Here is a 72,089-nt window from a genome sequence, read left to right on the forward strand (position 1 = left end):
ATTCGACTGTTAGATTGGTAGTCGAATCATGCTCCTCGAATCAAAGCATCGATTCGTCAACTATTCAGGGTCACCCCTACATTACACTGAGCAAAGTATTGAAACCAACTAAACTAAGTTTGATTAACAAACAAATCTATGAACAAAATGTGAGCAGTGCTTCAGGTGCAAAAAGTGCTACTACAGTGTTATAATTTTCCATTGTACGGTGCTGTAAAGAAATCACATCTGACATTCTGGAGACAAGAGCTGGCTCAGTTTGTTATGAGTTTTTTTTTTTTTTTTAGGTGGTTGCTAAGGTGTTGACTAAATCACTTTTGTAACTCTAATAAGAATAAAATTGTATTCACAAAATGAAGAATATGCAGTATTTTTAGGCATTTGATTTCTTTATACAATGGAGCCTATGTAGCATTTCTTTTCTTTTTTTTGTTCTACTGTAGTTTTTTGTCTTTTTTATTAGTTTCTTATTCTTCTTTAATTGCTGATTCTTTACTTGTCTTCAGTGAGCCTGAGTTTTAATTTTATTTAGATATATTGACACTGGTGACAAGAATAATGAAATTGCTAAGGTATCAAAATTGTCATCTTTTATTAAAAGCCAAAATTACTATATTGTGATATATATCATTACCGTGTAATAAAATGTATCATTTCGTGTATATAAGATTTTGTTCTTATCGCCCACCCCTAGTTAGGGCTTTGATAGTGTGTTCAAGTTGTCAGTCTGCCATCAACAAGCAGTTGCTGTGATCTGGGTGGTTGCCAAGCTATAGTTAGGTGTTTGTTAGGACATTGCATGAGTTTTGGTAATGTGTTTTGGCTGGTTGCTAGGGTTTTGATGGTCATTAGGATATCACAAGGGGTTTGCTAATATATCTTGGGTTGTACTCTACCTGGTCTGAGCGGAATTCAAATCTGCATTTTGGGCATAGGATGCATGCATGCTAACAAGGACACTAAAGGCCACAGAAACTGGTGTTTCCAGTGTGGAGAGTAGGCCATGCAAACAAGAAAGCCAAAGACTGCTGCTTTCAGCGTCAGGCACCAGTGTACCTTTTGGGATCTGGGGCTGAGGTTTAACTGCAAAGCACTTACTAGCTGGCCTCCATTACACTAGTGTCAATGTTGTTAGGCAGCGTCGCTAAATGTCCCTAGATATTTGTAGGGAGCATTTTCAATGGAAGTGGAAACAATGTTATTAGTAATGCACCACTAATAAGTCCTTATATATTCTTTTCCTCAGCAGTATTAACAGTGGCATTCCCTGTGGTGCTATGCTCCCTGCAGGGCTCTCGGAACTGATGAAGGGGTATTAGCATAATTAGTTAAATGTTAGCTGCTGAATGATTGTCCTCCAGTTTGGCTGACCAACAGCACCAGTCTCATACAGGCAAAAAGAATGATGATACAATCTAGAGGGGAGTGAAAGAAGGAGAAAGGAGGAAATGAGGGTTGCATATGGAAGAGCTATGAAGGAAATACTGGAAAGACACTAAAAAGTTAGAAAGCTAGTATGCAAGGAGGACAGTGGTAAGGAATGAGTGATCAGAGCGATCGGATAAAGTCAGAGATATAAAGAGAGATTAAGACAGTCAACAGGGGAGAGGCCATCTGTATTCCAAATATCTGGAATTGGTTTTGGGTCTGGAATGTCAGAATAAAGTGTGGATATGGAATACTTCTGTTTGTACAGAGCTTGAGGGTTTGTGTGTGTGTGTGTGTGTGTGTGTGTGTGTGTGTGTGTGTGTGTGTGTGTGTGTGTGTGTCAGCTTGGGTTTTCGTTCAAAATCCCACAGGGATGCAGTAATCCGCGCATGGCTCCGAGATTTGAGTCTCTAAGCAAAGCCTTTTTCTCTCTATTTATAAATCTCTTAATCTGCACAAAGGGCCCTGTGAGACACACACAAACCGGAGCACACATGTGTGTGATTCTGTGTATGTCGTGAATAGAGCAGTGTGTTAGCTCTACTTACACACATTGGACATTTGTGGTACACGCCACCTGGATTCAGTAAGAAATGAGGGTCATTTGAGTCACAGGTACTTCTCAAAAGTGGGATCAATAATTTTGTGTGTGTGCTTCTGCTTGATGTTCAGAGACCATCTGAAACCATACTTTATCAAATATACTTTTTGAGATGCAGGTGAAAAATGCAATTATCTACAATTTTGTTGAAATTAATAAAGTAATGTTTTGTATTTTACATTTAAAATTTCTATTGAAAATGATGTTTCCTCAAGATTAAACAATCAAAAAGGCAAGTGTTAGATCATTTAAAATAAGAAATGTAATAAAGAGCCCCAATTATGAGAAATTAAATCATAATTGCAAAAGTCGCAAATTATGAGAAATATTATCACAATTATGAGAAATAAAGACACAGCTGTGAAATATATAGATGCTAATTAATTAACCTCCAATTCCCAGAAATAGAGATACAATTTCAAAAAATAGTTATATGCAGTACCAATTAAAATTATGATAAATAAATAATGTCTTAATTACAAGAAATATATCAATGAATATGAGAAATACATTTTCAGTTGTAAAATATAAAGTTGCCATTATGAAAATGCAATTATGAGATGTAATCATATTGTGCAGTATCAAGTCAAATTGTGTGATATAAACAACGCAATTATGGTATTTTCACAATTATGTGAAAGTCGCAATTGCAAAATATATAGACATAATTATGATAAATACACCACAATCCCAAGAAATAAAAACAAATTATGAAAAATAAAGTTATATACATATATAAATTTATATACAAGATATACAGTCACTTTATCAAGATATAAAGGTGGAAAGATGAGAAATATATATAAACTATATATAAAAGATATATAAACTCACACTATGAAATTTAAAGTGTCCCTATTATGGATTTTTGAAAATGATCTTTCATGCAGTGTGTAACGCAGCTCTAAGTAAATGAAAACATCCTGCAAAGTGCAACGTGTATAAAATTATTCTCTTTCAAAAGAAAGAGTTGACTCTGAATCATTGAAAGGAATAATTTTTAAAACGAATCCCAATCCATTTCATGTTGACGTCAACATGAACTTGTTGGTCTTTTCGCGTTGGTCTGAAGGAAAATGGAAATTCATTCTTTGCCACTAGGTGCCGCTTTTGGAGCAGTAGAATAGTGGTTTCCCCGGTAACGCTGTACACACAAACGCTGCTTTATTAGGCATTACAGGCATGATGAAATGAAAATAAACCCATTCTGACCAATCACTGCAGATTAGCATCACGCAAAGGAGAGGTTTGGAAAAATGAATCATTTTGCAAATCGTTTGGGAGTCATTGAGGGTAAGAGTAAAATTATTATGTATGCTGATGATACGGTGCTATATGCACATGGTAAAACTGCAGAAGAAGTCGCTAACAAACTGACCAAAGAGATGAAGAAAGTTTCTTTGTGGCTGAAAAACTCATGCCTCACTCTTAATTTAGATAAGACTGTTTCTATGTTTTTCACAAATCGTATTAAAATACAAATTTACCCTAATATTTTAATTGATGGACAAATCATTTCAAATCAAGAACAGGTAAAATATTTAGGTGTCATATTGGAACCAAATTTAGGCTTTAAAAAGCATATAAATAGTTAACAAATACAATAAAATTTAATGTGGCACAGTTCAGATACATTCGAAATTCCTTTACAATCGAGGCCTCAGGGGCCTACCTAAATGCAATGATTGTTCCTCATTTTCAATATTGTATGACAAGTTGGTCACAGGCTACTAAAACTGCCCTCAAGCCACTTGAGTCATTATATAAAAGCTCTCTAAAGATCCACGATAAGAAAAGCAGACGATTCCATCACTGTCATATTCTGTTTCAGTTCTGTATTCAGTTTCTCAGCTTTGAAAATCTGATAACTCACACCAATCTGTGTTTGATGTATAAGATCCTTTATGACAACGCTGCTCCTCCACTAAAATAATTCATATCTTTGGGCTCTGAAACAACAGCTCGAGCCACAAGATCTACAGTGCGAGGTGAATGCAGGATCCCTAAACGCGAGACAGTATTTGGAAACTCTGCTTTTTCTTGTGTGGCCGCTCGTCAGTGGAATATGTTTCCTACAGAGCAAAAAAAAAAGCAAACATTTTTACACCTTCACACGCCAAGCAAAGAAATGGCTATAATCAAATCAAATTTGTCCCCACACGTGACCAGATATGTGTATGTGTGTGTGTAAGTGTGTGTTCTAAGGTCTAAGTATATGGAAGGTGTGATAATGAACTTTTGTACAATATATATATATTTTTTTTTTTGGCAAGTGTAAATCTTATTACTCATGTATGTTTTATACTTAACATGAGCCTGCCCAGGGACTACGGGTGAAAATTTGCTCTTGAGCTAAAACCCTGTAATATGCATCTCTCCCTTTGAGGTTAATGTTTATTGTATGTATGTTTATCTTTAAATAAAGAAGTAAGTAAACATTGGCTGCATCCAGAAACTCTAAAACACTGCCTTCTGAGGACGCATTCCAAGGCAGGAAGGCATCAAGGCACGTTCGAATCCAAATTCTGTTTTACTTACTGTCTCCGGAGGTACCCTCTTCTGATCAAATTTTGAAGGCAGCATAGATGTATTCTTGACTGCATTTGATATCCCACAATCCTGTGCGTTCCATTCCGTGATGGTTAAAAAAAAAAAGATGGCATCTGAAAGTTTTGTTTGGTGGTCAGTTTGTGTGTAAATGTATATTTCTGACTAACTTTTTGCACATTTGTACATATATTGTAGTAATTAAACATTTGTTTAGTTATCACAAAAACTCGTTCTATTTTGTTGTAGATCATTAAACTGTTACTCTGGCATGGAAGTCTGTCCAAAATCAGTTTCATCAGGTGCCTTCATGGTCATTGCCTCGTACGGCAGCGAAGTAGCAAGTCAGCTGCCTACGTTTTCGGATGCAGCCATTGAGCAAGTAAGGTTAAAAAAAATAAATGCATATTATAAGAAAAATAAGGTGTTTTTTTTTTTTACCTTGCATGCATGTCAACCTGTTGTTGGGGACTCCAAAAACCAAAATATGAATCTTTCATAACCCATAATAGGTTACTTTAAAGTCACACATAGTATATAAAGATATAAAGGTGCAATAACGATAAACAAATTCATGATTATGAGAAATAAATTTAAGTTTAAAGTTGCAGTTGTAAGGTATAAAGCATTTACAAGGCATACCAATTTGCAGTAATGTGGCATTGCCGTTATTGCAGTCTTAGCTATGTGACAATTTTCTTGCAAATCAGTTCTGTAAAGAACATAAATGTAAATTTAAATGTAATACAGGGTGACGCTCAGTCCATGGCTCATTGGAAGTGTTGCCAGTGGGCTGGGTTTCTCTGTCAGTTTGCAAAAGCCTGAACGAGCTGTTGCATTTTTTTCTCCCCCAGACTAAGATCAGGACACATTTTGATCATTCTAGGCTAAAAATATCCATTTTTTCCCCCAACCCATATTAGCTTATGCTATCAGCTCAATATGCGATTTGACTGTCTGACTGAACAGATTACTCATTTTATATAACCATGTCAGAAGTAGTGAGATCAGTCTCTTTGTCTAAGAAGTGAACAAGAGGAGGTAATATGCAGGCTTTTATTTACATGCACATATACACATGCTATGATCATAAATGGTGCTAAATCAGTCATGTCCTACTATGTTGCAACTAACTTGTCAGTCCTAAAATGGAACAAATGCTCAATTGTCCAGTTTTCACAAATATCATCCCCTCCAGTCACTGTGACCCCTCATGTCGACAATGTTTTATATCAGTCCCACTCTCTCTCCCACTCACCCCCTGCCCTTTCCCTCCTGAGCCGTGAGAGAATTTCGCATGCTCTCTTCATGTCTTCAACCATAACCTCACTTCTCTCTTGTGTAGGATTATGGTTTATACAAGAACTATAGATTGTTACTGCTTTAGTTCTTCCAAAGACTGATTCCTCATTCAAATGTAAATATTCTGTCTCTGTTGTAAGAAAAAAGTGATAATGAGAGACTCTTTGTTTGAATGCAGGAGCTAACTCCCCAAAACACATCACAGGATGAACCTAAAAGGAACAAACAATAAAGTGCAGAGAGCTTCTTATAACCTGTACTGTAGAAACCTATTTAGAAAAATAGGTTATATACTTCCATTTCAAGTAATACTATAAATATATTAAAATTATATATTATTTAATTTACATGCTTTTTCCCCAAACCAAACACACACACAAAATAAATAAATTAATAATAATAAAAAATAAATCTGTGATAAAATGTAGTATCACTTGGTTTCTATATCAGCTGTGGACCAATCCCATTCACACTGAATTCTCATTAGATTGAATTAGTGCTCCTCTTGTGTATTAAATATACAAGTAGAGACTGACCCTGGAGCACAGAACCAGTCTTAAGTCACTAGGGTATATTTGTAGCAATAGCCAAAAATACATTGTAAAACAAAAAATAAAAATCATTAAGATATTAAGTAAAGATCATGTTCCATAAAAATATTTTGTAAATTTCCTACTGTAAATATCTTGAAACATAATTTTCATAAGTAATGTACATTGCTAAGAACTTCTTTTGGACAACTTTCTAAGTCCAATTTTCTCAATATTTAGATTTTTTGCACCCCCAGATTCCAGATTTTCAAATAGTTGTATGTCAGCCAAATATTGTCCCATCCTAACAAAATCCTAACAAAATATTATTTATTCAGCTTTCACATGATGTATAAATCTCAATCTCGAAAAATTTATCCTTATGACTAGTTTTGTGGGGCCACAAATGATCTGATTTATGACAAATACAACAAAGCATACAATCTGCTAAAGATGTACAGAATTTTTGAAAACACAAGGTATATGCTCTTATCTTTACTTTCTTTAGGGGGTTTGAGAGAGTGTGCAAAGAGAGAGAGATTCTCAGATTGGCTTTTTGTGATAGATTGTCAGGTCAACCTCTAGTTTCACTTTCAGTGTGAATAGACAAATTTTTGGTCACGTCGTGTCTGATTAGGTTTGTATTTCTCCCATTAATAGTCCTAAATATATCTTCGTCCTACTTTCTCTGGTATGACCAGAAAAGGACTTAATATCAGGGCGGTTCTTGGGGAAGGGGGCAGTGTCAACAAGCTTTCCCTCCCCCCTCCCTAAATTTGGAATCATATCACACCAAATTATTTTGGGTGAAATGTGCCGTTTGTCCTGTAAACTATACATATAAAAAAATAAAAACATCACCAGCTGCCAAATTCAAATCTGCATTCGCTGGCTGGCACAAAGCCAGAGACACACACGTTTTTAAAGCACTGCACATTATAACCAATCCCATATGATTATGTTGAGTTCATGAATGGAAGGACCAATCAGAGGTGTTCAAATGAGTCATCACTGAAACACACTGTTTCATCACAGCACCCACTGGCTGGCTAATTCTCTCATCAGAAACAACAAAGTGAAAAAGTATGAATGTACTGTAAGTAAAATATTCATTTCACAGTCTAAACAGCTTTAGAGATTATTATGGGAGTTTCCGAGAGTGCTTGAACTCGCTGGACTGAAGTGAAAATGTTATTTGATAATATAAATGCTCTTTGCTCTCTTTTTGTACAATGAAAGTGTTATAAGCTAATTCGTAACATAATGTTTTTATTAAATTCACATTAAATACAAAGTCAGTCGTATTAAAACTATTTTCTGGTATGACACCCAAATCTGGTACTTAAGTAAAAATATGGATTTTTATGCAAAGTTAATAGATTACACCATTAGGCTACTTTAATAGAGAACTAACATAAGCTATAAAGGTGCAAAATGCATTTACTTGCACATATTTGAGAATCAAGATATTTCATGATATATTTGGGAATATTTAAAATAAAATTGTGTAATGGTTTTACTGGTTATAATGAGACTTGTATTGGTTTTACTGGAAACTGTAATGGACCCTGTTCTTCTCTACTGGTAATTGGTTGCTTTCCATTGGTGGCTTGTTAAAAACCAATACATTCTAAAGGAAAATGTCCCAAAACACACCACAGAATACCATTTTTAATGGTTTTAATGGTTAAAAGTTGATGGTTTGTAATGTTTGTAATGTTACTTGTTGTAATGTTCTTTTCCACTAGGGACTATATCAGTTTGTGGCTGCTGTGCATCACATGACAAGCATGAGATCCTTCTAAAAAATGATGCCCTTGACACTACAATACAAAATCATTTGTCAAATAAATGAAACATTCATTTTAGTTAAAACTGTTATAGATTATTTCTAGAGATTGCAGTGATAAATGACATGGTGAAAAATGACTGAATGAATAATAGGCTACTTAAAGTAGTTTAAAATTGTGCCCCTTAAAGCACAAGTGGCCGCTGTCCACCAAAAAGGGGTAACTAAGAGATTTGTTCAATTTCCAGGCTTTCAAATCACTGCATGTTTCACCAACTCCAAGCTGAGAATCACAGTAAAGTGTTGAGACTCCCTCCTGCTATAATACTGAATCCACATGCACCAGAACGCCATTGGTGAAAGCCAAAAAAAAAAAAAAAAAAAAAAACCATTCAATTTTAGCGCAGTGCTCAGAATTCCAAATATTTCAAATCAATTCCCTTTACTTCCTACACAGCACACTTTCTCAAAGAATAAGTTGTTTTTTTCTCAAAAGTACATCAGTACATTACTTTTCCATTAAATAAACACATTGGCCAACTGACATCTCTGCTTGGAAATTTGAGGATATATTAATAAATTGTATCCAGGTTTGAACAACACTGCATTCTGTCAGGCTGAAATGAGGGCAAGATTTTATACTTTATACTAAAAATGGTCTATTTTATATTTAGTCATGTTCAGGCATGGTGAGAGCAGTAGGTGGTTCCCCCCCAGAAGATTGATGGAGTTGACACACTCCCACTCCCTCAGAGGACAACTTAAAGCATGCAACACTGCAGATGCCAATGATTGCAATGGTGAGGACTAGAAGCTTCAATAATTACAATTTCTGCACCCTTGGTTGCACTACTCATCATAAGTGTGCCCTTGATGTGTATTGGGTTAGATCCAGGTAGGTCTGCAATGAAAGTATACCTGGGTTTATGAATATACTGCGGTTCTCCTTGATTATGCCATCCTCAATCCAGAACTAATTCCTCTCCGGAAGCAACTTCTAAAAATATTGCAAAGGACCAGAGCCTGAAGGGGATGCTGTCAAAGGTGATGGCATTCATAAGTGGAATCTCATGATCCTGTATGTCCTACTTGGCATGAAAATGATATGACCCAGATGGCCAGCTTCTCTTTTGGTGCAACTATTACGAAATCCCCCTGTAGGATTATCAGCAACTTTTGCATATAACTTGGTGATATAAGAAATAAAAACAAAAAAGGGTTCCAACTGTTACCCAAATTCCCTGAAAAAAAATAAATAAAATAAAGACTCACATTTCTTTGAAAATATTGGCATATCAATGTCAGTGTCAACAGGCGGATCATGCTTTACCTCTAAGTGCCAAGAAGACACCAGTTTTCTGGATGTGTGAAAACTGTATTTGCTGTATTTGCCCCTATCACATTCAGTCAGATCAGGGTACACACTTTACTGCCAATGGAAGTAGGCATCTTAAGCAAATTTTTTGGAAGGCATCTTAAGCTATTGGAGACTGACTGGCCATTCCTTTCAGGTCAAGTAAAATGAATGGAGTCATTAAATAGAAACAGAAAAAAAAGAGTCAGGGTCTCTTCAATCAAGGAACCACCAGTTTAAGTTTGTGGACACCACAAAAAGAACCTCCTGGAGGCAGGGGAAGGAGGCAGTATTTGGCTGGTACGCTTCGGTCTTATGCAGGGTTCACACTGCACGATTTTAGCCCCAATGTTCTCTCGCCAACAGTTTTGTGGAAATCAATGACTAATACCCAAAACTGATTGCAAATTGGTGCTTGTTCACGCAAGTGTCAATCACACAGTGTATTATCAAAGACACAATCTGAGAAAAACACCTACACCTATGAGATATTTGGCATGATAAAGCCTGGGACACACTAGATTTTCAAATCTTAACCGATTTTAAAACCATGGGAGACCACAGACATGAAGAGTTTTAACCATGAGATCAAATGTGACTTTGGGTGTGTAAATCGGGCTTAAAATCGGCCTTAAAATCTTCAAGTATGCGGCTACCCTAAATATCTGGACCTGTCAAGCCCCTTTCACACTGCCATTCCGGCAAATACACGGGTAAAGTTTTCCTGCAGTTGTTCCCGGGTCGCTAGATTTTGCACTTTCACAATGCCAGTGATTACCCGGGATATGTGTGTGCTTTCACACACAACCGTAAAGATTCCGTAACGACACGTGACATCAGGGCGTGACGTGTAATGTACGAGTCGAAAACGTTAGGCACGTTATACTTTCACTGAAGCAAGCGAACGATCTCAGCGTCAGCGCGGAAGGTGAGGGACTAACTGATCTCTGCTTCATTACAGTTTGCACATATTTTTTCCTTCAAAACAGCCGGTAAAAGAGTCACGCGATAACGCGCGTCATCACTTCGACATGGCATTAGATCTGGCTTTTGTTCACACAGCGATCGTCCCGGGTTGAACCCGGCAATGTTACTAGGTCCCCGACCCGGGTTCAATGCCGGAATCAATCCCGGGACGTGTTTGCTTTCACACAGAAGGTGACCCGGCAATGTTCCCGCAATGCCGGGTCCGACGTGCAGTGTGAAAGGGGCTTCATAGTTCTCATGACTCATAGTTCTGTAGTGTGAAATATATTTTTGACTGGAAATAACATTAGTGATGAGCTACAGCCAATAAGATAGCAAGATGCAGGGCAAGGGAAGGTTTAGAGGGAGGAGTCAGATCTACAACAAAACATCACATGCGTGACTTCTGCAAGCATTCATTCACTCCTTCATATTCTTCTTCGTTTAAGTTTTAATTGCAAATCATTTTAGAGACAACTTGGATTGCAAGGTTTTTGCAGGCTGCCATTTCTTACAGAAACATTTATGTCTCTCACGTGATCTTACATTACATATTAAATCAAGCATGTGTTTGACTGTGAAACGTAGTATGTAGACAATGCAGAGATGTTGGCGATTCTTTCTATTGAGAAACTGTAATGTTTGTCCCCTGTCCCCGATCCATTGTGTAGTGTGCACACAACAGCAAATAGATGGAACCCCACACTGTCATGCTGTGTGAGAAAAGCAAAGATCTGATGACTGAAAATTGTGCAGTGTGAACCCAGCGTTACCCTGCTTGCAACAGAAGTAGGTCAATAAACCCTGGAGAAAGTTTCCTTTGCATTTTCAACAACAATCCCAATCCTCCCCAACTTTAGTTTTACTCACGGACACTAAGTTCTTGATATTTTTTTAATCACCCTCTTGAGCCAAGAATGGCATGACTAATCATCTGATTGTCTAAAGGAATTGTTTCTGGAACTGAGATGATTGCAAACGGATAGCTCCCTCCGGGTTTATTAGACCTCCTTTAGTTAAGGTTAACTTCAAGAGCATCAGTCCTGATGCCAGAGGGGACAGTTGTCCAAGACAGATGTTAAAGATACCCATGAGAACATTGGTCATTTTGGCCTCACATTTCTTTAACTAAACCTGGAAGCTATGCTACAACTGTTTAGGAACCTCTGCAATTAATCAAAGCCTCTGGATTGGTGAAACACTGTGAGATTGTGAGAGGGTTAAGGCTCAGGCCTGGTAACCGGAAGGTTACAGACTTGAGCCCTATTAGAAGTGCGTCATGAGTCATCACAGTTGTGCCCTTGAACAAGACACTTAACCCCAAGTTGTTCCAGAAGGACTGTCCCTGTAATATGTTGTGCTGTTTTATGGCCACAGAATGTGACAGTAATGGAAATAAATTCCACTGCTTCTGGTTGTGCTGTGACAAAAAAAGATTGTATTTGATTCATTCTTGCTAAATGATGCCCTTGTGGCTGGATAAGCACAATGCATGTGACACACAGCCTCATAAGAGGCATTTAATTTAAATAAAAGGAACATAAAACATTAAATAGAAAAAAAAAGTGTCCAGAGAGAATCCCTTAACGCTCCCTTTTTGAATCTGCAAGAACACACAACCTAGACTTTAGGAACATGTGTTGATCTCAACTACACACTTCTGTGCACTTTCCAACATACTATATACTCCCCATGGATACTTTATTTTATAATTTTATGGTTTATTTGAGAAGCCTCTCTTAGGCCTGACACTGCATCTGTATTTTTTTCCCTCAGCCAGCAACAGCTCTCTAAAAATCATTCAATTTCACAGCACTTCAGACCTAGATTCAGAGTTCCCACACCATATTAACAATGAATTTTCATGACTGTGTCATGATTTTTTAGCAGCTTGTGATGACTTGGCAAAGATTTTTTGAAGCTGGCATGCAACCCAACTGCACATCCATATTGTGACTTATGTTTGAGTGAAACAGATTATCAGAAAATATATATATTTTTTTAAAGTAGGATGGAACTTTATTTTAACCATCAGCTATTGACTAGAGTGTTAAAAGTGAGTACTGCATATCGTAATGGAGGCAGATATGAATGCAACTGGCTTAACTAGCACAGCCTTGCATACATCAGCAGAGAAGTTGGTCATATCACAAAAATAGTAAGTCATGACATTTATATAAATACAGTATCATACAGATATGCAAAGGTATATAAATATAAATGCATGGATGGATCTCAACCAGATCGTTTACATATATTAAGAAAATAACCAGGGTTACTTTCAATTTCATGCCAACTTTAAAATCATGTTACAGAGACTGCACTCACACAACTATTTCTAGTCGATTAAATATTTTAGAGCCGACAACAGTAATACAATTATTATAAAAATTCAAGTAGAAATTCAGTGGTCTTTTATTAATTAAAATGAGTTTTAAATAATTACGTTACAGGCCTAAAAATGACCATTTTCAAATTTTCTGATATTTCGAGGTTTCCAGTTGCTGCAACTGTGTATATTTTCTAAGAACTTATCCAGGAATTAATACAAACAAAATCTACTTAAATAAAAAAAAAACTTGCTCTCTTATTACAGCTATCAACAAATTGTCAAAGTAAGGAACAAAAAAGTAATCAAGTAGAAACACAACAAGATCCGTATCACACCAAACGTCTCTCCCACTAGTGTCCTCCTCCTCTCCATCACTCCATTCCTATCCTCCTGCTCCCTCCCCTGCATCTCTATGTCCCTGTCCTCTGACAAGCCCAGACTGGGGAGACGCTCAGATTGGTGTGAAATCGATATTTAATGGGACCATGCGTGTATGTGTGTGTAGGATTGATGTTGTGTGTCTCAGAGGATTTTAGAGGCTAAGCGTATGTCAGGGGAGATATTTATTGTGCATGTGCGCGCGTACGTCGTTAAGCTCAGATTGGTGTGAAATTGTGGTTTAATGGACAGGAAATGGTGTGTGTTATTTTTGGAGCAGACCTCTCTCATCGCCTCAGAAACTAATGAGCCACAGTCTCTCCAGGAGACCGAATGCACACACACCAACAGTGATCATTTACACACACACCTCAAAACTACACACTCATTTATCATTTACAAACACAGACGTACAGCCACCCCACCCCCACCCATCTCACACATATAAACACCAAAACAGCATTTTAGTAACAGTGTCAGTCTGTGAAGACACATTCAATTTCTTAGAATCAAATTTGCATTCTGTTGCACATTTGTAATTCAGATAAGTCAAGCGATTCATGCAGCATCATCCCACAATCTCATGTTAACATGCAAGGATGAATCTGTATACATATGAAGGTAAGCAGGACACCCGAGTTAGACCAGGAGGTGTCAAACAAAATGTAGCTTTTCTGCTGCTTGGTTGTATATTTCATGACAGTGAAAGAGAGAGAGAGAGAGAGATTTCCAGCTGGACCATGGAATCTGGCATAGGACTAGACAGAATCAAGGTGACCCGATGCCACAGGGTGCATGCATACAAACACACACAGAGTCACTCAAACTCATCTATTGACTTTGACAAAAAAAACAACAACACTCATACATATGCCAACCACCGGCTAAAAGTGGCACAATTTAAACAGTGATCTCTGACGAATTTTGCAGTCAACCTTAAACACAAACTAGGGCGGTGCGAAAAAATAAATAAAATCGCAATATGGCTTACTGTAGCATAAATATCAAATTGCTAAATCTGCACTGTGTTCATTTACACACAAGCAGCTCATGATTCAGTGTGTTCAGTGTCTCAGAGCAAACTTATCTCGGCATGATTTTGGGCTCTGTGTTTGGGTCATTTGTATTGTGCATTTGGGAACACAACATGTGACAACCATCTTTCCACACTTGTAATGAGAAGCACTTATCAACAAATGGGACATTTTTAGGGCTCCCAGTCTCTGCATTCTTCCGCTATAATAGAATATTGTATTATTGTTAGTATTGTAATTTTACTGCTGTACTTTAAAATAAAGGCAAAAAAAAAACAAGTTTCAAAAGTAAAATAAAAATGATTACAAGTGAAATATTAAAAAAGAATATATATATATATATATATATATATATATATATATATATATATATATATATATATATATATATATATATATACAGTACAGACCAAAAGTTTGGAAACATTACTATTTTTTATGTTTTTGAAAGAAGTTTCTTCTGCTCATCAAGCCTGCATTTATTTGATCAAAAATACAGAAAACACAGTAATATTGTGATATATTATTACTACTTAAAATAATAGTTTTCTATTTGAATATACTTTAAAAGCATTATTACTCCAGCCTTCAGTGTCACATGTAACATCCAGTCTATCACATGATCATTTAGAAATCATTCTAATATTCTGATTTATTATGAGTGTTGGAAACAGTTCTGCTGTCTAATATATTTGATGAATAAAAGGTTAAAAAGAACTGCATTTATTCAAAATAAAAAAGAATTCTAATAATATATATTCTAATAATATATTTTCTTTACTATCACTTTTTATCAATTTAACACTGTGACGAGTGGGGCGGGGCCGAGGGACGTGGGAGCGAGGCCGGTGGAGTGATTGGAGATGAGCTACACCTGTTCGACCCGCCGGTCTCGAGGCCCACGGAGGAGATGGAAGGATATAAAACTGGAGCGACGACAGTGAAGGACGAGAGAGGACCAGGCCTGGGCTTTTAGTTGTGTTTTGGTTTTTATTTGCGCGCACCAGTCGTCCGTGAGGGGCTGGTGCGCTGTTTTGTGTTTATTTTGCTTTATTAAAATGTTGTTTGATTGTCCGCCGGTTCCCGCCTCCTTCTTCCCGATGATTAGCAAGGTTTAATTCATTACAAACACATCCTTGCTGAATAAAAGTATTGATTTTCTTTAAAAAAAAAAAAAGAAAGAAAAAAAATTACTGACCCCAAATTACTGACCAGTAGTGTATATTGTTATTACAAAATATTTATATTTTAAAAACATAGCTTCTTCTTCTTCTTTTTTTTATTCATCAAAGTATCCTAAAAAAGTATCACATGTTCTGAAAAAATATTAAGCAGCAGAACTGTTTCCAACTTTGATAATGAATCATTATATTAGAATACTTTCTAAAGGATCATGTGATAATGATCCTAAAAATTCAGCTTTGCATCACAGAAATAAATGATAATTTAAAGTATAATAAATGTAAAAACAATTATTTTAAATTGTAATAATATATCACTATATTACTGTTTTTTCTGTATTTTTGATCAAATAAATGCAGGCTTGATGAGCAGAAGAAACTTCTTTCAAAAAAATTAAAAATAGTAATGTTTCCAAACTTTTGGTCTGTACTATATATATATATATATATATATATATATATATATATATATATATATATATATATATATATATTACAATCATAATAAAACTATAATTATTAATGTGTAATTATGATTAAATGTCATATTGACATATATATTTAAAAAAAAATTATTATTGTTGGCCAAATTGTGCAGCCATACAAAGAAGTAAAGCAAACCTGGTGCTTTTTTCCTCCACAATTAATCTTTCTGACCCTCCACATACAGCAACAGAACTACCAAGTTTAAGGCCCAGAAACATAGTAAGGACATCTTTAAAACAGTCCAATGGTTCAGCCGTAATTTTATGAATCTAGAAGAATTTTTTTTGTGTGTGCAAAGAAAACAAATAATGACTTCATGCAACAATTTCTTCTCTTCCGTTTCAGCCTACAACGTGCATTCATAAGAGTATCACGACACTTGTGTAGTTGTGTTGTTGTCTGTGGAGGGTCAGAAAGCTCTCGGATTTAATCAAAAATATCTTAATTTGTGTTCTGAAGATGTACAAAGGTCTTACAGGGTTGGAAAGAGATGAAGGGTGATTGATTAATGATTTCCTTTTTGGGTGAACTATCCCTTTAATAACCTAAGACTAACAATAGAATTTAAAGACCAGTCATAAATCTTGTTCATGTACTCATGTGTTTTTAAGTATTGCCCTTGGACACTTTATTTTATGGTTATTTTATTTCAAGTAAAACTCCTGATTCCACATCCATTGTGTCTGTCTGTGCTCATCCTGACACAGCTCATTCAAAATCATTATATTGCATTAGTGTCTAGTCCTACATGTACATTCAGGGTACCCACAACATTTGACCAATCAATTTTCATGATTTTTCCAGCCAGTTTTTATATATATATATATATATATATATTTCAGAACTGATCATATTGAAAACTTACTCATGATTGAAATTTCCATAACTCTTTAAAACTATTGTCTTAGTATCATAGGAAAACCAATCACATGAAGGCATGAACCAATCCAATGTGCTCTGTTAAAGTGCTCTATGCAGTAGGCATGAACAAATGGGTCATGCCTTCTCTCTCCTTAAATAACCTCGCTCTCGTGGCGTTCCAGGGCAGGAGGCAGTGTGACACCACAAGGACCCTCAAAGTGATATCTGTTGGTGAGAAACACATCTCAAATAAACCACACGCAGGTGTTCAATTTGTTTTGTGAAGTGTACCGTTCAGTGTTTGCTCAAATGCGACAGCGAGAGACGTCACTTAGAGTCTGTGCGTATGTGGAGGTTTGTGCACAATAGAGCAGCTATGCGTTATCCTGTTGAATGGGCTGACTGAGAGGCATCACTGTGACTCATGTAAAGTGATAGTTTGTGTATTTGTATGTCTTACTTAAAGCGCATAGTAGCAGGTGTGCACTCCATGTTGAATTCAGCTACAGGCACTCCTCTACCTGCCACCTGAGGAGCAAACATAGCTGCTGGGTAAACTATGGAGGAGGTTCCCACCTAGAGACAAGAAAACAATGTGACAAACACAGAATACAGTTGGAGGTGAAACGCATCTGTATGAGGGATTGACAATATTGTGTTGGTAGAGATTTATGCAGCAACCTTTTTAGTCAAAGACCTTGCAAACCTACATTTAAAACAGTATAAATATGTTAGCCAGTATAAGTTTTTTATAGTTATTGTAAGAGTTTTTGTTTATGTTGCTGTTATGCCAGGATTTCCTGCAATGCTCGATCTCTAGAGCCACTGTGTAAAAAACATAAATCCCATTTACTCTAACTGTAAATGTAATTTTGCAGGCCGAATTGAATGTGATGTGATAAAAAGACTGGGCACCTTGTGAGCTGCACGAAAAAACGTACATCTCCAGTGAAGTTCGATTCATGAACGAATTTGAGCAGCTTCTTGAAGTGATTAATTTGAACTCATATTACTGGTTTGAAGAGTCTTTTACTAAATTAATTCACTAAATTCTTCACGGCGGTCAATAAATCAACATCTGACTCACTTAATAAACTGCAAGATAGCTTTCCTTTCTTTTTTGCATGCTGAAGGCTCATGAAAATTACTAACTGATCTCTGGTAATTGATTCTAATGGATATGGTTTAAGCCTGAATGTTGCTAAGCTAACAACTCAATACTTTAGTAAGCTGAAAATAAAAACATGGTATCATGTGAATTTTGGATTTCATCAAAATAAGGTATTATAAACAGTTCTAAAATAGGCCTATTCTTAAAATCCTTTCTAGTTAGTCAGCTCCGTGGTTCTATTAAGTGTTTTATGCATTCATTTGCTATCACTCACCACTAAGCAGAGATCACATTTTTCCAGCTCCTGCTCCACAGCAGTGAGAATATCTGAATCCAGAGTCTCTCCGAACCAAACCACATGAGGCCTCAGCAATCCATTACAGTCACTTTTGTCACACCTATAATCATAAAGTACAAAACTAACATCTCGAACATGAAATATTAAACACGTGGATATATGCTGCCCACTGCTGGAGAAAAGTGTTGCTATTCTCAAGTTATTTCTGTATTGACCTTTACATATTTTTTTTTAAATTTCCCCATGAAGTCCAGTTATAAAGGTTGTTGAAGGGTTTTTTTTTTTTTTGCACCAAAGCACCCCCAATTTCGTATTACATGACTACCCTCCTACCTCTCTAAATTACACAGCCTTACAGTATGTTTACAGTAAAGCAAACCAGAGGTATGCACAGGCAGCATCTGATTATTTTTGTTGCAACGCAGGACATAATTTTTTTTATGCAACATAATTTTTAAAAAAAAGTTTATTTAATCTAAAATGCAGTTAAACTGTAATATTGTCAAAATATTTTTCCAATTTAAAATCACTGTTTTATTTTAATATATTTAACATGTCATTTACTCCTGTGGTGCAATGCTGAATTTTCAGCTGTCACTACTCCAGTCTTCAGTGTCACATGATCCTTTAAGAAATCATCCTGATATTCGTACAGCATAAAACTGGTGCTCAATAAACATTTCTTATTATTAACAAAGTCGAAAACAGTTGTGCTGATTAACATTTTTGTGGAAACTGATACATTTTCCAGGGTTCTCTGATGATTTTTTTTTTCAAAGAACAGCATTTATTAACTTTTTTCATAACAATGTAAACATCTTCACTGTCACTTCTGATCACTTTAATGTGTCCTCGCTGAAAAGAAGCATTCATTTCTTTTAAAACCCAAACAGTGTAGTGTAGTTCTCAGTTCCTTGCAATTTGTATAAACAGCTTAAAAATCTGATTCTGCACAAAAATCTGCACAGAAGTACAGCATGCAGAACGTTTTGCAGATTTGCACATATTAAATATGTTGGCAAATTTGGTAACGGAACAGCCCCCCGGTAAAATGGCTGCATTTAACAATGTACTGCATTTTATGACTAATCAGTCTACTGATCTGCAACAAAACCCAAACTCACAAACCTGGGCAGGTGCTCCACTGGTATCCTTGCATCCTTGGCACTGGGGTCAGGCTCTCTGAGAATTGAAAAAAGAAAGAGAAAATCAGATACAGAGAGTTCATTCTCTTGTGGTTTAAATATTTGATGAAATAATAGTGATGTGTTTGCATGAGCTTGTACCCTTTCCCCTCCAGAGCAGGACAGATTGGACTCTTGTGGTTGGCTTTGACTTCACCACAGCTCATGCAGCGGGTTTTAAATAGACTACCTAGAGAGAAAGAGAGAAGAGAGAGAACTCGGAAATCGGATCGGGAATAACCTCAATTTGAAGGTATGATTGTATGGAAAGATGGGACAAAAACTCCACTATACCAAATAGATGCCCTATCAATTTCATTTCTGTTAATCAGATGTCAACCAATAATTGATGTATTATAATGGTGTCCTGGTTTGAGTAGCTGTTGTCTCACCGTGGATTTCATAGAGATGTTTGGAGCCAGCACGTCTGTGCAGTTCATCGATGTTCTGAGTGATGATCACAACAGAGCGCCCCTGTTTGCTGAGACGGGACTCACACTCTGCTATAGCCAGGTGGGCTGGGTTTGGCATCTTACTGCACATAACCTACAAAATTAAATACAATATGAAAAATGAAATAAATTAAGATTAGTAGTGGTGGAAATATTTTGCATTTTTCAAATATCAGCATCGGCCAATACGTTTTTCTGTTTGCCCGATGTGTTCGAGGCGGATATAAGTCTGTCTAATAATCAGATAGAACGGTTAAAGGAATTAATGTATACAAAAAGTATTATACCAATTGCTTTTTATTAGGCCTATCAGTAATAGAAAGGCACACATTATAATACTTTCTCGTTTGCTATCAGCATTAAGCAAATACGCATTTATATAATTTAAACAAACCTTTGAATGACTAATGAACATGCAAACTTAGTCGAATCCAGGTGTGAGATCTTGTGAAGTGTGCATATGACCAGCACGATTGTGTGATCTCTGTGTGACGGCTGGTCCATGTAAACTCAATGCTTTTAACTTTGAACTCGTGATTTTAAATTCTGCTGCACTTTATGCATTTGCCCACTGTCATGTAAAGAATAAGTATGTTTATTTTACACATTTCGTTTTTAATCCATTGTCAAAATATTTCTTAAATATTAATAAAAAATTAATATATAATTTCATCGGCTTCATATCGGTTGTCCCCCACCACCCCCAAGATATCGGTATTGGCATCGGCTGTATTAATAAAAAATGTTTTTCTGTTGTTAATAAATGTTAATGTTAAATGTTAATAAAAAATGCTGTTGCCTACTTTGTCATGTAAAGAATAAGTATGTTTATTTTACACATTTCGTTTTTAATCCATTGTCAAAATATTTCTTAAATATTAATAAAAAATAAATATATAATTTCATCGGCTTCATATCGGTTGTCCCCCACCACCCCCAAGATATCGGTATTGGCATCGGCTGTATTAATAAAAAATGTTTTTCAAAAATGCAAACACGCATCTCACAACCGATCTACTATTGTTAAGTAATCGTGGGGATGCAATGTGAATTTCAGACGTTCTTTCAGATTTCTTACTGCAATTCTAAGGATGCCAAACATGCATATAGAAAGGGAAGTCGTGGCCTAATGGTTAGAGAGTCGGACTCCCAATCGAAAGGTTGTGAGTTCGAGTCCCGGGCCAGCAGGAATTGTGGGTGGGGGGAGTGCATGTACAGTTCTCTCTCCACCTTCAATACCACGACTTAGGTACCCTTGAGCAAGGCATCGAACCCCCAACTGCTCCCTGGGCGCCGCAGCATAAATGGCTGCCCACTGCTCTGGGTGTGTGCTCACAGTGTGTGTGTGTGTTCACTGCTCTGTGTGTGTGCACTTCGGATGGGTTAAATGCAGAGCACAAATTCTGAGTATGGGTCACCATACTTGGCTGAATGTCACGTCACTTTCACTTTTTGTCATATTCATGACATTTTCTCTGTGTGCTGTATGTAAAATAAGGGTTACCCTAGCTTTATTTGAAAAATATGATTCCCAATGCACACAAACATCCCAGAATACTCAGTGCCCTGTTGGTTACAGTGTTTACTTCTTTTTAATTATATTTCTATTAAATATCTATGTATTTGTGATAAATACTTTGTCATGTAAAGAATAAGTATGTTTATTTTACACATTTCGTTTTTAATCCATTGTCAAAATATTTCTTAAATATTAATAAAAAATAAATATATAATTTCATCGGCTTCATATCGGTTGTCCCCCACCACCCCCAAGATATCGGTATTGGCATCGGCTGTATTAATAAAAAATGTTTTTCAAAAATGCAAACACGCATCTCATAATCGATCTACTATTGTTAAGTAATCGTGGGGATGCAATGTGAATTTCAGACGTTCTTTCAGATTTCTTACTGCAATTCTAAGGATGCCAAACATGCATATAGAAAAAAAAGTAGTAGTAGAAGAAAAGTAGTAGTAGTCTCATTAAAGTATTAACATACCATTGCAGGCATTTATAATATACTTTTACAGTGAATTGATCACTGAAAGAAACAAATGGCATTATGACATTGGTAACCATTCAGTCAGTAATGTGTGACCCACCTCACGCCTGTAATGGTAAAACTCCCAAACTAAAGAAGGATCTCGAGAGAAAGCTTCAGGGGTTGCCAAATCCTGAAAGACAAAGAGAAGAAAAGAGAGCCTCCTGTTAATGTTCCCTTATGTACATGTGATGTGAAACTAAGAGCTTGAAGAAGTATGACAAAAAAGTATTAGCGTACTATTTAGAATAAAATTATCTCTATATGTTCTGTTGTGCAGCACTTAAAAAATATATATTATATAAAAAAATATATATAATATTATTATTTCATATTAATAAATTAAAATGATTATTATTATTAATGTTTGCTTGCTTACACACGTGGTGTGACTACAGCATTCATATCCACTGTTACAGGTAGCCTGACAAATTTGGTCAGAGCTGTCAAATACAATAGATGTTGAACGTTTACAGTCATTATTTACAATGCAAAATGTAAACTATGTTTTACAGGCCCATTTGTATATATTTCTGAATCATAAATTAAAGAAAAGTCATGCAGTATAATATACAACTGGTACCCTGCTGTAACTTTTCCACTACTTTTCAAAGTCTCACACAGAATCAGTGAGGTGTTTTTCATAGCAAAGAAAGACTAAGACTCGCCTCTTCATTTAGAAGTGTATTTAGACTTTTTATGTTGTTATGTTGTCAATTAGAGCAGTATATCGCCTTGTAGTCACTGTGCTTATACGCTGTTATGCTCTGCAAAGTACTACTTAAGTCAAGGGTTTCCAAAGAGGTCTGTGAAAAATTTGTCAAAATTAACATTAAGGAATTAATGTAATGCACATTCACATTCTGCCTTTATTTATCAACAGAAAGGATCATCACAAAGGGATTTGAGTCCTAGAATTACAAAGTTTTAAAAACCTTGGTATAAATCCTATATTGAAACTAAGATCAGATAGTAAAAATTGTGTGATGTGTATACAATATGTGTAGGTTACCTGTGCCTGCCATTTCCTCCAGTAGCCCCCCTGTCCTCTAAAGGTTGGGACTCCACTCTCTGCACTCACTCCAGCCCCCGTAATGATAGCAATGTGCTTGGCTTTAGCAAAATCCTCACGAAACTCTGTTAAATCTGCAAAATGAAACAAATTGCAATGCAAACCATTTAATTCACAGGCCATCCACTGCCATACATACACAGTGAAGAGGGTCTTACCTGAGCTTGGTCTAGCCATCTTTGGAGCGCCTCAGTTCAGTCTGACTGCCGCACAGAGGTGAGAGGTCAGCCCCCTACAAGTCAAATGCCACACAACCATTCAGTTAAATGTCACTCTGCACAGCAAGAAAATCAGAAAAATACATATAAACAACCCGAAATGAAACGCACTCACAAGCGGACACACACAGAATCAGAGAATGAGATTAAAGCACTTCCTCTTTCTGTTCGGAGATGTTCCTTTGCTAGAAAAGGAGGCGTGTCCAGGAAGTAGTCTGACAGGTTGGGAATTCTGGAATGATATCCTTCTTCTATTCATAATCACACAAAGCATTACAAACTGTATTAGCTTAATATAAAACTCCTTTGTGCAGCTTTTTTTTTAAAAAGAAAGAAGAAAAGAAAAATACTATTTATATATATAAAGTATATGTATATATTTATTTAAATACATTTTAAAAGATGTACTACATTGTTAAATGTAACATTTTAAATTAAAAGTTTAATTAACTCATTTAAATGCAATCCACAAATATGAAAAAAATAAAACACAACATAAGGGAATTTTTTTTTTACGACTTTTACATATACACTTAAGGAAATGACTGAACATAAAATCTGACTCATGGGTCATTGATGCCGTGCATTAAGTTTCCATGTCCTCAATACATTTTCTAAGTTTTGTTTACATTTGTTTTATAACAATGAACTTACAGTATGAGTGAATTTTAAATCTTGAAGCTACAAAGCTGTTTCAAACCAGAAATATTTTTTATAATGTTTGGTTAATTATGGTTGAACTTGTAATAATGTCACAGGCTTTTGCCATGTCCTCAATTTGACTTATTTTTGGTGTGAAACAACAACAAACATCTGTAAGTATCGATATGCCTTGGTCATGTGAGGTATGACTTATTATCTCATTTGTCACTTTAAAATGCTAGACAGTGTTAGATAAAAACGAAATAAACTTATTTACATAACTTAACTTAGACACCCCAATGTAAGCTTTTATATCCATTCTGTTAGGAACCATGTTTATTTCTTTATTAACAGTCTCATTTATTTTCTTGCCAATGTGTAAATAATCAATTTAATTAATAAAATCAAGTTAAAAATACTAATAAAGTGCCTGCTTGACCAGCACATGTTTCTGAATATCTGGTATGGTGGTGCACCCCTTTATTTGAAAGTGAAAGTGAAGTGACATTCAGCCAAGTATGGTGACCCATACTCAGAATTTGTGCTCTGCATTTAACCCATCCGAAATGCACACACACAGAGCAGTGAACACACACACACACACTGTGAGCACACACCCAGAGCAGTGGGCAGCCATTTATGCTGCGGCGCCCGGGGAGCAGTTGGGGGTTCGATGCCTTGCTCAAGGGCACCTAAGTCGTGGTATTGAGGGTGGAGAGAGCACTGTACATGCACTCCCCCCACCCACAATTCCTGCCGGCCCGGGACTCGAACTCACAACCTTTCGATTGGGAGTCCGACTCTCTAACCATTAGGCCACGACTTCCCACATTTGATGTAGTTACTAATAAAACTACACAACCATATTCAATTTTTTATTAATATTCTTTTTTTATTTACAGTAGCCACATAAGAGGAATGAGTCTGACCCTCATGCAAGAGACTCATGGCACTATTGCAGGAACATGAAAAGAGGACAGTACTGAGGTGCAATAAAGTCAAACTTTAATAAACATATGTGGGCCTTGAAGGACCTTGTAAAATGACCACAGCTCACATGCACTAGTTCCCTGCTCTCAGAAAAACACTTGATAGGTTAAAAATGGAAAACAAAGCAGCAGTAATGTTACATGTGCAATACATGCTAATGCTTTGCAACATATGACTATGAACACACAGCTGTCTAACAGAATGAAAGGAACGTAACAGCTACCTGCGTGTGTTGTGTTGACTTCTATCACACAGATTGTGTAGATTTAGTCCAGCAGAGCTGAAGATGAAATATTTATTACATCTACTCAGTTGCTGTCATGAACCAGTGGAAGACGGTGCACTACCCTCGGCTTCGAGACAAAATTGCACGCACAACACAAACCGTAAAACGACAAAAGTTCCTGTTAACTTTCGTATTAGAAACCTCTGAGGGGCGTTTGGTGGCTCAGAAAACACAAGCGTCCATTGACTCACATCCAAATCTTTGAACGCATTTTGAGTTATGATGATATTTGTACACCATAAAGTATAAAAGATTAAATAAATTTAATTTCAAGGATTGTTATCTGAGAAACGATCAGACTAAATCACCACAATAATTTCTATAAAATCACACTCAGAAAAATCGTATCCAGTAATCCCATTCGACTGTGAATGGTGCATCCTAAACATTGATGAGAAAAGTAACACGCATCACGAGTCTTTGCACTTCCTCAGCGTCGGCATGGACAATACTTCGCAGCTGAATAATGGCACTATAATAAACTTTAATAGCCAATTAATTGATATTAAGAGGGTAAAGTTTTAAATATGACAATTATTATTTAGACGCATAGTACTTGACCAATAAGAGAAAACGTCTGAGCCACTAAACCCGCCCATTTTTGTAATATTTTATTCTGTTTTTCAGAAGAACACGCTGCTGTTGAAGACTGGTCTGGTTATGGAAAGAGAGACCTCTATCGTGGAGAACATAATACTGTCAGTGGCTGTATCACAATTACAAATACAACAGAACATCTCGGTTACGTATGTAACCACGGTTCCCTGAATAGGGAACGAGATGCTGCGGTGACGTCACCGTATGGGAACACCTCTCGGTGTGACGAATGTCTGAAGCCCTATACCATCCCGCCAATCCTATTGGCCAAATAGCGGTTGGCACCGCCCTACGCATGCGTACGCATCATATACATGAGTGCCGCGCGCTATTTCGCTCAGATTTCATGAACTGAAGAAATGCTATCAAGGTACGGAATGGGCGGGACCGCAGCATCTCGTTCCCTATTCAGGGAACCGTAGTTACATACGTAACCGAGATGTTCCCTTTCATAGGTCACTTCGATGCTGCGGTGACGTCACCGTATGGGAACCCTATACCATAACGCCTGATGTACCTGATAGTTGGAATCCAAGGAAAGCATCTGCTCAAGCGGACAGAACCCGGGAGCCAGGAGCCATCCTCACATCCAGACTGTAAAACTTGAAAAAAGTGCTCGGTGAGGAACATCCTGCCGCAGCACAGACATCATATATACAACCCGAATTCCGGAAAAGTTGGGACATTTTTTAAATTTTAATAAAATGAAAACTAAAAGACTTTCAAATCACATGAGCCAATATTTTATTCACAATAGAACATAGATAACATAGCAAATGTTTAAACTGAGAAAGTTTACAATTTTATGCACAAAATGAGCTCATTTCAATTTTGATTTCTGCTACAGGTCTCAAAATAGTTGGGACGGGGCATGTTTACCATGGTGTAGCATCTCCTTTTCTTTTCAAAACAGTTTGAAGACATCTGGGCATTGAGGCTATGAGTTGCTGGAGTTTTGCTGTTGCAATTTGGTCCCATTCTTGCCTTATATAGATTTCCAGCTGCTGAAGAGTTCGTGGTCATCTTTGACGTATTTTTCGTTTAATGATGCGCCAAATGTTCTCTATAGGTGAAAGATCTGGACTGCTGGCAGGCCAGGTTAGCACCCGGACTCTTCTACGACGAAGCCATGCTGTTGTTATAGCTGCAGTATGTGGTTTTGCATTGTCCTGCTGAAATAAACAAGGCCTTCCCTGAAATAGACGTTGTTTGGAGGGAAGCATATGTTGCTCTAAAACCTTTATATACCTTTCAGCATTCACAGAGCCTTCCAAAACATGCAAGCTGCCCATATCGTATGCACTTATGCACCCCCATACCATCAGAGATGCTGGCTTTTGAACTGAACGCTGATAACATGCTGGAAGGTCTCCCTCCTCTTTAGCCCGGAGGACACGGCGTTCGTGATTTCCAACAAGAATGTCAAATTTGGACTCGTCTGACCATAAAACACTATTCCACTTTGAAATAGTCCATTTTAAATGAGCCTTGGCCCACAGGACACGACGGCGCTTCTGGACCATGTTCACATATGGCTTCCTTTTTGCATGATAGAGCTTTAGTTGGCATCTGCTGATGGCACGGCGGATTGTGTTTACCGACAGTGGTTTCTGAAAGTATTCCTGGGCCCATTTAGTAATGTCATTGACACAATCATGCCGATGAGTGATGCAGTGTCGTCTGAGAGCCCGAAGACCACGGGCATCCAATAAAGGTCTCCGGGCCTTGTCCCTTACGCACAGAGATTTCTCCAGTTTCTCTGAATCTTTTGATGATGTTATGCACTGTAGATGATGAGATTTGCAAAGCCTTTGCAATTTGACGTTGAGGAACATTGTTTTTAAAGTTTTCCACAATTTTTACGCAGTCTTTCACAGATTGGAGAGCCTCTGCCCATCTTTACTTCTGAGAGACTCTGCTTCTCTAAGACAAAGCTTTTATAGCTAATCATGTTACAGACCTGATATCAATTAACTTAATTAATCACTAGATGTTCTCCCAGCTGAATCTTTTCAAAACTGCTTGCTTTTTTAGCCATTTGTTGCCCCCGTGCCAACTTTTTTGAGACCTGTAGCAGGCATTAAATTTTAAATGAGCTAATTAAGTGGATAAAAGTGTAAAATTTCTCAGTTTAAACATTTGCTACGTTATCTATGTTCTATTGTGAATAAAATATTGGCTCATGTGATTTGAAATTCCTTTAGTTTTCATTTTATTAAAATGTAAAAAACGTCCCAACTTTTCCGGAATTCGGGTTGTAGAAGAACCACTGAGAAAGCTTGTGATGAAGCCACTGCTCTCGTGGAATGAGCTCTAACTCCTGAGGGCGAAGCGAGTCCGCGCGCCTCATAGGCTAAAGATATAGTTTCCACCAGCCAAAGGGACATGCGCTGCTTTGTGACAGCATGGCCTCTATTTTGTGTCCTAAGAGACAGAGCTGGTCGGACTCACGCCATGGAGCTGTTCGATCAACATAAGTCTTCAGCGCTCTGACAGGGCAAAGACTCAGATCTCCTGACCCTGCCTCTGCAGGGGGTAAAGCCTCCAAGACCACTTGTTGAAAGTGAAAAGGAATCGAAGCGACATTAGGGACATAATAGGCCTCGGTCGCAGCAATGCTTTCACAGAGCCTGGTGCAAAATCCATGCACGAGGGCGAAACAGAAGAGCCTGTAAATCCCCAACTCTCTTGAGGGAGGATAAAGCCACAAGAAGAACTGCCTTTAAAGTCAGGATTTTATCCGGTATAGTTTCAAAGGGCTCAAACGGATGCCCTGATAAACCTTGCAACACAATGGATAAATCCCATTAAGGAACTCGCACAGGGCGGAAAGGCCTCAGCCGTTGCGCACCCTGTATAAAACGAGAGACCAGCGGATGACGGCCCACTGAAGCACCATCTATATATCCGTGGTTAGCTGAAATGGCTGCCACGTAAACTTTCAGAGTGGCTGGCGTTACTCCATTCAGAGAAACGCTCTTGAAGGAACTCCAGTACTGAAGCCACTGGGCAGTAAACCGGATCCATATTACGAATTCCACACCAGGTCGTAAACAGTTTCCATTTGAAAGCATATAAGCGTCTTGTAGAAGCTGCCCTAGAATTCATTATAGTCTCGGTGGTTTCAACAGAAAGAACGGGACATATTAACTCACTCCGCTCAGAGGCCACGCCCACAGCTTCCATAGATCTGGCCTTGGGTGCCAAATCATTCCCTGTGCTTGCGATAGTAAATCCTGTCTGAGGGGACTCTCCCATGGAGAGCCCGCCAACAGACTGACCAGGTCCGCAAACCACGGCTGTGTGGGCCACCACGGATCAACCAGCAGCAGCTGTTCCACTCTGTCCAGCCGTATCTTGGATAACACCACTGGAATTAGATGAATCGGGGGGAAAACATACAAGCTGGTTCTGGGCCAATCCAAGCCTAGGGGTGATGGAGGGCATAGGGAGAACCACAGCGGGCAATGCGTAGTCATGCTCAACGCGAATAAGTCCACTCTTGCTTTTCCAAATATTTGCCATAAAAGGCTCACTGTTTGGGGGTGCAACCTCCATTCCCCCTGCTCCAGAGTCTGTCTGGATAGCAAATCCGCTCCGAAGTTTAAACGTCCGGGGACATGAACCGCTTGGATCGACAGAAATCTGTTCTGAGCCCAAAGAATAATATTTCTCGCCAACCGGCACAGGGGGCGAGAGCGTAATCCTCCTTGATGATTCAGATACGACACAACCGCTATGTTGTCTGACCTGAGTAGTACATGACGGCCGATCAGCAGATTCGAGAAATACTGGAGAGCTAGAAAAACCGCCAGTAATTCCAACCTGTTTATATGCCAACTGCGTTGTGTCGCCGTCCATACTCCGTGAGCTGGGCGCCCTTCACAAACAGCTCCCCAACCGGTCAAAGACGCGTCCGTCATGACAGACTCTCGGGAAGCTCAAATCCCCAGCCGAACTCCAGCTAGAAGGAATTCGGTTGACATCCATTGTCTTATTGACATAACACACCTCCGTGTCACTGAAATCGTCCGATGCGGAAGACAACGGGGTGAAATGTTTCGGCTTGTCGTCCACCACTGAAGAGGGCGCATATGAAGTAAGCCCAGACGGATTACAGGGGATGCCGCTGCCATTAGACCTAAAAGTCTGAGGCACAAACTCACCGTCACTGTGCGACCCACTTTGAAGTGACGCACGCATGACGCGAGAGACTGAGCACGCGGGAGAGATAGTCTTGCTGTCATCGCGCGAGAGTCCAAGTCTATTCCCAAAAGGTTATCCGCTGAGAGGGAATAAAAACACTCTTCTAGAAATTCATGCAAAAGCCCAGGCTGTTAAGATGATTAGCACAAGATCACGATGGGAGTGTGCTTGAGTCTGCGATTGTGCTAACACCAGCCAATCGTCCAGGCAATTCAATACACGAACGCCCTGGAGCCGCAACGGGGCCAGAACTGCGTCCATGCGTTTCGAAAATACTCGATGAGCTAAGGCTAAGCCGAAAGAAGAACACAGTATTGATATGCTTTGCCCTCTAAAGCGAATGTGAGGAACTTCCTGTGTCTCTTGATGATCTGAATATGAAAATATGCATCCTTCAGATCGATCGTGACAAACCAACTGTTTGGTTGAATCTGAGACAGAATAGACTTTACCGTTAACATCTAGATTTTGCTCATCTTGAGTGCAAGATTCAAACGGCGTAAATCGTCACTTTTATTTATTTATTTCTTTACAGATTTTGCCGTCCAACTCAGGTTTTTGTAATGTTGGCGAGATTAGCTAAGGTGGCGCTCGACCGTTAACATCCCGTCATAGAACGGTTCACTGCTCGGGCAGTATGTTTGGTAGCACTTAGCGCCAAATCTGTTGCCCCCTGCAGCTTTTTCACAGCCTCCGGTTGTAATATCTTTCTCGTTAAGAACCGCCATAAAGTGAAGTAAATTTGCAGAGATTAGACGCGACTCGACACGCCTTCAACGAGACTTTAGGCCGCGGCCGAGTTCAGCGCGATCCGTTCGGCTAGAGAGTTTGTCCACCAGCAGCATCGCTGTATAACAGCAGTCTGCCATGTCAGCAATGGTGGCGAAACCTGCGGCGTTCTTGACGTGCGCTGATTAAGGCTGCTTCCAGGACCTCGAAACCTCTTGGTGGAGGTCCGTGAAGAAGGGTAGCGGCTCACGGGGGGGGGGTAGTTTATCCACCACGCGGGTAACCACATTCAACAGCTCACTGAGGAAGGGGAGGCGCGTTTCTCCTGTCCGCTCGGAGGGAGAGAACCGCATATGCCGTCCAGAGCCTACTCTGAGTCCAAAGCCACGGTGGACAAACATAGTTTGTAAAAGCAAATCTGCTGATTAACACACTTGAGTGGGGGAGAGCGAGCAAATTGGAAAAAACTCCAGCGCATCACTGTATTCATAGTCCAAGCCGCACACATCGCCCCAAACCACCACCTCTTGCGGCGCCTTGGTGACCACAGAAGCGTAACAGTGGGGGTTAGACGCGAGGCGACCTATAGAAAATACACTCCAGAGCGCAGAACTGTAGCCGCAGGCTATTATGGAGAGAACTTGTAGAGAGGCTGCTAAATGAACCTCTCATGAGTGCCTCCCCGTGATAAACCCATTATACGGCTCTTACCTTTCGTTGACTCATCGCGTCCGCGAAGAGGAGTTGAACACTGCTCGGAGAAAAAAACACTGAGAACGCGAGATGGTTTCCTTAGGGCACAGATGATTCACTTTCCTGAAGGAAATGAAATCTGAGCAAAATAGCGTGCGGCACTCAGGTTTACGATGCGTACGCATGCGTAGGGCGGTGCCAAGCGCTATTTGGTCAATAGGATTGGCAGGATGGTATAGGGCTTCAGACATTCGTCACACGAGAGGTGTTCCCATACGGTGACGTCACCACAGCATCGAAGTGACCTATGAAAGGGACCTATGTAAAAAAAGACTGTTTTTATTGATAGCCTGGAAATTCATTTAAAATTAATTTGAAATGCAGTGAATACAATTTTGGATGTACTGTCTCCATTGTTCCCATCCGTTATCCATTTCCAATATTTATTATAATTAGCTATTTATAATCATAACAATTAGTGCTGTCAAATGATTAATCGTGATTTATTGTGATGGTGATATTTGCTATTTTATTTTATTGTTGCATAATTTATTTACACACACCCTTTATGTTTGTGCACATATTACATTACAAATATCCACTCCCTCTTTGTCTCCCAAAGTGCTAAAAAATTACCCGGAAACATCTTATGAAACATGTAATTATGCATGCATTCATCCATTTGGCATGAACAGACATGCACTGGAACAACCAACATCATCATCATGCCTGGGGTTGATCTTTCCAGAAGCTTAGCTTACCTACTCGAAGCTATGATGAATCACTTTTCTGAGGTAAACATGAAAATATTCATTATAAAACAACAACAGCAAAGATTTAGTGACTTAATGAAACATGTGACTCCTCTGAAACATGACCAGAGTGACACAAACTGTACACGACAACGGACTCCTCCCTTTACAACTTTAAATACAGACAATAGTGGGAGGCACAAGCAAACGCCATACTCTCTCTCTCCACAAAGCAGCTTTACAGTCTGTCTTTTACCTTCACTGTAAACGATGGCAGAGGAAGAAGCTGGTGTTTTCGTCAACCAGGAGCAGTTCAGCTGTCCCATCTGTATGGACCTTCTGCGGGACCCCGTGACCATTCCTTGTGGACACAACTACTGTATGGAGTGCATCAAGAGCTACTGGGAGCAGAAGAAACAGAAGAAGTTGTGCAGCTGTCCAGAGTGCAGACAGACCTTCTCCCCGAGACCGGCGCTCAACAAAAACACCCTGTTTGCTGAAGTTGTTGAGAAGCTGAGACAGACTGGAACGCGTTCATCCACCATCCCTGGAGCTGAGACTGATGAGGTCATTGGAAAAGAAAAGCAGGACCTCGTCATGTTCTGTCAGGTGTGTCTGACTTCTCTTCTGATGATAAACGTCATAATAACCAAGCACAGCAAGAGCTTTAATAAACAAGTCATTGAAAGGTCAGTTAATTTAAGTATGTTGAGGCTCAAGTGTATGAATAAAATTGCGTTATATAACAAAATATCAAACTAAGCAGGATTTGTCTTTGCACAAATAATGTCACACGTACATTATACATTTCATAAATTAAGTTTTAAATCATTAAACAATTATTAAATTGACCAAATAGATATAATGTGTGTGCGTTATTATATTACAGTAAAAATCCTTGAATATATAGGTAAATGTATTGTTTAGTTTATATATATATATATATATATATATATATATATATATATATAAGTATCAAAATTAAATTTAATCAAACATGAAAAACATGCTCACCACAGAAGAAATGCAGAAAAAAATAAAATAGTAATAGTAAAACTGGTACTTTATGGCTCACAAGGGCTGTGGGATAAATCAACTTGGGGGAGGGGGGGTCTAGTAGTACTTTTAATGGAAAAAAAAACCCGGGTTGATCCTGATAAAGGTTTGAAACCCAAAACATGTTGGTATGTTTATATAATTCAATTCCCATCACATGTGCTGCTGGATTTCTTTTGGTTGTTTAAAAAAAAAAAAATTCTTCATGTATTTATCCTCTGGTCTGCAGCAAGAGCTTACGCAGTCACAGATGAGATGCCAGCAGGTCATAAAGGAGCGCGAGACAGAGCTACAGGATCTGAGTCACGCCGTCCTCTCTCTCAGGGTGAGTCTGTTACTGCCAGGAGCTGGGAGATCTTAATGGACAAGTGGAATAGTGTGGGTCAACTTATGATCCTTATTAGACCCGTTATACACAGAGAGGTTCTTGGACTCATCACTTCTCTGGTTCTGCTTGTTGTATAACAGAGCTCTGCCCAGGCAGCAGTGGAGGATACGGAGAAGATCTTCAGTGAGCTGATTCTGTCCATTGAGGCACTGTGTTTCAAGGTGACAGAGATGATAAAAACAAAGGAGCAGATGGAATTAGACGAGGCACATGGATTTATGGAGAAACTAGAGCAGGAGATCTCAGAGCTCAGGAGGAGAGATGCTGAATACGACACGCTTGCACGCCTTGACGATAAAACTCAGTTCCTGAAGGTAGCGTCAGTGCTTCTAGACTCCAAAGTACAGGTCACTTTGTGATATGGGTTAAGAGAGTTTATTACTATTATATATTCCTCAGAGTTATGAAGCACTGTGTAGTCAGCTGGAGTTGGTGACCTCTCCTGCAGTTCTAGTCAATCCGGACTTCACTTTTGAGAGGGTGTCAAGAAAACTCACATATCTCTGTGAGGACATTAAAGATCTGTGCCAGAAGAAATCTGAGAAATTGTCAACAAAAGGTAAGTCATTATCTGAATATGTTTGGAATAGCATGCAAACTAAACTTTTAAATCATGTAAAAATGCAGTATATTCCAGGTTAATAATTGCATTACTTTAATAGTGAGTAGTTTCACAGTAGGACTTCTCTTGTGTATAACTGGTTAATGACAGCTTTATAAGAAACAAGACCAGTAAATTACATGTTGTTAGCAGCATTCTGCTGTTTCACAGTAATTTGGCAGTAAAATAACCCAATATGCATTTATTTCACAGCAAATTTTTGACCTAATTTATGTAGTACTGTACATTCATGGCAAATTTTTACAGTGCATTTCAATGTGATTAATGAATCACACATTCTGATTCATTATTATTGGATAATATTATATGTTATAATATACTGGATAATAGTTATATAGTATATATATATATATATAAACCACTGAATTAATAACTAGTGATGGACAATGATTAACCACGATTAATCACATCCAAAAAAAAATAAAAATTGTTTACATAATATATGTGTGTGTGCTGTGTATATTTATTATGTATATATAAATACACTCTTACATGTACATATTTAAGAACAAATTTATATGTTTAAATATTAAATCTAATATATTTAGATATAATATAAATTATATTATATTAATATAAGTAAATGCATGTGAATATTTTCCAAATGTATACTGTATGTGTGTCTTTATATATGCATAATAAATATCCACATCACGCACACATACTGTATATAAAAAAAACTTTTATTTTAGATGCTATTAATCACAATTAATCATTGCCCAGCACTGTTAAAAACTCAACAATCAATACTAAAACATCAATAATAAAAAAATACAAATAATAATCCTTATTTTTTCGAGATGGCAAATGCAAACCTCTAACAAGTGATGAGGTCATGTGACAATGTTTAATATATCTATTTATTTTATCCACATACTATTGTTTGAAATGTTTACCAAGTGTTTCACCTACTATTTTCAACTGTCAAAATTCATACAGTATTCAAGTATTCCAAACACTATTAGACATTAAATAAAAAAAAAAAATAAATAAAGTATAAATATTTTAAATGCCTGCACTGTTTCTATTTTGTCTTATTAGTGACAAACCTGAAGTTTATTCCTACTCCTGAACCTAAAATCAGAGAGCAGTTTTTGGAATGTGAGTAACACACACATGCACACACAATTAAATGTGCACCAGAAATCAATACAACAAACTACAGAATTACTGTCTTTGCTAATCCACGTCTTGTGTCTCTGGATTTCAGATTCGGGTCCCCTGACTCTCGACCCGAATACGGCTCACAGAAACCTCAGCGTTTCCTCAGAGACCGGCGAGGTGATGTGCAGTAAAACCTCTCTATCCGTTCCTGACCACCCAGAGAGGTTTGACAGCTATTACCAGGTCTTGTGCAGGGAGAGCGTGTCCGGTCGATGTTACTTTGAGGCAGAGTGGAGCGGGAAGGGTCCTGTGCACATCTCAATGTCCTATGAGGACATCAGCAGGAAAGGAAAGAGCACCCTGTGTGCTTTTGGACACAACGCCCAGTCCTGGAGTCTGGTGTGCTCTGAGGATACATATGCATTCTGGCACAATGGACGGGAAACTAAGATTCCCAAAATGCAGTGGGCTCGTAGGACTGGTGTTTATGTTGACTTCTCTGCAGGAATTTTGGCGTTTTACAGCATCACAGACTCATTGAATCTTATCTACAGAATTCGTAATGCATTCGCTCAACCGCTCTATCCTGGATTCAGAATTAATACCGGGTCCAGTTTGAGGCTTTGTTATCCACTTTAATGGCATGAAATGGAGATTACTCAGTTCTTGAGCAGTTCTTTGAAACTTAACAAATGAAGCATGAGAGGTCAGCCTCTACTGGTTGTTAACATTAGTTAACTACATTAGTTGACATCAGCTAACAATGTAAAGTGCTTCTAAAGCTTATATCAATCTTTGATAATTTCATCATTTACTAATATAATATTAAAATAAAAAATTATATCTGTTAAGATTATTTAATTGTCCTGAGCTAACATGGACTAGCAGTGAAAATCTGTATTTTAATGTAATAAACACTGTAACAAATGCTCATTGGAAAAGTGAAATGACATACAGCCAAGTAGCCAGCCAGGCTCAAGGGCACCTCAGTCGTGGTATTGCCGGCCCAAGACTCTAACCCACAACCCTAGGGTTAGGAGTCAAACTCTCTAACCACTAGGCCACAACTACCCCACTTTGTTATTTAATGTTAATTAACATAAACTAATGTTAACTAATGTAACTAATTGTAAAGTTTTACATAAATGACCAACACACTCTCATGGCAATTCATAACTATTTAATATTTTGGCTAATTCATATCCTCTCATTTGAATGTTTTCATCCAATCTGCTTGTGTCCCACTGATAGAATGGCTTGGGGGTAAACCTTCATGGTTATTTTTTTTATTTTATTTTTATCACAAGTTTCTGTACAAATCACATCATACAAATTCATACTAAATTGCCACCACATAAAATAGTTACGTTTTCTCTGTGAATGTTAATTTGGCAGGTTGTGCTGCTAACTGTATTTTTTACAGTTAGCACCTGCCAAATTTAACATACTGAAGTGTCACCAAAAATGTTTTTTGGAACCTGGTATTCATAAAATATGGAACCTGGTATTCGTATTTGTCTTTTTTTTTTTTTTTATAAAGGTTCCAAAGGGGGGTTTTCGCAGCAGTGCCATTAAAAAAAAAGTAATATTTAGGCTATGTTAAATGTATGTCAAGCTAATGTGTCAGGAAGAGGAACTGAATTTGTAGGCTTACATTACTTAGACTGAATTTATTAATAACGTTAACATTACTTGTATATAAAAAAGGTGTAAACGTATTATTTAAAATGTATGTATTTATACACAAACGTACAGCATATATAAAAACGTCTGAGGGAATTAAAAGAGATGTGAAGGGAACGTGGTCTTTCTTCTCGTTTAATCCATAAAACAAGTCATGTCAAAAGCTGTGTTACTATAATGAATTTTAGGTTTCATTTTGGCGTGTTGTGTGATATTTTTGTGTTTCCGTGATGTTAAAAGATATGAATAAATTGTGCCCTCTCTCTTTTATTAGCCAATGCTTAATTATTACAATGAAACATGTAACGTTAATGTAAACCACAGAAATACACTTATTTGAAGTTAACATGGGTGTGTTGAATGGGTTTTAGCGTGGGCAAACTTTTGCAATTTGCTGGTATTTATCAACAACAGATAGGCATATTTTGATATTATTTTAATGCTGTTTAAGGTAGACTTTTACTATGAAATGTGCATGTTCTGTTACAAATCCTTGCAACTAATGAACAGTCAGCATCAATGCTCCCTGTGTTGTGTGATGGATTGACATCCCAGATGTCAGTGACTTGTCTTCTTCAGTAGAACAGGAAAGAAAAGTTTTATCTGAATTGGTGATACACTGCACATCTGTGGCTGCCGGTTTCTGATTGTTTATATTCAGAAGGTCTCTATGTGTCCTCAGGAGCCTTTGGTAATTTGGTCTTGTCTATATGTGATTATTTGACTCTCAAAAGCCAGCAACCAGAGACGTGCAGTTTATGAATTGCAATGTTTTTAAAGACAATGTTTTCACCTAAAAATTTCCTTTACTGTTCAATTGAAAACAAAAAGTTAACTACATCTTGAATATGGCTTGAGGGGGAGTCAATTAACAGCAAATTTTCATTTTTGGGTGAACTATCCCTTTAAGGCTGCATGATTAGTCTGTATGACAAATGTTATGAAAGTAGATTGTTATTAAATAAAGTCCATTATGTGTTGTAATGTGTTTTAGTGATTGATAGACACCAGGTAGTATTTTTTTTTCAACTCAATATAAAATATTATAACTAGTTCAACAGCAATTTCTTATGATGCCCAAATAATAAATGTTAACATATGAAACACGTGGAGTGAATGGTTAAATTTTAATTGACATAACTTGCTGTAGTTTTCTAAATGTTTGACCAATTAAATAATTTTAGTTTAATGGACTATAAAACTATTTCAGCAAAGGTTGAACCAACTAAAAAAAATAACAATTCAGGCAATACTTTGAAGAAGGAAACTGACTGAATGTAAAATTTCTGTTGAACTTGTTACTAAAATAATAGTTGAAACGGCTTGACATTTTTTACAGTGATATATTACAGACACACACACACACACACACACACACACACATATATATATATATATATATATATATATATATATATATATATGGGCACTTTTAGACACCAGTAAAATATAGAATTTCACATCCACATACATTTAACCTTTACAGTTGTGGCATGTTATGAGCAAAAAACCTAAAAATCCAAACACACTTTTATAAATTTATTTAAATAATAATAATAATAATAATAATAATAAACCCATTTCCATACATTACACAACAGAACGGCAAAAGCTTTACATTCATCACAGATTCAGACATTATTCTTCATTCTTTAAGTTGATGTGTAACTTCAAATGGAATTGCAAAAATAACAGATTTCCCAAACAGCCATAATGTATAACTGGTCAAACAGACAGTGTGAACAGATGGTCATTCACACAATAGTTCAACCAGTGTTGCCGTGTCAGGCTAGTGGTTTTTCACATTTACTTTCAATGTGCTGTTTAATATCAAATAAAGAGAAGCAATATAAATTGCAATTACCTTTTATTCAGGCAGAAAACCTGGTAATGCAACATTTTCTTTATCTACTACTTCATTTACATACAGTGCCATGAAAAGGTTTTTGCCCCCTTCCTGTTAAAATTATTATTTTTTGTATATTTTTCACACAGATTCAGATCATCAAACTAATTTTAATATTACACAAAGATAATGCAAGTAAAATGCAGTTTTAAATGATGATTTCATTTATTAAGGGAGAAAAATACCCAAACCCACCTGGCCCTACGTGAAAAAATTAATTGTCCCCTCTTGTTAAATCATGAATAACTGTGATTAACCACATTATTTTAGAAAGCGGAGTTAAATTTCACACCCACACATGATAACTGCCAGAGCTGTTGAATCAAGGAATCACTTAATTAGAACCTGTCTGACAAAGTGAAGCAAGCTTAAAGAGCAACACATCATACATCATCTAAAGAAATTCAAGAACAGATGAGAAACAAAATAGTTGACATGTATCAGTCTGGAAAGGGTTATAAAGTCATTTCTAAGGCTTTGGGACTCAAACCACGGTCAGAGCCATTATACACAAATGGAGAAAACTAGGAACAGTGGTGAACCTTCCCAGGAGTGACCGGCCTACCGAAATTACTCCAAGAGCACAACGACGAATCATCCAGGAGGTCATAAAAGAACCCAGAACAACATCTAGAGAACTACAACCCTCACTTTCCTCAACTAAGGTCAGTGTTCATGATTCAACAATAAGAAAGAGACTGGGCAAAAACAGCATCCATGGAAGAGATCCAAGACAAAAGCCACTGCTGACCAAAAAGATCACAAAGGCTCATCTCACCTTTTCCCCCTTCCCAAAAAAAACAATATCTTGATTATCCCCAAGAATTTTGGGCAAATATTCTGTGGACTGATGAGATAAAACTTTTTGGAAGGTGTGTGTCCCGTTACATATGGCGTAAAACCAACACAGCATTTCATAAAAAGAAGATCATAGCAACAGTCAAACGTGGTGGTGGTAGTGTGACGGTGTGGTGCTGCTTTACAGCTTCAGGACCTGGACGTCTTGCCATAATCGATGGAAGCATGAATTCTGCAGTCTATCAGAAAATCCTGGAGGAGAATGTCCAGACGTCAGTTTGTGACCTCAAGCTCAAGCGCACTTGGGTTACGCAGCAGGACAATGATCCCAAACACACCAGCAAGTCCAGCTCTGAATGGCTCAAGAAAAACTAAATGAAGGTTTTGGAGTGGCCAAGTCAAAGTCCAGAATTAAATCTGATTGAGATGCTGCGGCATGACCTTAAACAGTCCTTTCATGCTCGAAAACCCTCCAATGTGGCTGAATTAAACCAATTCTAAAACCAATTTTTCACGTAGTTCCAGGCAGGTTTGGACAGTTTTTTTTCCCTTAATAAATGTAATCATTATTTAAAAAGTGCATTTTGTATTTACTTGGGTTATCTTTGTGTAATATTAAAATTTGTTTGTTGATCTTAATTATCCTAGAGTGACACATGCAAAAAAAAAAAAAAAAAAAAAAAAAGTTTAAAAAAAGAACAGGATGGGGCTAACACTTTCACAGCACCGTAAGCAGGCAGGAATGAAACTTTGGCTAAGACTTGATGGAACTTCAATAACACAGTATTAAGCTAAAATATATGCATTTAATTTTTTTGACCATATCCTTTACTAGATATTTTAAGTTAAATACAGTAAATATAACCAATAACAGTCCCTGGCTGCCGGTTCATTTGCATTGATAAAATATAGTCAATACCTTATTACAGGGACAAACCCAAAGCCTCACCAGCATCTTACTGGACACAGTCATACAGTATTAAAACTGAAAGATATCTCCATTCAAGGCACTGTACTGTAACTGATATGAATATACACAAGTATGATGGACAGAAAGCAGGATGTGTAAGGCAACTGAAAACAGAAGCTACATTCCAAAGTAAGGAGTCACCATTACAACAATGGTGCTTTATATATAATCAGTTTATATGACTAACACATCAGTTAGGCACATCACATATGTTTGACAAATCAAATGACTGGGAAGCACACAATGTGTCATGTACACCCAGGTAGTCCGGTTTGTTGTTGCTTAACATCTGCAAAAGACTCAGTGTGCAAAAGCGGTCAAACAAGACATAAACTGGTTCGTGTTGAATCTGTCACAGCAAAGGTCAGTTTGATGGATTTAAAAAATTTAAAATAAATGTTTTCTATTTTAATGCATTTAAAAATGTCATTTATTCCAGTGAAGGCTCATGATCCTTTAGAAATTATTCTGATTTGGTGATCAAAATATTCTTTCTATCCATGTTGAAAAGAATTGTGCCAGTATTTTTGTGAAAACCATGATTGTTTTTCCAGAGTTATTTGATTTAATAAGTGGTTTTTTTTCTTTTAAACAGCTTTTATCTCCCATAGAAATGTTTTGCAACATTATAAATGTGTTTATAGTAGTGCTGTCAAACAATTAATCGCATCCAAAACATTTTTGTTTACATAATATATGTATTTGAACTATGTATATTATTTATATATAAAGACACACACATACAGCATATTTGTAAAATATTTACATGTATATATTTAAATTCATATAAATTATATCCTATATAAATATATTAAATATATAAACCGTATAAATAACATATTTTTCTTAAATATATCCATGCAAGTGTGTGTATTTATATATACAAAATAAATATACACACAGTACACACACATATATTATGTAAACAAAAACTTTTATTTTGGATGCGATTAATCGAGATTAATCATTTGGCAGCACTAGTTTATATTAATTTTGATAATTTGCTTCCTTGTGAAATTAAAGCAGTAATTTCTTAAAGACAAAAAAAAAAAAAAAACTGACCCCAAACTCTTGAACAGAAGTATATATTTATAGTGTGAATAACAGTAATAATGTGATATATATATATATATCTCAACACACTTATATTAATGTTTGTATTAATTTTGTATTTGATATTCATGTATTTATTTGTGTATTTGTGTAAATACATTTATTAATGTATTTAAGTATTATATATATTTTTTAACGTTAGAATATATTACACATTAGACTAAATTAGATGAGCGGATAGTCACCTCTGTATCCAGTGCACTGATTAAATACTACACAATAGACATTGTCAATCAGTATAAAACAAGAATATGTGTTTGTGAGTTATTAAAAAATACTTGTATAACATGCACAACTCCATTCTGTGGGGCAACTGGTGCTGGGTGCATTTAACTTAACCTACATTTGAACAAACAGCAACAGAATTCTAAAACTAACAGCCAGATTAGAGCATAATTTACGTATTCATCCCTGTTAAAATGTGGAAGTGAGAAATTGTGCGCAAACATGTCGATTCATTCACACCCAATCCAGGAGAACAGGATGAGGCTGGCCATTGAAACAGAGAAATCAAATAATTTGATTACTTTGTGACAGAGTGAGGTTGCCTTCATTGAGAAAACCGAAAATATGTGCCAGAATTCTAGAACGTCAAGAAAAGTTTACAGAATATCCCTTCCACTTCCCATTTTTGTTCATTTAAACTTGCATATCAGTTTTTCTCAACCATGCAAAGTGTAACATTCTATCATTTAAATATGCACAGCCATGATCTGTAACATTAACAAAAAAATATTCTCTATACACCATATGTCTAAACTAAAACCAGCACAACAAAGATAGAAAAAGACAATCCATAATAATAATAAACAGATTTGTCAAGAGGTAATCCAGTACCTGAGAGCAAGTCATCGCTGCCCGAATCACACAGACGTTAACCAGAGGTTTGCATTGCATTGTGGGAGCATAACTCCACTATGTTGCAGTAAGGTCATCAGAGTGTGGTGAGGTTTTCTGCCAGGTAATATAAGCTGTATCCATTACATACGATACAGCAGAGGTTACAAAGTGAAGACAGCAGGTGATACAGCCACAGCCGACCACTCAGCTTTTTATACTTGGGGTCTGTCTCGCAGAGCTTGGCGTATGCTTCCCGATTGGATGAGAGCCCGATGTCCTGACCCAATCCACAGGCCTGCTCAATCAGGTGCATGTCTGCCATGATTTCAGAGGTCATCTGACCAAACCACTGGGCATCCACTGCCGCCACCGTCACACAGACGAAAAAAATGAAGATCTAGGGAAAAAACAGAAAGCTGAGAGAACGAAGTCTGTCACATTAAATAAAGGTGAAAAGGTTAGTTCGCCCAAAAATCATACTCTTTTTACTCTTGTGTTGTTTCAGAACTGTGTGGCTTTCTTTCCTCCATTAAACAAAAAAAAATTTTGGGGGAATGTGTTGTTCACATTTGTTCATGCAGTTATAATGAACGTGGACTGGAGTTTACAAGCAAGGGTTTGAAGTTAAAAACACACTGATTAACTTGGACTGGACTGGTGGATTATTTGTGGATTATTGTGATGTTTTTATCAGCTGTTTAGACTCTCATTCTGACGGCACCCATTCACTGTAGAGAATCCTCTGGTTAGCAAGTGATCTAATGCTAAATTTCTTCAAATCCATTCAGATGAAGTAACAAACTCATCTACGTCTTGGATGGCTAGAGCTGCTCGATTCATGAAGTCTGAAATCTGATTCAGAAAATCCACTGATTCAATGATTCATTCACACTGGTTCTCAGCTCACATAAAGATGAAGGGAAGTTGTTTAGGGGTGTCTCTCACCCGAAAACTATCATATGACTTTAGAAGATTTTTTGAGATTAACTGCTCAAGTCATATGGACCACTCAAGTTTTTGGAATCTTTCCCCCATACCTGAGAACAGTAGAGTAGGTTTTAAATACCTGGAAGGCCTCTTTGTCATCCAGCATGTTACTAGGATGGTACATGGCAAAGATGGTGAGGTTGAAGAAAGCGCAGGCTGAGCCTATATGCAAGTAAAACGGGAAGAGCCGGCTCTGGATGAAGCCAAACGTGTGTCGGTTTAGATGGTTGTCCATTACAAAGCCTGAACAAAAAGAAAGAAAAAAAATTAAGTTAAGCTTAAGGATTTTGGGTATCATATACCTTGTTTATAACATTATATTAGTTTCACATATAAAACTATCCTTATGAAAAATAAGTAAACTTTAGCAAAATTTTAGAAACAGTACATGTGGAAATAAAATACTCATAATAATAATTATTATTATTATTAATAATAATAATTCTTTAGTGCAAACTGAATCTTGAGTTTTCAGAAATTTAACTGCATGTCATTACAATTAAATAAATGCATCATAGTTTCAATTTATGTTAAATGCAATTAACTAAACTTTAGAGTGCATTTTTGACAGACAAGCATTTGTTAAACTAAAATATACTTTATTTTCATTTCTGTTGAAATGTGTATGTCATACATGAAAATATTTGTAATTTGACATTTGTATTCAAGTTGCAATTAATACACAATTAATTTGTGTACTTTAAATGTAATATCCAGTTCAAATTATAATGAAGTACTTTACATGTGCTTTAGGATGTTAGTCAATGCATCTAAAAAGGTGTATACTTCTTTAAGGCATGACAAAATATTATTAAATCATATTGATTTAAAATGTACTTTTAAGTAAATCCTAAACTTAAAAAAAAGTTTATAAACTGAATCTAGAAACTTTTTAAAATATATTCTAAAAGACTTTGAGGTAACCTTCACTACAATAACTCTATTAATGATCGATCACCAGTGAAATGCAATGAAAAACAGTGACCACACCTACCTGATATGAAGGTGACCCATATCTGCATTCCCCAGAAGGTGGAGAGAACCATGAGGTGAAGGAGTTTGGCAGTGACGGGAGGCTCTCGGTCTGTAGACATTGTCACAGGCACACTATCGTCTTTCACCTCCCTCACTGTCACTATGCTGTGTAAAGGTGTGACACAAAAATGACATCAACCTTATTGTTGTAGTGTACAAATTACACTAGATTTATGTAAGACTTAGAAGTCATAACATTTAATGTCTCAAGTCATGTACTTGATGTGATGCACACAACAAAACCCTGCCTTATAAACAAAAGAGGTGGAGGTGATCACCTTTCACCCACATGACTAACAGAGCATACCATAATGGAACAAACCTTCTTAAATAAGATCTGCCACCTAATATAAATCATATCAGGCACACTGACTGCAAACTATTGTGTGGTGGTAACAAAGCAACAACACAAATGGAGAATACTCTTAAAATCTGAAAACAAAACCAACTTTTTTTTTTTTTTTTACATTCTGTCCCAATCACAAGAATGACAAGTAACAAAACTAGCCCAATGGCCGATCATAACTAAACGAAAACCAGCCCATTGACCCAAGCCCTAACATAAAAACTTTAAATATGCTAATTTCATACTTAAAATATATATTTTACAGTCATTGACATTCATTACACAAATCACAATATAAACAAAATCACTATTTAGGCTATAAGTAATAAAAAACAGCCTAAAAAAAAGTTAAGCAATTTACGACCAGTGCTCCTTTTGTACAACAAATTCGGTAGAATATAAAATGGGTGAAATACTTCAGTACAAGCATCTCAGTCAAATCCAATTTACGGAATGAGTAAAACATAACTCACGAAAACTGCGGACTTGGCAACCCTGACCCCTGTTACCATTCACTTCCATTGTATGGAAAAATGTGCCAAGAAAGTGACACATGACAGAGACTGTCAATCTAACTAACATATTTTGTGCTCCACATAAGAAAGAAAGTCACAAGACATGATGGTAAATATATAACAAAATTTATATAATACGGTCACTTTAAGAATCGTAAGTGAACTACTCTGATTCACTACTAACGCCATGTCCAGAATGTGTGGGCTGTGTCTCAAAACAAAATACACTGTCTACTAAACTGCATCTTTGGCTCATTCGGAGTACACACGCGCTGTCAATATAGGCAGCTCACTAGTTCAGATACAGCCATGGTGTCCAAACCTCCAAAGCTTCCGATTAAGCACAGAAACTCAACAACAGAGGAAATGTGTTTTCCTATTTGAATTGGCACCAACTTACAGTGTGAGACAGACGAGCTCTCGTAGCACGTCATTTCTGTTTGCTCGTGTGAAAGCTACACCTGGGTATCATTGAATAGATATCATTACTGCTACATGCTGTCTCCATGATGTCGATCTACTTACCAGGGGTTCACCCGTGACTATGTAAAACGTCGATGTCCGGTTGCGTGTCACGGCCAGCAGCAACACCATAAATGTAAGACAAAAGGAGGAACCGGTGTGCGGCGCAGTAACTCTCGGAACGGTGGGCGGGGTTTAAGCGCACTCGGCATTCAAAGCGGTCGGAGTGGTTTGGTGGGCGTGGTTTGTGTATATAGTCGTTATGTTGGGCGTGGTTTTGTACACTGGTGGGCGTGCTGTGTATAGACGGGTTTTCTTGAGTATGGTAATTATTGTTGAATGGAAAATGTGTTTCTTGTACATTTACAAACGCGCACACACGTTGAATCATTTAACTATTTAAACGGGGAACAAAACGAATTTATTGTTTTATATACGGCTGCTATTTATAAATGCAATGCATATAACCTAATCTTACCATTTATTAACTGAACCTGCAACATTTATACTCATTAAATACAGAGCATAAAGGGCATGAACGAGCAAAATCAGTGACAATAATATAAGGTAGAAGAACTAAATATAGCTTGTGATATGAAATTCCATAAATTTACCAAGAAAAAGGACACTTTTTACCTGCGTCCCAAATTTTATATAAAAATTGTTTACTTCTACTTTTTCTAAAAAAAAATATGCTGAATTTTCAGCATCATAAATCTTCATTAATTTCTTTGCTCCTCAAGAAATGTTTATTATTATTATTTTTATTATTATCAATATTTAAAACAGTTGAGTACATTATGTTTTTCAGGATTCTTTGATGAATAGAAAGATCCAAAGATCAGCATTTATCTAAAATAAAAAGCTTTTGTAAAATTAATATACACTATACAATAAAAAGCTTGGAGTCAATATATATATATATACACTTTGGGGGGGGGGGGGGGGGGGTTATTAAAAATAATACTTTTATTTAGCAAGGATGCTTTACATTTATCAAAATTGATGATAAAGATGTTTATAATGTTACAAAAGATTTCTATTCCATTTCAGATAAATGCTGGTCTTCTGAACTTTCTATTCTTTAAAGAAACCTAAATAGTCTACTCGGATGATTTCAGCATAATAATAATAATAATAATAATAATAAAAGAGCTGCAAATCAGATGATTTCTGAAGGATCATGACTGGAGAAATGATGCTAAAAATTAAGTGTAGAAATCATAGGAATAAATTACATTTTAAAATATATTAAAATAGAAAGCAGTTATTATAAATAGTAAAAATATTTCACAATATTACTAATTTTGATGTATTTTGAATCAAACAAATGCAGGCTTGGAGAGCAAAAGACATTTCATCAAAAAACATTAAAAATCGTACTGTTCAAAAACTTTTGGCTGGTAGTGTATAAACACACACACACACACACACACACACGTAATATTACTACAACTAGTTGTGGTTTTACAATAAGGAAAACATTTGCTTATTTTTTTGACAAATATTCTTGTACAAAACATCTGATATGTCAGTAGCTGTTCACCACAACAAAATACCAGTTAACAGAGAAAGTCCTTAATCATAGCTGTTCTGACTGTAAATAATCACAGCATTCATACTCACTGTGGCTTTATATGGCATGTTCAAACTGGTGGATTAATTAGTGCTTAACACGTCACTGCTTTCTATTTAATGGGTGTGAATGAGCAAAGGACAGGCTAATTCTCTTGGGCGCTTTCTTCACTGTTGTCTCACTGCTTTGATTAACAATTGTTCAGGGCATAAGTTTACAGCAATTACTATGTGCAACCGAAGTAGAACAACATCAGTGACTCCTAAAAACACTAGGAACTTCAAGCAAACATATGTGAGTGGGTTTGTTAATGTGTAGCGTAATAGACAACTTTGTATATTATCTGTGATACACAAATCTCTAAGTTGTCTACGGAGAAGCTTTAAGGGCACAAAACTGATATCTTTAGTCCTTCAAACTGAAGGAACCTACAGTACAGTTATCTAGAGAAACACATTTCATTTTATGAAATAATTTGCTTGTGCATCTGGAAGATTTTTATTGTCATTTCTGACAATTTTATTTTTTTAAGACCTTAAATATTAACCTGTGTAAGTGATATACTTATGACATGCTCATGTTCCCATATATATCAAGATCTTATGCAGAAGAAACTAGTCAACTTCACAGGCACCAGAAAGAAACGATATGAATGAAGCATTCAGTCACTAGAGGGAGACATTGCCGCACTTAAGGGGGCCCCTTAACATAAAAAGAATGTATATATATATAAAAAAAATAATAAAAATAATAATTATATATATATATATATATTCTTTTTTTATCTCTTTTTTGATATTACTGATATTAGTTAATTAACATTAATTAAGATTTGTATCATTTTGTTTTTAGGGGATATTAATAATGTGGCCAAAAAGAGAAAAGTTCTTTTGAAGCAAGGATGTCAATTAATATGACAAGGAGATGACTGCTGAACAAGGTATATCATAATGTGCCGGCGTCACGTTACAAGGAGAGACTGGGAGCCATTAATGTTTATCTGGAGCAGATGGATGATTATTTTCCATAGCGTATGTTCCTCAGCCATAAATCCACTCAACCATCCAATACACATTAAGCACCACCATAGAAAACAGGAAAACTTTCCAAAAGCTCCATTATTAGAGGTTCACTGAATATGATCAGAGCCAAATTCACTGTTACGGACAGCACACCAGTCTGTAGAGGAGTTAAATTATTCATTATGATGGATTTGTTGAGAGTGCTAATTATGTGACATCCATAACTCTTTCAGTACAGTGAAAATACAAATACAGAAATATACCGTGAACGCAGTATAAAAGGGCAAAAACACATTCAGAAGGCCACAAATACAGTATTGTTATTTTGTTCATAGACCTAAAATAACCTAATCTATGTAACCAACGATAACAGTAACTGTACTAATGACAAAAGTAATCCCATAATTATCAAAACTACTGTGTTTTCTAATAAAAAGTGGTACTTTATGTTTCTAAAACAAATACTTAAATACATTCACAAATTGTGCCAGGCTTATATAAGAAGTGCTCTAATGATTTTAGTAGATAAAATATCCCTTTGAACACACCTAAAAAATGAATGACTGTTGAGGTAGGCAACACTCACAATGTAGGAAAATAGGGAATATATATATATATATATATATATATATAATTACCAATAATCATTGGTAACTCTTTTCTAATAATAGAAATAATAATTATATAATGCTTAACAGATCATTATGCAAAGTACTCTAAAATAGTTTCATTTATAGTTTATTCACATTTGAATGTAGAAAAACTGTCTGTTAAGTATTATATATTGTTTTAATGAATTTAAGCATGTATTAAACATTAGGAATAATAAGGGCCTTTACTTTTTTAGTCTTAAACATACAACAAGGCGGTTAAAAATTTAGCTGGTGCTTCTTCAAGAAATACGAGTTTTTGTCCAATGTGTTCATTTACTTCAACAAAAGGGAAGTACAGTTTGTTTCAGCTGTTCTGCTGGTCACACCTTTCGTATTTGTTTGGATTCAGTGTCTTGCGGTCTTGCAGATTTTGTCATAGACTTCAGGAAATGCATCTTCACAGGTGAGTTGCTTTCTGAGTTTATGATACAATGTGCCATCGAACATTTCCCAGAATTCCTGACGTTCCATATATACATCAGCATACAGCATCTGGAATCTAGAAATGAATGGAAGGAAGGACTTGTGTTATACAATACCCTCCACTATTACTTTATTAATAATACAATACCCTATTACACTATTACTAATTGTTATTATAAGAAGTCATAACTGACCCATGAACGTCTCTGACAAACTTCTCCAGCTGCCGTGTGGAGGATCTGGCCTCAAAGTGTTTGACTTGGGGCTCCCCGTACGCTCCGATATCAACATACAGTTCATCCTCATCTCCTTTAGGATGCACCATTCCTGGCTGGTTGGGCAGCATGAAGGGACAAAGCCACAGAGGATACACCTACAGCACACACATAACCATCAACAAAGTGTTGCACATCCAATCACTTGGATGTGTGAAATAGATTTTAATAGATTTAAATATGTAATTTATTCAAAGCTGAATTACTCCAGTTTTCATTGTCACAAGATGCTTCATTCTAACGTGCTGATTTTGCAGATCTAAACATTTATTTCTTCTTACTACTATTGTTAAAAACAATTGTACTGCTTCATATTTTTGTAGAAACGGTTACATTTTGTCAGGATCTTGAATAGAAAGTTCAAAAGAAGAGCATTCATTTGAAATAAAAATATTTTGTAAGATTACTAATGTCTTTTCTGCCACTTTTGATCAATTTAATGCATCCTTGCTGAATAAAACTAAAAAAAAAAAAAAAAAAGTTTTAATGTTTGATGTATTGGTATGCGTTCCCCCAAGAATTTCTAATGGGTTTTCAGAATAGCAGCTGTCGATTTTTGAGTAAAATAAGGTCTGTGGTGAACATTTTGACACATTTTGTTCTACAGTAAAATACATTTTGATGCCTGCCTTCACTTGAAATGAATATACAATTCCTTAGTGAGGCTTTAGTATGCTTTGAAATAATAATGTAACATTTATTAATAATTAAGAAATGCATTAATATATTTTCAAAGTGCCTCCACTATGGGTTATGAAATGTTCATATTTTTGTTTTGTGAGTCCCCAATAACAGGTTGACATGCACGCAAGATCAAAAAACACTTTGTCTTATAAAATGCATTTATTTTTACCTTACTTACTCAGGTGTACTTGAAACAATTTGCTTAATTAATTTTTCCAAACCCCTCCTTTACGTGACGCTAATCTGTGGTGATTGGTCAGAATGGGTTTATTTTCATTTCATCATGAGCCTGTAATGCCTGATAAAGCAGCGTTTGTGAGCGCAGTGCTGCTTTGTGTACAGCGTTAACGGGGAAACCGCTATTTTTACCGCTGCAAAAGCGCCACCTAGTGGTAAAGAATGAATTAGCATTTTAATTCAGCCCACTGCGGAAAAAACAATAAGTGGGTGGGCAATATGCTAGTGTTTCATGTTGACGTCAACATTAAACGATTTGGGATTAGTTTAAAAAAACGACTCGTTTCAATGATTCAGAGTCGACTCTTTTATTTGAGAGACAATAACTTTATAAAACAGTGCACTTTCAGATTTAAAACTTTGCAGGATGTTTTCATTCACTTAGAGCTGTGTTACACACTGCATGAAAGGTCATTTGAAAAAATCCATAATAGGGGCACTTTAAAATAATAATAATAATAATAATAAAACGTATACAAAACTGTATACATGTATAGTGATTAGCTATCAGTTCTCACCTAATGTGTGTATATCTATGTGTGTGTTTGGGCGTCTCACATGTATGTCCTCGTGGAAACGTAGGATGGCTGTCTTGATGTGCTTCATAGGGACCAGCATGTCCTGAACCACGTGGTGCTGCTCGTATAGTTTGCGGATGGTCTCTCCCTGAGTGAGCTTCAGTAGAGAGATCTTAGGAGGAACCATCCAGCCGAACACATACCTGAACAATGGGTTATTCCCAAACGGAATGATGTCCTGAAAGATAGACAAGGAATGGAGGATGGAAAATAATATGACATGGATAAGAAGATCAAGATATAGAAAAACATGACAGAAGAGAAATGACCCATCAATATGTTCAGTAATTAAAGGAAGTAGATGTATATACGTACAGCATTCTTCATGTTCAGAAAAGTAATGTTTTACAGTCAAAGACACTCCTTCTGACCTTGTACATCTTTAGCTTTAGCTGCATAATTTATTGAATAATGTTAGACTAGTTCTGTCTCTCAACAGACAACGCACACTTCCTGTAGCTAATGGACGGCTTTAGTGGATATAATGCATCGAAACTGTGTATGCTGAAACGGAGTATGTTTGAGAGTGAAAGAGAAGGGTTGACAGCGAGAGAGAAACGTGGCTTGATTAAGATGGAAGAGAAGGATAATAGTCTTCCCCATAACTATGCATTATGGGACAAGTGAAAAATGCCAGCTAATGGAACCATAGAGGAGGAAGTGCACTTCTGACTAAGTGTCTCAAACTCTTGATACACTTTAAGTGTACACCACAAACCAAAAGCCAAATTGAAAGTTAAAACTTGTAATAGGCTTTCTCAATAAGAGTCTGATATTAATAATATAAGATGCAATCCCTAGAGATCCAATCATAAAAAAACGCTAATCATACAGCTACATGTTATCATAACTGTGGAGATCATAATCGAATACTAAACTCCTCACATTACAGTGGAGTAGAATAAATAAAATGGTTGTATTTTGGGATACTCGTTGAAAAATAAAATAAATAGAAGAATAATAAAGACAATTATGAAAATTTAGAATAATGAATGCAAAAATTATAATATCTGTACAGGTTAACGCAGAGTGGTCCCAAAGATATTTAGACATTTGAATTTTACTTTATAATAAAAAAATGTCATTACATTATATAAAACAATATAAAACCAAATGACAGTTATCTAAAATAAATTTATATATATATTCAGGCTGATACAAGACCACCAATATTCTGAGAACACACCCGGCTGGATGTACACACACACACACACACACACATATATATATATATTTACACACACACACACACATATACACACATATATATATATATATATATATATATATATATATATATATATATATATATACATTTTTGAAATATGACACTATACAGCCACTGAAAATCAGTGTCTGTCATTTCTTAAAAAACAAAAAGACAAAATATAAACAAAGATGAAAGATAATTTGGTAGTTGTGTTGTTAAGTGAAATTTTCCAGCATAATTTACTTGTAATTCCCAGAAGATGCTGCGGGTGTGTCTGTGGTAATAGTGCCGGAGAGGAATGTACTCCACTGCAACACGGTTCTGTTTCAGGAAACCCTCCACATGCCGAAAGAACCACGGCTTGTAATAGTGACCTATACAGTTAGTCTAAGAGACAGAGAAAAAACAGAGACAAAATTAAACAACATGATAACACAGTGGTGTTCAAATGTAGATAAACATGTACCAGTGCTACTGGAAACGTTGGCTCCTCAATGGCCCAAACTAGTAGCAACTGGGCCAAAGAAAAAGTAAAGCAATCAGATTTGCATTACAGATATTCATTATCACCTTGTCAGGCTCTGCATGATCGGTCATGGTGCCCGTCATAATCACAGCCTCGTCCCGAGAGTACTGCAGTCCCTCCACAAACTGGTTCTCCCTGTTGGCTGATTCCTCTGCAAACTTCTTGCAGATAGCATCCAGGCCTCGTATAGGTTCATAGCGAAGCTTCACCCATTTGCGAGCTGGGATTATCCGGATCTCTGCTGCAACCAGGAACCCCAAAGTACCGCAGGACCAGGGAACGACATAGAAGAGGTCCGAGTTTTCTTTCTTTAAGCAAATTTTAAAACATCTGTTTTAACATGTTTATGTTTGTTTGAAATCATCTGTAACAACGCGCTCACCTCAGTGCAGCGGACCAGACTACCATCAGCCAACACCAGCTCAAAAGCCACACAAATGTGCTGAAACAGGCCATAGATGTGAGATGAAGACTCAATGCCTGTTCCCATCACCAGCCCACCTGAACACAACATGAGACATTCCTGAGGGACAGTTTCTTGAGTAAATGACCTTTATAATACAACTGAATGAAATATGTAATATTACTTTTAATTTTATACTAGTGTTCAAAGGTATGATTAAAGTAAGTATCTAATGCTCAACACAGTTGCATTTATTTGATAAAAAAATCTATATATATATTGTGAAATATTATTACAATTTAAATGTTTAAAAGAGACTGGGCAAAAACAGCATCCATGGAAGAGATCCAAGACAAAAGCCACTGCTGACCAAAAAGATCACAAAGGCTCATCTCACATTTGCCAAAAGATATTTTGATCTTTGAGTTTTAGGCAAATATTCTTTGGACTGATGAGACACAACTTTTGGGAAGGTGTGTGTCCCGTTACATCTGGTGTAAAACCAACACAGCATTTCATAAAAAGAAGATCATAGCAACAGTCAAACGTGGTGGTGGTAGTGTGACGGTCTGGGGCTGCTTTACAGCTTCAGGACCTGGACGTCTTGCCATAATCGATGGAAGCATGAATTCTGCAGTCTATCAGAAAATCCTGGAGGAGAATGTCCAGACGTCAGTTTGTGACCTCAAGCTCAAGCGCACTTGGGTTACGCAGCAGGACAATGATCCCAAACACACCAGCAAGTCCAGCTCTGAATGGCTCAAGAAAAACTAAATGAAGGTTTTGGAGTGGCCAAGTCAAAGTCCAGAATTAAATCTGATTGAGATGCTGTGGCATGACCTTAAACAGTCCTTTTATGCTCGAAAACCCTCCAATGTGGCTGAATTAAACCAATTCTGAGAAGAAGATTGGGACAAAATTCCTCCACAGCGATGTGAAAGACTTATCTCAAATGCTTGACTTCAGTTGCTGCTCCAAAGCGTGGCACAAACATTTATTTGATTTAGGGTTCAATTACTTTTTCACGTAGTGCCAGGGACATTTGAACAGCTTTTTCACTTAATAAATGAAATATTTATTTCAAAACTGCATTTTGTATTTATTGAAATAAAAAAACAGGGTGGGGGCAAAACTTTTTCACAGCACTGTATATGTATGTGTTTATTTATTATGTACAGTATATATAAATACACACACATACAGTCTATATTTTGAAAAATGTACAGGTATTATATATTTATATTATATAGAAATATATTTAATATATGAACAGCATATTTTTCTTAAATATATACAAGCAAGTGTTTGTATTTCTATACACATATACACAGAACACACTCATATATTATGTAAACAAGAACTTTTATTTTGGATGCGATTAATCGCGATTAATTGCTTGACAGCACTGATTTCAAAATATAATTTTTTCCTATGATGGCAAAGCTGAATTTTCAGTCTCATCACTACAGTCTTCAGTGTCATATGATCCTTCGGAAATCATTTTAATATGATAATCAAGGAACATTTCTTATTATCAATGATAGTATTCAATGGGACAGTATTAGTATCTTTAAATAAATAAATACACACACTTTGAAACTTTGTAACTGTATAGTATATTGAACCTGAACTATATATTCATATAGTTTCATCTCAGATCAAAACAAAGAACTATAAACAACATGTTAACACTTATTGAAGATTTAAATATGATTTATTTTTGCATCTATGCTACCAAAATGTGGGACATATTTCTGAGATTTATGTTTTTATCAATAAACCTGAAAACTTTCAAAGTGACAAAAATGTACTATGTAATATATGATAAATAGGCTACAGTCAATAAAATTTTTACAAAAGTGAAAAATGGAACTAGATTCGAACTGCACTAATATATATATATATATATATATATATATATATATATATATATATATATATATATATATATATATATATATATATAAATTAAATTAAATTTATGCATTTAGCAGACGCTTTTATCCAAAGCGACTTACAGTGCATTCAGGCTATCAATTTTTACTTATCATTTCCCGGGAAATCGCAATGCTCTACCAACTGAGCTACAGGAACACTATATATATATATACTATATACATACATACATACATAGGCTAATTTTGATGTTTATTAAACATGTTAAATATTCTACAGTGTCCTTCAAATTTCATTCCCTTTTCTTCGTTATAAAATGCGATACTGTCTTTCATCTACATGTTTTTAGCCAAATTACCATGTTCCATCACTGTGTAAAGATTATTTTAAATCTATGCACTTATGTATGCACATACATCTTTTGTTGTGTTTTGTTTGTTTGATTGTTAGTTGGGGGACTTGGGATCTGCTGTGAGTACAATTTTTAATACTAATATGTTTGTTTAGGTTACTGTTACATAAATAACTTAAATAGGTCTCCCTACAACATTTTTTGCTTCTAAAGCTTAAAAAAAAATTCAAAAAGTTATTTGTGAAAAGTGCCAACTGGGCAATAAAAGGGAGGGTCAAAAGTCCAATAACTGACCTTTGATTATAGACGCACTCTAAACTGCTTTTAGGAATGGTTTTGTATAAAACGAGCACTTTCAAACAGCGCTTACAGTATCAAAGATATAGGAATCAATACATGTGGCCAGAAAAATCTCCTATCGTTCAACACTTCACAAACACAACACACCTTTCCAATTTGTCTCTACAGAATTACAAATTAATTTGAAGGAAAGTCTGTGTAAAAAATTTCTCCGCCGATGAGCGCACTTTTCTGAGATCTATAAACACTTTCAGCAATAGGACCCGTATCCGCCCTAATCTAATCTGCCTCACTGAAACAGGGACAATGCTCATCCATAACCTGATTACAAGTAGCCTCTGATGCACCACACACGGCATACAATATTGATCAGGAAAGAACGTTGTGCTCCATTTGAAGAAAGCGAATATCTGCAAGTGCTCAGAGACATTAAACAAATACCTTGTAGTGCATGCGGAAAGAAAGAACGAGATTATACAGGTCAGAGATGATTTACAGTCTTCATCTAAATGGAGAGAAGTGTTACTGTGTGCCGAATAGAAAATGATCAAATGAATCTAGACGCCACATAAATAAGAGTTTGCTGTAATCTGAGACCTGGTAACAATCAAGCATAAATAGGCTTAACACAGATGCAAAAGAAGAAAAATATGAGAACCCTTTATGTGTATGTCTGTTACTGAAATTATGCAGGAATCCATAGAATGTCCAAAGATTCACATAATTTTACAGTAATTGAAATAGTAAGTTAATATTCAGATTTACTATCTTACAGAAAATGTACCACAGAGCCGCATCCTCAAATGCAAAGTACAAAACATCCAGTGAATGACGCAGGGATAATTAAATACTTGTTTATTCGCTTCTCTCGTAAAACCTACCAACTGTGAGGTCATCGAGTTCAGGCAACACTGGCAGGGTCCAGCCAATAGAGTTGAGCAGAGCGGTCACCTGACCCATGTTGGCTAAGGGTTCCACACGCACCACCTGGAAAAAGTAACAAAAGTTTGATTTGTTGTTTTTGACAATTGTGTATGTTTCTGTCAGCCGTTTCGACTCTCATTCTGATGGCAAGTGATGTAATGCTACTCCAAATTTCTCCAAATCTGTTCAAATGAAGAAACACACTCATCTACATCTTGAATGGCCTGAGTGAGTTAAATGGTCAGCAAATGGTTATTTCTACTGAACTATTCCTTTGACTTTAAATTAAAGAAGAGAATTAAACTATTTTATTGTCAAAAATAATAATAATATTATCTGGCAACAGCCACCTGCCGTTTTGTGTCCACCTCCAGAATGTCCATCATGTTAATCATGATGTTCTTGTGCGTCTTCTTGTATTTTCCCACCCTGAGAGATACAGTCAGCCATCCTGGACGACCTGTGCACATATGTTTCTTCCCTCCCTCTTTTTTCCATTCTCGCACCTGAAAATTTTACATGGTCACATTTTATTCAAACCAGATTGCATTGAGGTCTCATCAATTTTATACATTCATATTTTGTTTTGTTTTTTTACACTGATTCAGCAAAACCACAATAAAATTACCAAAAACTATTTTGTTTTAGTTAACAATAACTACACTGAGGCACCTGTGTGCCGAATGTAGGGGGCGTGTCAGTCACTTTTAGCCACGCCCCTACTTTCGCAAGTCCATAACTTGCAGAGAGGCTGCCAGCTACTTTTTTTGTACCATCAATTATTTTATTTCTTTTCAATCAGAATTTATTTGAAGAGACAAGGCCTACCTTTATAGATCAAGCCGTTTGCACATTTATTTATTTTTTTCATGCATATTCATTAATATTACATGCATTTCTAATTTGTAATGCATAATGATTTATCATCAATACCAAATACAATATTCAAAGACTATAGACATACTTGAAGCGACCTTTGGCAATACTAACGTAAATGAAATATTAAGTTATTAATGAAAGTATGTAGGCTAACATAAAAGTCATTCATAACTTACCTGTCTCTGGATATCTCTGACTCTCTGGTCGTGCTGCTTGGGTGCTGAGCACATCTTGAAGATGATCCACGCGCGCAGGTAATAGTACACATCAAAGATGACTGACAAGGGGAGCAGAAAGAGGCAAACGAAGATCCATCTCTGGTGTACTATCACGTACTCCAAGCCCTTCACCTTAATCCACACCAAAAACAAGACAACTAACCCACCCAAATATAATAACGGATCCATTCCGACAGCTTGTTTAAATCAGGAATCGCCTAAGTACAATGCTTGTTGCTGGGTTTTGACTTCACAGACGCTTTTTTTTATTATTATTCACAGCAGACTAGCATAAAACCACATGCATTAGCACTGTCTAATAAACTGCTATTTAACGCGGTTTCCCCACTTGCACTATTTGTCATCTGCACATTGCACGCTGTTTAGGAACTTGCCCAGGTTGTCTAAGCACCGCCCCCAGCATGCAATGATTGGCCAGAAGCGCATCAAATCAGATGACGCTAGTGGTTGCGTGTCGTCTGTTCAGCCAATCACAAGAAAGAAACACCGTCACACCATTGACTCAGCGAGATGTGTTCATTATTATACAGTAGTTGAGAAATGAGGCGACTTGTGATAGCAGTACAGATATCGGCATACATTTCAGTTTAAAAGATTATTCCAATACTCCAATTGAAAAAAAAATTTACTCCAGTACTATAATGTACAATTTATAGAATATTCTTACCCAGGTTTATAAGAGTGTTTTATCATAGTGGTTTCTGAGTAAAATAAATTATATTGTCAAAATTTATGAAAGATTAACTGTTTTAACCAAATTAGACTGCTTAGGTAAAGATCTGAGTTTATTGGAACATTTTTATTCTACAACATTAGACACAGTCACACCACATAGGCCTAAATGTGAATCCTGAAGCCACTGTGTTCATGTGCAAGCTGCTAAAAAGGAACAGCTACAACAGAGAGTCCACCTGCTTGACTGCTTTTACTTAGTAACAAGTTAGCAATTTCATATAAAAGGAAAATCCACAAGTCACTGTGTTTAATTTATATTGTAGAGGAACAACATGTGAATATATCTTAAATGGGTCCTAAAATGCAAATTTTGTCATCATTTACTCATCCTCAAATTGTTCAAAACCTGCATGATTTTATATCTTCAGCTGAAGATTTTGAAGAATATGTAACCAAACAGTTGCCAGTAGCAACATATTTTTTATATAGTCTTCATAGTCCTCCAATAGTACTTCAATATTATGTAAGTCAATGGCTACCGGCAGGGCTTTCCAACATTCTTCGAAATTTGTTTGTTTTCAACAGAAGAGAGAAACTCATAGGTTTGGGTACTCACTTGAGGGTGAGTAAATGATGACAAGCACACTTTCTATCCCTTTAATTTACAAAAAAAGGGAAAAAAATGCTTTCTACATATTTGACATCTTGACTGAGGAGCACGAAGGGTTAACCGGCAAACTAATGTTTATAACGGTTCACACTGATTTATATTTATCAACTGGATTTTCATTCATTGTCCCTATCTCGGGGGTAATCTATTTGAAAAAGGTTAGAGATCACCATATACAACAAATAGGCCTATGTCTATGTGTCTTCTTGTTGGAAATCATTTTCATATTCATGCCAATAAGCATCTGGCCTACAGACGGCTCTGGGGTGGGGCATGAACTCTAATGATGCTCTTATAATGACAGAGGAGTTTGACAGCACAGCAACTGCGCTCATTTGACAGCATGGACTAAACCTGATGCGCGCGGACAGCAGACACCATAAGATCGAGTGCATGTTACATTTGTGTAATGCACATTATGTTCTTTTTTACTACAAGTGCCTAAATCAAGACATTGGGTAATATGAAGGCATTATCAGTCATAAAATGCGCACAGGATTTGCAGTTTCCTTCAGAAGTGAACCAATGCAGACAAATCTCCGTTTGAGAAACTTGATTCGCCCTGGAGTCTCGATATCAACTTGAAGCTGGACGATGCGCGCGGAACTTTCCAGATAAATCAGTGTTATGAATTTACATTATGCCTTCACTACATCATGGCGCTATTTTTATTGGAGTATTTTTAATAGTCTCCGGTGGCTCCACCGCTTTTCTGACTTCTCATCAAAGTCGCCTGCAGGCGTTCAGCATGTGCTCTGTGGTGCTCGGGGCGGTGATGCTTATATTAGGGCTCTTCTGGGCGATGAACGGCAAGAGAAACCCGGTGCCTTATAATGAAGAGTACAGCCACGACTACAGTCAATCCCTGTTCACCCCAGCGCAAGGAAACCACTTCCCAGAGTCCCAGTCCGTCTTTCTGCACGGGTAAGTGGGGGATCGTATCATAAATTCACTTATAAATGTCTTCGCTGATGATTCTGATAAGATGAAGATGAAGTAAATATAAAATCACTGAGCTGGAGTTGGATCACAGAGGAGTTTCCATCCAAAATAGCCTTTATCAGGATCAATCTCGAGTTATTAGCAGAGGGACTCGACCCCCAAACTCTCCTCAGTGGGCTAACTCATAAAAAAAATAACGTTTTGTGTTATTTTAGTTTCCATAAATGGACACTAACCTACACTCAAGTAACTATAAAATTGTAATTTCAAGAGATAGTTCATACTATAGATAAACAGATAGACACAGAAAGTAGATTTACTCATGAAATTACAATTTTATATATAACTTTTACTTTTTATATTGTACTTTTTAAATTGTAAATGTACTTTATGAACTTTAAAGTAATTATATATGTTTAATGAGTAGCCTAATTCTAGGTAATTCTATATATTTTAGTAGTAGCCTATTTGTACTCTTTATATGTATATTTTACATTTTAAAAGTATTTTTATGCAGGCTACTTTAAAGTAGCTAATTATATACAGTTAATGAGGAGTTCTAGTACATATAGTAGAATTACTCATGCAATTGCAATTTTATACTTTGTACTTTTATATTGTACTTTTTAAATTCTATATGTGACCTTTGACCACAAAACCAGTCATAATCTCAGAATTGAGATTTGTACACCATCTGAAAGTTAAATAAGTTTTCCATTGATTTATGGTTTGTTAGGATACAATATTTGGCCGAGATACAACTGAAAATCTGTAGTCTGAGGTTACAAAAAAAAATCAAAATATTGAGAAAATCACTTTTAATGTTGTCCAAATGAAGTTCTTAGCAATGCATATTACTTGTCAAAACTTAAGTTTTCATATATTTATGGTAGGGAATTTATAAAATATCTTCATGGAACATGATCTTTACTTAAAATCCTAATGATTTTTGGCATAAAAGAAAAATCGATAATTTTGACCCATACAATGTATTATTTATATATATGCAGTTTTGACTCAAAATATCTCATCTTGATGTTGTATATTGTTCTTATTCCAACACCCATGAATCCAACCTAATCTCTCTGAACTCAAACTCCATCTCATATTTTATCACATGTAATACAATGTAATGTTGTACATTACATTAAAAAATTATTTAAATATAAAAAAAAAAATTCAGCATATTATCAGCGTAAAATAAAAGAGTAGACCTCATGTGCCATAAAAAATAGTTAATTTACCAAAAAGTGGCCCACATAGATGCATGCATCTTCATGCAGCTTTTTTGTTTTACTGGAATAGATAGGAGCAAACATGGAGATAATTTTACTTTTCCACCCATAACCCAAATCCCTCTGGATTTACACCATTTCTCTTTCCTTTCCCCCTCTCTCTCACCATCAGATGTCATTAAAAATCACTTAGAGGAGAAGCCTTAGCTGCTCCTCTGTTATCTGATACTCAAAGGCCCTCTAGTGTTGATAAACATCTTACACCAGCTTACATCCTGGTTCTGCTTCGCCAGGCCCAGCACACTTATTAAAAATAATAATGTGTGATTGTGTTTTGAAGGACTTTGCAAAGGCTAGGTGTTTATGGGGAAGATTTGGACTATCCCCCGATGGAGCCGACCTGTTTTAGCCCTACCACTCGGGGTCGGCCGCCTCACTGGGACATGGAACCTCCCCCGCCTTATGAGGTGGCCATCAAAACCACTAGGAGCTCCACGCACCTGAGACGCAGCTACTCAGACACACAGCTGCTCACTGAACCTCTGTTTGGACGCTCACGAGAGATCAGTTTCGAAGTGTGACATCTGAGCCACATTCATTTTCTGAGACCCGAACTAAGGAGCCGAATAGCCACCATAAGTATTTGCAAACAAGTGTTGATGAAGCTTCAAAACAGGCATTGGCAATCCACAGCTCGTCGAGTCGAGGGGCTGTTTTGTGCCTCTTGAGATGGTTCTTGACTTAACCATGTGTTTACAGCCTTTATTTCAGAAAGAAATGTAGAATACTGTGCTTTTTCTCAAATAAAATGCATTATAAATAAATAAAAAGTCTATAATCAAGCTGTTGGAAATAAGTGGTTGATATCTCAATAAACATAATGCAATGGATTTTTTTTTTTTTAAAAGAGAAGGTTTTGATTTTAGTTAGACGTACCAATTCATATCTCGGTAATATCTCAAATTCTATGTATTCTAACCTATTCTTGTGAGAATGTGAGAAAATGAGCTTGTGCATAGGAGTGTATTCAGTTCTGCAGTCAAGTGAATCTGTCACAAAGATGTCAAAATAAATTACAATTACATTTCTATAGTTGAATTATTATTATATTATATAAGTAAATATTCACAATTCATCATTTTCCCCAAAATATTCAAAATCAAAAATAAATTAACAGTACCTCCTTTTGCACTTAAATGCATTTGCGGATGATTTGCTGTCCTGCAACTGTAATTTGCATGATATTCCAAAACTTTTGAAAAAAAATATCAGACAACAGGTTTGATTAATGACAACGAAATGTGTTTCATTTGTATATTTATCCATTTGTTAGACTCTCAGGGTGAAACACTGAGTTTAATGTCAAGAATATTTACATGGCATATATGAGCACACAATTTTGACTCAAAAACCGCATGGTCAGGTTACTGTAGAGATCTGGCCAGAGAATTGATTTATGCATAAAGCACATATTGTGGTGACTGATAATGGGAGCACATCTCTGAGAAAACCACGCAGCATTACTGAGTTTAATGATGAACTAATGCTCTGTTAATGTTGTTTGGAACACTATAAACATTGCATTCACAGCCACTGCTTCCTCTGACTCATCCATTACAACGATATTCATCTTTTAACAAGAGCACTTCTGGGTATTCTCTATTTGGTACATATTCTGTGTGTTTTCTTTGAACTGTAATGAATAATCTACCAAGGGCTATTTACATCAGTTGTGTTTGCATGCTAGACATTTATTTGAGATGATGCAAGTTCTTTATTATTATTATTTAAACAACTGACTAAAGGATAAACCCGACTTATACTTTTCTTATTCATTTTTTATGATGTGGCATGAAAGGCTACAAATAACATATGACACTTAAAGTAGTAAAGATTCAGATCAATTCCAAGAACTCAGCCGAGTTTAAGAATGTAACATCTCATCTATGAAAGTTGTAACCATGCCAAGCAACACCCATCCCGCTGTTTCTAACTATTTGCTGTGCCATGGGACACTGTGTAATCTCTCTATTGAGAAATAGTGGTTGGGAGAAATTCCCTAGTTCCCATTCCTAAACTATTTCCCATAATATGTCAATCTTAACATTTTATACAGATCTATTAATGAGGTGCTGCATGGTTCATTGTCATATGATCTGCAGAGGTATGTCCCTCTCAGTGATTGGAAGTGCCCCTGATTTTATGCAGAAGAATTAATCTGAGACCACTGCAGAGTTTCTGAGACTTTTTAATGACTGCTCATCAAAGGGTTAACAGTGAGCAGGACAGTGAGTGTTTTTACATTAACTTATTTAACTGTTCAAATGAAACTAACACCACTGTTCTAAATATTGTCTATGTTGTGGAAGTACAGTGTGGCTTCATCAGTTTTATCGTCAAAAAAAGCTTGTGTGCACTGAATAAAGCTGTGATATTATAAGTAATCTCGAAACTCGAGTTTCACGTGAGACCCGTTGGGCTCTTCCACGCCCAGGACTGGGTCATTTCTCGAGTGATGGGAGAGGTCAGACTCATTTCCGCGACTCGGTTCGTTTGAACAGTTCAAAAAAAAAAAAGTTCAATTCTGAGCAGCAACCCGTAACACGTCATATCCAACCCTAATATATAAAGAAACTGTAATAATATCAACTTCTGTCATTTCCCCCTAGCAGAGCCAAATGATCCGTTCTTGGACTGGTTTAGTGAACCGGCTCATCTGAACCAATAAACGATTCATTTCAAAAGAACGATTCATTAACGGATCGGTCGTCGCTCTGAAGTGGCATCAACCTCCGCCCATAAACTCTGCCACTTCCTCTTCACGTTTAAATGCTTATAGAGACTCAAACAGCGATGGCTGTGGGAAGAACTTGACTTTCCATTAGGATTCCCGAAGGAAATGACTGGCGATTTCTGTGTTAAAGTGAAGAGCTTGCTGGAAATGATTATCCTCGCTGAGTATAAATGAAACAAGCGGCACTAGAAGCCTCTTCAGTACAGATAACGTTAGATGTGTGAAGACCGTTCATTAGAAGAAACGCATACACTCATCCACTGATGTTCAACTTCATGATCAAAACAAACGCCCGTCGGACTCACAAGGTAATGCATTTATAAAGACGAAATGAATAGCCCGATTTTTGATACATTTGAAAAATATATATTCAGATTATAAGATTCGACTTTAAAAATTGCAACAACATTTGAATAACATTTATGAATTTTATTTAATATGGACAAGACGACGGTATTAGGTTGATGTTCATAAGTTACATTGTAATAATGCAATTATTACCCTGACTTAAAAAAATATTTTGCCTAATTTAAACTTACCTTTTAATGCAACTAATGTAGTCATTTTGCTTATATCGTATTTAAGTACGTTTATTTATACATTACCACATGAAGCATATAGCTTAATGTATTTATTAGATATCTTATGAGCAATTGGATTTATATTGAAGCATGCTGCCATATCTCCTAATATGCTTTAAGATGTTTTAATATGTAAAAACTATCTTTTCTGGCTTGGGTGCAAGTGTAACGTTAACTCATTTATGCTGCTCTATGTGTAGGATGGTCTCTGCGAGGATATGAATTGAACACAGGGCTGGACTGTCTTTTGTGCTGTGCTCTGCGCAACACAACTTGAAGCACATACTCGGACTATCATACACACATGCTCAGTGATACGTGTGCTGTTACAAGGGCAGAAAACAACGTGTCTACTAGTAATGGCGTAGCCAAAAGAAACAACATGTCCTTCCAGCACAGATGGCAAGTTTCACTGGGGATCTTGCTTGTGATAGCAGGCCTAGTGCTCTTTATGACAATGTTTATGTACAAGCATATGTACATTGTTTTCATTAGCGTGCCTATAGTGTGTCTGGGCCTTTTTATCCTCATCCGTGCCTTCGGCGTGGCCATTAAATCCAGTGATGTAGCTGTGCCGGGTCACTTCCTTTTACAGTCGCGAACAGGCACCTGTTACACCCACCATCAAGCCATTGCAGTGCAAAGGTAAGAAGCAAATGCTTTCCATGCATAAATATCATTATGAGGCTAATTTATGAGTGCAATTAAAGAGATCCAAGGGTTTAGCCAGAGTTGTGGCAACTCTATACAAACTCGACGAGTGTCGTGGAGTATGTAAATGTCAAATCAGGTTTCTGGAACACTGTGAATAGATACAAAATAAACAGAGACACTCTAAAAGCTGGAAAAGACTACATGACTTTTAAAACCAGAACAGATTTTTATATTTGCACACTGGTTCTGACTTTTGGCAACTAGCACAGATTTGTCCAGACTGCAAATTGAGGCAAAAATCATGTAGTGTATTCAAAGCTGTATATGTGGACAATATCAAAAACAGAACAGAAGATAAATAATTAGGAATTTTGAGAGGTCATGGTACACAAGGATGGGTTCTTGACATGGCACTCTTTTTTTTGTTACAACTATAAATGTATTCATACATACATACAATTTCTTGAACACACATTTTCTATGGTAAGCATGTTTTGAATTCCTGAATTGCAATTCATTTTGATATTTGGAGGCTAATAGAAAATGTCATTGTGATACAGCTGTTTTCGCAATGAAGAAAAATAAATTAATTAAAAGGGTAAAATTCTTATGTAGAACTTAATCTTTTTTTTTTTTTTTTGTGATTCTATGTATATATGTACTTTATAGAATGTTTCCATAAAATGACAGTCATGTGGTGCAACCAAAATGCAGAAAACCCATAAAATAGGAAATGGCATCATAGATTGGACCCCCTGCTGACCCTGACCTAAATAAGTTGCATTTCTAAATAGGTTTTTTTGTTTGTTTTTAGAATTAGTTAGGAGTCATTAAATGATGTTTTTAACTTAAGTATGAGCAATAGTATTAGTTTTCTTTTGCACTCACTAGTACTAGTAACATCAGTTGTGAAACATAAGAATGCAGAAAAATGATACACTGTTTGGTGGTTTTGTATACACTCAGTAGATCTCTGGCTTTCGGTTTATAAAAATATGCAAACTAAGAGGGTGCTCTCTCTTTTCGGCTCACTCTAAGTTTGAAAGCCAAAGTTACGCAGAAGTAACAAATGTTCTGATTCTAGAAGTAGGTCAGCAGTGAAAACAGTGAGAGTCTGCAGTGTTAGATAGACATGGTGGTTTTCATAACACAAAAGCCCAATGTTTTACCCGGAAGGATGATCATTTTCCTCTATCCAATATGTCTATGAGATCTGGCTTGTGCAAAAAAAAACTTCAGCTTTAGTCTGTTTTAATTTATATTTTATTTGATATTTTTGTCATTCCAGTTTAATATACAAATTAAATGTCTTAGCTTATTGTTTGTTAGCCACTTCTGCAATTTGTTTGGTGTGTTTAGAGTTGCAGGAATTACGCACTTTAGTTTTAAATGAGATGTTAGGAAGTCATTCTGTGATGCCCAGCTCAGCACAACAGTGTTTTTATGTCAATCACAGTAATTGTTTTAAGAGTTTAAAATGACTCCCTTTAGTCAAATCAGTCAGAATCATTTTTAAATGTTTCATTGCGTGACAAAATGCAACTGTGTCATGCAATTAATGGAGAAACTGAGAGAAAATGTTACGGCAAGGTCACGTTTACAGGCCAAGTGAGGACTGAACAGCTGCTGGGCACCAAATTCTTTCAGTGTTCCATGTCTGAGGGAAAACGAGAGACGGAGAGAGAGAAAGGGCCCATTGCCATTTAAACACTAGTGAGGTGCTTGTACTTCATAATGATCTTAGTTTATATTCATATCTATGTTTTGTTTTCTTTTTGTTTGGAGAATCGTGCTGAATCAAAGGGGGCAAAGCAGTTCATTCTGACCACATGATCTGGAGCATAAATTTTAACAGAAAGCAGTCAGCATTGTACACTAGCCCAGAAAGAATGAGGAGGGAGGGAATGAGTTTTTTGTTTCTTGCAACATGCTGAAGCCATCAAATCAGTGCCTAGGGGTCCCCCCTTCTCCTCCACCCCTGTCACTAGCAAGTACACACTAGGTGAAGTAAACTTTGTCTCTATAATCCTAATAGTTTAAGTGAAATCAGAGACTAAACCAGTATGACATAATTTTGAAGAAAATCTGACCAAAACAACGTTTGCTTGGAGTTGTTTCAGGAAGTTGCCAAAGCAAACATTTCTAAAAGCTGGTAAACACTGTCAAACCCCCATTGGTTTTTGAGGAATGTGTAATAGGTAGATGTGGCTCTGAAGCTCCACTAGAGTCAGCTGAAGTTGTAATTCTAATTGAAAGTGAGTGACACTGACACTGTCTTGTATGATTGATACTATAAAGCTGCTTGCTTTAAAGCAATCTATTGCATAAAGTGTGGAATACAGTAAATAAATATGACTTGCAGAGCCGGTGCAATCATATCCACTGCTATTATCAGATACTTTCCTAACTGCTGTTTTAGGTTTTTATTTAGCACAGTGGCTAAATTAACAAATTACCAGACGCCACCTGATTCAAATATTCCACCAACGTTAAATAGTAATGACTTTATGAATTTCTTCACTGATAAAATAGATAACATTAGAAATACAATAGCGAATGTAGATTCTACAGCATCTTAACACTTCAGTTTCATCCATCGCACCCAAAAATAAACTGCAGTGCTTTACAAATATAGGACAGGAAGAGCTAAATAAACTTATCACTGTATCTAAACCAACAACATGTTTATTAGATCCTGTACCCACTAAATTACTAAAAGAGCTGTTACCTGTAGCCGAAGAACCGCTTCTCAATATCATTAACTCGTCGTTATCTTTAGGTCACGTCCCAAAACCATTCAAGCTGGCGGTTATCAAGCCTCTTATTAAGAAACCAAAACTAGATCCTAGTGTACTGGCAAATTATAGGCCTATTTCAAATCTTCCATTTATGTCTAAAATTTTAGAAAAAGTTGTGTCTGCTCAATTGAGCACCTTCCTGCATAAAAATGATCTGTATGAAGAATTTCAGTCAGGTTTTAGGCCCCACCATAGCACAGAAACTGCACTTGTTAAAATTACAAATGACCTGCTTCTTGCGTCAGATCAAGGCTGCATCTCATTTCTAGTCTTACTTGATCTTAGTGCTGCGTTCGACACCATAGATCATGACATACTCATAGATCGATTACAAAACTATACAGGTATTCAAGGGCAGGCTCTAAGATGGTTTAGATCCTACCTGTCCGATCGCTACCATTTTGTTTACTTAAATGGGGTGTCATCTCATTTATCATCAGTAAAATATGGAGTGCCACAAGGATCCGTCCTAGGTCCCTTTCTATTTTCAATATACATGTTGCCCCTTGGTAATATTATTAGAAAATACGGAATTAGCTTCCACTGTTATGCTGATGATACTCAGCTATATATTTCAACGAGACCAGATGCAACTTCCCAATTATCTAAGCTAACAGAGTGTGTTAAAAATGTAAAAGATTGGATGACAAATAATTTTCTCCAATTAAATTCGGATAAGACAGAGATATTAATTATTGGACCAAAAAACACCACACAGAATCTTGTAGATTACAATCTGCAACTAGACGGATGTACTGTTACTTCCTCTACAGTCAGAAATCTGGGTGTTATATTAGACAGCAATTTGTCTTTTGAAAATCATATTTCCAATGTTACAAAAACCGCATTCTTCCATCTTAGAAACATTGCCAAGCTACGAAACATGTTATCTGTTTCTGATGCAGAAAAGCTAGTTCATGCTTTCATGGCCTCTAGACTGGACTATTGTAATGGACTTCTAGGTGGTTGTCCTGCTTCGTCAATAAACAAGCTACAGGTAGTCCAAAATGCAGCAGCTAGAGTCCTTACCAGGTCAAGAAAATATGATCATATTACCCCAATTTTACAGTCTCTGCACTGGCTACCTATTAAGTTCCGTATCTGTTACAAATTATCATTACTTACCTATAAGGCCCTAAATGGTTTAGCTCCTGCGTACCTAACTAGCCTTCTACCACGCTACAACCCATCACGCACCCTAAGGTCACAAAACGCTGGACTTTTGGTAGTTCCTAGGATAGCAAAGTCCACTAAAGGAGGTAGAGCTTTTTCACATTTGGCTCCCAAACTCTGGAATAGCCTTCCTGATAATGTTCGGGGTTCAGACACACTCTCTCTGTTTAAATCTAGATTAAAAACGCATCTCTTTCGCCAAGCATTCGAATAATGTATCTCTTAAATTGTGAGTGTAGTTGCATCTGCATTTTTATTCTTTAGCTTGGGTTAAACTAATTTTACTTTGTTGGATCAGCAGCTATGCTAATGATGTCTCTATTTTGTTTCTATGTTTTGCCACGGGATTTACATCCCGTGGTAACTAGGATTTACACAAGCTCCAGTCTGGATCCAGAACACCTGAGAAGAGATGATGCTGACCCTCAGAGGACCCCAGATGATGCTAACCTTGAATCAACAAACAGAACTAACAATTATTGCTACATGTGTGACTGCATCCTATAATTACTATTAATTAATAATATTGATAGTTCATCATCTAGCTGACTACGTCTTGTATTATTATTATTATTTTTATTTTTCTAAAATCCTGTCAAACGTGCACAAACTACTAGCTACTACTAAATATTGTAGAAACATAATTTTCTGTAAAGTTGCTTTGTAATGATTTGTATTGTAAAAAGCGCTATACAAATAAACTTGAATTGAATTGAATTGAACTGTTTTCTCAACACTGTCATTTTTTTGTGCATTTTTTTTTTATTGACGGAAAGCATTCAGCGCATATTTACATATATATCTAAGCAATTTGGTTGCTGTTGAGATTTTTGATAAGAGTATACCAATGCAAAGGTATTTCAAATTTTCATTTTGAAAAAATGAAAATTACCCCGTGATTTACTCACCCTCAAGCCATCCTCTCCCTAAAGCATCAAGCCAAAAATGCCCTGGCTCTTCCAAACGTAATAATGGCATTGAATGGGGGTCGAGATTTTTAAGGCCCAAAAAGTGTGTCCATCCATCATAAGAAGTACTACACACAGCTCCGGTGGATTTGTAAAGAAAAATGTCGGAGGATTTCGACATACTGTAAGCCAAGAGGAGATTGGTTCTCTTACGAGAGCTCTCTCGTACTGCGTCTTAGCTAAGACGCTACGGGAAAAGTCTCTTTTCACGAAATACTGAAGCAAAAAATTATCCTTAATTTTGTATTTTTGTAAAGCGCATTTGCAGCAGTACACAGCCATAGGCGAGACGGCTCGTTTGCTCATTGGCTTGTTCTGCGGCAACTGCACAGCCTATCGAGCGCGGGCTGATGCAACATCAGACCAATAAGGGCGCTTTGCGCCCTTCTTGCCACTTCCCGCCGAGATGGGTGTGGCCCAACCTATAAAAGGAGCTCGAAAAGGCTGACTCACCTGATTTTTCATCTCTTCAGCAAAGCTCACGGTATCGCTGGATCACGGAGGAAGCAAGCGCCGTCTGAGAAAGCACACCAGCAGGACGAGCCATTCTGAAGCTGCTGGCATCGCCGCCATCCACTGCCGTTCCAGCTGCGCTATCCGGCGCCTATATCCTTTCAATTCTGTTATATCCAAGCTGTTCTTTATGTGTGTGTGTGTGTTCGCCCTGCGACACACACTCGTGAAAGAGCTCACGTATTTTTAAAGATGCCTTCCTGCGGCTCGTCAGAGCCCCACTCAGCGAGGGAGACCGGTACGTCATCTGTGTCTCCTGCCTGGGTGAAGATCATGCAGCGCTCGCGCTCGCCGACGGCGGATGCCCCCACTGCGATCTGTTGCCATGGTGACTCTGAGGACTCGCCAGGCATTTTTCTCTGAGCCTGCATTCTCCGCTGCACTGAGGCGCCATAAAAGCATCGCTTCCAGCGGATTCCGGAACCGTCTTCAGCTCAACCGAGCTCACCGGTTCGCCCTGCTTCACCGGCCCCCCCTGCATCGCTTCCCGGTGGGCAGCGCCTGCTGTTTGCCGACGCGTCGTCCGAGGAAGTCGATCTCAGGGCCGCGTCGGGGGAAGAGGACACACGCTCTCTGCTAGCTTCGGGCAGTGAGGGCTGGGCGAGCTCCGAGGATCTCGCGCCTTCTGCTCAGAAGCCCAGCAGACGAGCTGACATCGAGAAGGAGCAGGGGCGATGGTATTTCCCTTTCGGATGAGCATACTTCTCAAAGCCCGCCTCATTTCTTCCTGAGCTTCACGAAAAGGTGGCGAAGGCTTGGAACGCTCCATATTCAGTGCGAACTCGTTCGTCTGTCTCACTAGCATTCTCCACACTGATGATGCTAAAAACAGGAACTACCACTCACTTCCGCCGGTGGAACAGGCGATAGCGACGCACCTTTGTCCGCCCTCTGCTGGACGGCGGCAAAAGCGGTGTTGCCATCTAAAGCCTGCTGTGTGACGCTGCGTCGGCACTACTAACGATGGCTGCTTCATCGAAGCGCAGGTGTACGAGTTCCGCTGTGGCCGAGCTCTCACCCAAG

The 72,089-nt window shown here is 37.0% G+C and overlaps 4 protein-coding genes across 4 annotated transcripts; 1 reads left to right on the forward strand and 3 right to left on the reverse strand.

Annotated features, from left to right (window-relative positions):
* Window positions 1-16,863: 16,863 nt before the first annotated feature.
* On the reverse strand, window positions 16,864-25,273 carry LOC132106959 (NAD-dependent protein deacylase sirtuin-5, mitochondrial). The gene is made up of 11 exons (XM_059513078.1): window positions 25,022-25,273; window positions 23,282-23,417; window positions 23,107-23,180; window positions 22,889-23,022; window positions 21,938-22,009; window positions 19,775-19,928; window positions 19,485-19,572; window positions 19,327-19,380; window positions 18,175-18,298; window positions 17,250-17,365; window positions 16,864-17,014 (listed from the first exon to the last, which is right to left on the reverse strand). Exons 3-11 carry the CDS (start codon window positions 23,123-23,125, stop codon window positions 16,942-16,944), a joined length of 834 nt encoding a protein of 277 aa, XP_059369061.1. The 5' UTR covers window positions 23,126-23,180; window positions 23,282-23,417; window positions 25,022-25,273; the 3' UTR covers window positions 16,864-16,941.
* A 6,527-nt stretch (window positions 25,274-31,800) lies between these two features.
* LOC132106953 (tripartite motif-containing protein 16-like protein) lies at window positions 31,801-36,185 on the forward strand. Its single transcript, XM_059513072.1, has 6 exons — window positions 31,801-32,670; window positions 33,347-33,442; window positions 33,586-33,819; window positions 33,905-34,064; window positions 35,169-35,228; window positions 35,338-36,185. Exons 1-6 carry the CDS (start codon window positions 32,332-32,334, stop codon window positions 35,868-35,870), a joined length of 1,422 nt encoding a protein of 473 aa, XP_059369055.1. The 5' UTR covers window positions 31,801-32,331; the 3' UTR covers window positions 35,871-36,185.
* Window positions 36,186-41,727: 5,542 nt separating this feature from the next.
* LOC132106966 (transmembrane protein 205-like) lies at window positions 41,728-46,069 on the reverse strand. The gene is made up of 4 exons (XM_059513084.1): window positions 45,950-46,069; window positions 44,523-44,668; window positions 43,608-43,771; window positions 41,728-42,938 (listed from the first exon to the last, which is right to left on the reverse strand). The coding sequence occupies exons 2-4, from the start codon at window positions 44,620-44,622 to the stop codon at window positions 42,636-42,638; spliced, it is 567 nt and encodes a 188-aa protein (XP_059369067.1). The 5' UTR covers window positions 44,623-44,668; window positions 45,950-46,069; the 3' UTR covers window positions 41,728-42,635.
* A 3,139-nt stretch (window positions 46,070-49,208) lies between these two features.
* On the reverse strand, window positions 49,209-58,267 carry LOC132106967 (delta(24)-sterol reductase-like). The gene is made up of 9 exons (XM_059513085.1): window positions 58,001-58,267; window positions 57,296-57,451; window positions 56,903-57,008; window positions 53,453-53,571; window positions 53,115-53,378; window positions 52,788-52,931; window positions 51,315-51,512; window positions 49,755-49,933; window positions 49,209-49,636 (listed from the first exon to the last, which is right to left on the reverse strand). Exons 1-9 carry the CDS (start codon window positions 58,229-58,231, stop codon window positions 49,483-49,485), a joined length of 1,551 nt encoding a protein of 516 aa, XP_059369068.1. The 5' UTR covers window positions 58,232-58,267; the 3' UTR covers window positions 49,209-49,482.
* Window positions 58,268-72,089: the final 13,822 nt, after the last annotated feature.

Source organism: Carassius carassius, chromosome 27 (genome assembly GCF_963082965.1).
Source record: "Carassius carassius chromosome 27, fCarCar2.1, whole genome shotgun sequence".
NCBI classification, from domain to species: Eukaryota; Metazoa; Chordata; class Actinopteri; order Cypriniformes; family Cyprinidae; genus Carassius; species Carassius carassius.

Coding starts and splice junctions, on each gene's coding strand:
- LOC132106953 (XM_059513072.1), top strand. CDS start 32,332: ATGGCAGAGGAAGAAGCTGGTGTTTTCGTCAACCAGGAGCAGTTCAGC. Junction 33,820..33,904: donor ATAAAACTCAGTTCCTGAAG/GTAGCGTCAGTG, acceptor TATATTCCTCAG/AGTTATGAAGCACTGTGTAG. Junction 35,229..35,337: donor CAGAGAGCAGTTTTTGGAAT/GTGAGTAACACA, acceptor TCTGGATTTCAG/ATTCGGGTCCCCTGACTCTC.
- LOC132106966 (XM_059513084.1), bottom strand. CDS start 44,622: ATGTCTACAGACCGAGAGCCTCCCGTCACTGCCAAACTCCTTCACCTC. Junction 43,772..44,522: donor ATGGGTCACCTTCATATCAG/GTAGGTGTGGTC, acceptor CTTTTTGTTCAG/GCTTTGTAATGGACAACCAT. Junction 42,939..43,607: donor ATGACAAAGAGGCCTTCCAG/GTATTTAAAACC, acceptor TTTTTTCCCTAG/ATCTTCATTTTTTTCGTCTG.
- LOC132106967 (XM_059513085.1), bottom strand. CDS start 58,231: ATGGATCCGTTATTATATTTGGGTGGGTTAGTTGTCTTGTTTTTGGTG. Junction 53,572..56,902: donor ACTCGATGACCTCACAGTTG/GTAGGTTTTACG, acceptor TGTTGTGTTCAG/GTGGGCTGGTGATGGGAACA. Junction 51,513..52,787: donor GCATCTTCTGGGAATTACAA/GTAAATTATGCT, acceptor TCTATCTTTCAG/GACATCATTCCGTTTGGGAA.
- LOC132106959 (XM_059513078.1), bottom strand. Junction 19,929..21,937: donor TTTACCATTACAGGCGTGAG/GTGGGTCACACA, acceptor TTAATTTTGTAG/GTTATGTGCAGTAAGATGCC. Junction 18,299..19,326: donor CCAGTGGAGCACCTGCCCAG/GTTTGTGAGTTT, acceptor TTATGATTATAG/GTGTGACAAAAGTGACTGTA.